Here is a 69,187-nt window from a genome sequence, read left to right as displayed (position 1 = left end):
ACCCGGAAGGGAGCTAGTAGTCAGCAGCCCGTTTCCCAAAGGCCAAACTACCTACAGTACGAGGAGGCTACAGTAAAGGCAGGCACACGGTGCTGGGGAGTGGTGCCCTGCTTCTGTGGTCTTGTGGCTTCGCAGCTGAAAGAGAGAGTCAGTGAGAAAGCTCCCCTTTGGCCCAGAGCTGTGTCTTCAGCCCGTCTCTACCGTGTCCAGCTGAATCCTGGGGGGGGACCGAAGTGACAGAATAGGAATGTATTTATGCTTTTGTGGCTTCCTTCTGACTCTCTCCTTCAGCAGTGTTCAAGAGGCTTCTTTTGGTACAACGTATTTCAGAAAATCCCTGAAAAGAAAATGGTAAGGAAATCCTGGTGCAGGTGACAGCAGAGATGGCAGGATCCTTCTGCATCTGTTAGGAGGACACCGACTGTCTTGCTCACGGCTTTCTATCTGTAGTGTCAATGGCTCCTTGCGTGAAGGGAGGATAACCCCCTCCGGGGAAGTGGTCCCATGCTCACAGGGTTGATGAGGACGACCCAGAACACAGAGCTAAACACACCATCCTTGCTTGCGTGTCTGGAAGGAGAACAATGTCTCCTAGGCTAATGATAACAAATAAATAAATAAATAGGTGATATGATCGATTACTCCCTGAGTGCCCAGTATATTCTGACATTCTTTGCACGGATTCAGTTCTTTCATCCCGAGAGCCAGACACTATTTTTTTGCCCTTTAGAGCAGCGGAGACTGAGCCACAGCGAGCTTATGTCCCATGGCTATCTGTGGCACAGATGGGACTGGCCCTCCTGCAGGCTGACTGCAGCCCCCCGCCCAACCGGACAGCATGTCATGCCATGAAAGGTGAGGACACTGAACACCTGGCCCAGAGGCAGCAGTGGGAAAGCACTGAGCAGCTGGCAGTCAGAACCCTCTGCACAGCTCTGTGACCTCTCTGGGCTTCAGCCTCCCACCTCTGCAGCCAGGAGCACAGCTGGACTGTCTCCGAAGACCCTTGTGGCCCTGAAAAAGGAGAGGCCGGATTCAGCCTCCAGTGATGTCATAACCGGCACCATGTGGCCGGGAGGTGAGACAGCTGTAGTGTAGGTTTGGTCCTTTGAGTCTAGGCTGTGTGCCCTTGGGTAAGTTGCTTAACCTCTCTGGAATTGGCACCGTCGCTCCAGACCATGCAGGTTCACTGAGTGTGTCCAAATGCTGTGGCGGTGACTCGTTCCATGGGGCTTGTTGGAGGAGATCCCCACGCCCTCTGGCACTGGGTAAGCAAGGTTCCTATCCATCTCTGCCCTCACCATGGGCTTGCTTGCAAAGCAGGGCGCCTTTCTCCAGGAGCTTGTTGGGAGCTAAAGGATTCTCCGTGCACAGATGTCAGTGTGGAGATAGCGATCAGAAAGGACACCGTGTGGGAAGCCCGAGCTAGGAACCAGGCCACTGTCTCGCTTATTCCCCCTCTTGGAAATTAATCTTTTCTATAGAAAGGAGGAAATGACATCTCAGAGAGTATCAGTGACTTGCCAGGTCAGGAAGTGGCACGGTGGCTGTGAACCCGGGTGCCTGACACCAGCACCCACGCACGCAGCACGGGCCGGCTCCCGAAATGCCCTCTTCACACAGGGCACCTGTGGCCGATCTTGGTCCTGACTTCTGAGCCTCTTGTCTCCTCTTTCTCTTGGAGTGCCCATGAAATAGGAATTCCCTCCCCAGACCGCCAGGGGGCCCAGCACCTGAACTATATCACCTGTCCCCTCAGCACACACGTCTTGCTAATAAACACCACCAGGCCCTCCGCACTGCAGCACCACCATCACTCTGCAGCGGAACACGTGAAGTCCTCCTTCTGAAACCAAGTCTCCGGGAAACGGCTGGGAAATGCCCACCAGACAAATCCAAGTCACTTTCGGGGTGTCAGGTAGCCACGGGCTGGATTTTGAGGGAAGGGACGATGTCAGGCTGATCTAGGGAGGCACTGGCGAAGATTCAGGGCCAAGCCCCTGCAGGGAGCCGTCAGGGGTGGCGAGTGTCCTGTCCGTAGCCCTGGGCGAGCCAAGACTGATGTTGCGTGTGGGGAGGCAGGGGGCAGAGCTGCTCCAGGCGTGTGTGGTCCACACAGTGGGGCATGTGTGAAGTGTTCCCGGGACTCAAGCACACACTTCAATGTATGTGCAGCCTATGAGAGCCTCTAATTTTCAGAATTGCTCCTCCACGTGTTAAGGTGATTTTACGTGTTGAAGGGAAAAATGGGTTTCCCATATCGTGTCCTTTTACATTTTTTTCTTAGCGATTCTTTTTACTGACCAGGGTGAAAACTGTGGCAGAAAATACAAATAGGTCTTTCCAGGGTGTGTTAGACGCAAGCCCCGTGTAGAAGTCAAACAAGGGGGGTGTGGGATTCCATCCCCTCTGGGTGCTTTTCCAGGCTCTCATCACCGAGGACTGAGTTTGGCAGGGGCCCCCAGAGAAGGAAAATGAGAAACGGACCACTTGCTCTGCAATCCATACTCCTAAGGGGAATAGAGGGAGTGCGTCCTCTGTGTGTCCGATGCCCTGTGTCTTCTGGGCGAGGCTTTCCTTTGGAGCTGAGAAACTGAAGCTCACATTAACCTAAGCGGCTAAGACGCTCCGTGTGTGTGTGTGTGTTTTGGGGGGTGGGGGAGGGTCCTCTTTGGTCCAGAGCCGAGGTCTCTGCACTTCCAGCCCAGTTCCCCACGCCAGCCCTGATGGGCACGGAGTCTCTTTGTCCAAGGCAGACAAAGGAAGACAGAGCCAGAATGAAGTCAACAACTTTTATTACAGCTCACATATTTCATAGAAAAAGGAATGTAGCGTCAGGTCCGGTTGTATGAAAAACGGTAAAATGCAGGTTCGTCCTGGTTGCTCTGTTGACACCCGGGGCAGGCTCTCCGCGACATCAGGCACAGCAGCTGCACTTGTCCGAGGCCCCTTTGCAGACGCAGCCCTGGGCACACTTGGCGCAGCCCACGGGGCAGCAGGAGCAGCAGCCTGGGGAAGCGAGGGCAGCGTGCGGTCGGACCACGCGTTGTCCGGAGCCACCCTTCCCAGCAGCAGGCCTGGCCCCAGCTGCCCTCAGGCCCAGACCCTGAGTTTAGGATGGTGTCCTCTGTCCTGAGATCATTGCTCTCAGACACTAGGTTCAGGTTGCCTGCCCCATCTGTGCCCAGGACAGGGCACAGAGCCTTGGAGAGACAGTGAGCAGGGCCTCTGGGGACGAGAGAAAGCCAGCGCCCAGCACCGTCAGTGATGTGAGCAAAGTCCTCAGGATCAAAGTGGAGGCAAAGCCCTGACAGAGCAGCTCCCGCTCGGGATAGGGAAGCTCTGGGCTGCTTCGACAGGAAGGGGCTGCCCCAGGTCCGAGAAACCACACACGGTCACTAGTTCATGTCCCTAAAGTGCTTCAGTCCCTGAGAGGATTCAGAAGCGTGACTCAGGAGGCAGGAGGACTAGTTCTACTGACAGGTCTGAGGTTGTTTGTTAATGACCCGTCTGGGCCTCAGTCTCCCTGTTCTCTAGTGCGCACTTGGGTCTCGGTCATCTGGAAGGTGATTCCAGCTCTGATTGTGAATCCCTTCCTGGTGGGGGGGGGGGGTGGGGGGGTGGTGGGGGTTACCGGGAAGTTTGGTCACTGTCCTGCTCCTGCCTGCTGAGCTCTGGGCTCCCTGCTCGCACTCAGCCCAGACCCCGCATTCCCAGAGAAGGCCCCGCACACTCACTCTTCTTGCAGGAGGTGCATCTGCAGGCTTTGCAGGTGCAGGAGCCAGCGCAGCTGCAGGAGCCGCCTGCCAGGAAGGGAAAGGCCCGCGGTGAGCAGGGAGAGGGATGCAGGAGCTAGAGCAGACGGTCAGCAATGCCTCCCTGAGCCCTCCTCCTCTGTCAGGACCCAGCCCTGGGAGCTCGTGTCCACTCAGGCGGATAGAGAAGCCCCAGCTCCTCTCTTCTGGTCCAAGGAGAGTAGGTCCCCTCCTGATGGACTCCACAGGGAAGGTCCCAGGCTCCAGACCCAGCCCAGGCTGACTGGGGCTGGGGGCCAGGGCCCATGGCCTGAACCCGAAAGAGGCAATGTCCCCTCCTCCCATCAAGTCCTGGCAGCTCCGAGGCCTCCTCCAAACACTGGGTCCCGGTCTAGCAGTCCCCTGACCAGCTGGGTGACCTCAAGAAGGACAGCCTGGAGCCTCCGTGCCCTCAGTGTTAACGGAGAGGCAAAGGGAGACTGACGTGCTCTCAGGAGCCTGGCAGGCAAGAAAGCCCTGGACCCGTGACAGGAGTCCTCCTGAGCTCCAACTCAAAACCCTCCCTTCTCGTCCTGTGCCTGCGAAGGGGGGCATCCTAAGGCTCAAAGCCAGGGTTCCCTTACCAGTGGGGCAGGAGCACTTGGGGTCCATCTGGAGGAGGAGTGAGGCCCGAGGTCCAAAGCAAGGGGCGAAGCGGCTTCACTGGTCCGGTCGGGGGCGTGTGGGAGCCAGGAGCCCGTGGGCTCAGTTATAGGCCGAGGAGGCGGCCCGGGCGCAGAGGCCCCGCCCCCGCCTTGCACCCGCCCCGCGGATCCGCGCCCGCGCCCGCGCCCGCGCTGCCCGCGGCGCCCTGGGCCGGGCTGTGAGCAACACGCGGGGCCGAGCGCACGATTCCACTTCGGTGCCGGCTGGAGCGGAGGAAGCGGGTGCCGTGCGGTAAGCGGTGTCCCAGCCCCCTGGCCGCCCCTTCGCGATGTGGCCGACGGGAGCAGCCCCCCTGTTGCCGGGTTGTGCAGGAATCCAGCTCCCGCGTCCTCCGGTCTTCCCCGCCCCAGGCCGCGCGCCGCCGACCTCCGGGTCGCCGTTTCCTGCAGCCTGAGAACAGCCCCCGCCTCCCGCTCGTGTCCCTGGCTTGGCCGGAGCCGGGGAGCGGTGTCAGAGACCGCAGGCGCATGTGACCCTCACCGCCGTTTCGCCCACCCCGTGTGTCCCCAGGCGTTGGCAGCCCCGGTCTCCACCACGGTCCTTTGGAAGCACTTTTCCGGTACCGTCTCCTGTAACCGCCCCGCGATGAACATTGCCTTCGGCCGCTAGTCGTCACTTGTGTTTTCCTTTCCTGGAGGGATCATGGCGCATTTCTCCGGGGGCTCCTTTGCCTAAACTTTGCAGGGGCGCTCCTCACCGTGGCCGGTCCACCCCACGCCAGGGTGGAGGTTCCCTGATCATGGGATGCTCCCCAGGGAAGGCATCACTGTAGGCGATAGGCAGACCTGGCATGAAATAACAAAGCGACACAAGTGGAGAGTTCCCTTTGGGTAGTCCTGACGATTACACACCATGGAGTCCATGCCAAGCCTTGTTAATCACTTTTGCTCTTTGAATTGTCACACCAACCCGGAAGGGAGCTAGTAGTCAGCAGCCCGTTTCCCAAAGGCCAAACTACCTACAGTACGAGGAGGCTACAGTAAAGGCAGGCACACAGTGCTGGGGAGTGGTGCCCTGCTTCTGTGGTCTTGTGGCTTCGCAGCTGAAAGAGAGAGTCAGTGAGAAAGCTCCCCTTTGGCCCAGAGCTGTGTCTTCAGCCCGTCTCTACCGTGTCCAGCTGAATCCTGGGGGGGGGACCGAAGTGACAGAATAGGAATGTATTTATGCTTTTGTGGCTTCCTTCTGACTCTCTCCTTCAGCAGTGTTCAAGAGGTTTCTTTTGGTACAACGTATTTCAGAAAACCCCTGAAAAGAAAATGGTAGGGAAATCCTGGTGCAGGTGACAGCAGAGATGGCAGGATCCTTCTGCATCTGTTAGGAGGACACCGACTGTCTTGCTCACGGCTTTCTATCTGTAGTGTCAATGGCTCCTTGCGTGAAGGGAGGATAACCCCCTCCGGGGAAGTGGTCCCATGCTCACAGGGTTGATGAGGACGACCCAGAACACAGAGCTAAACACACCATCCTTGCTTGCGTGTCTGGAAGGAGAACAATGTCTCCTAGGCTAATGATAACAAATAAATAATAGGTGATATGATCGATTACTCCCTGAGTGCCCAGTATATTCTGACATTCTTTGCACGGATTCAGTTCTTTCATCCCGAGAGCCAGACACTATTTTTTTGCCCTTTAGAGCAGCGGAGACTGAGCCACAGCGAGGTTATGTCCCATGGCTATCTGTGGCACAGATGGGACTGGCCCTCCTGCAGGCTGACTGCAGCCCCCCGCCCAACCGGACAGCATGTCATGCCATGAAAGGTGAGGACACTGAACACCTGGCCCAGAGGCAGCAGTGGGAAAGCACTGAGCAGCTGGCAGTCAGAACCCTCTGCACAGCTCTGTGACCTCTCTGGGCTTCAGCCTCCCACCTCTGCAGCCAGGAGCACAGCTGGACTGTCTCCGAAGACCCTTGCGGCCCTGAAAAAGGAGAGGCCGGATTCAGCCTCCAGTGATGTCATAACCGGCACCATGTGGCCGGGAGGTGAGACAGCTGTAGTGTAGGTTTGGTCCTTTGAGTCTAGGCTGTGTGCCCTTGGGTAAGTTGCTCAACCTCTCTGGAATTGGCACCGTCGCTCCAGACCATGCAGGTTCACTGAGTGTGTCCAAATGCTGTGGCGGTGACTCGTTCCATGGGGCTTGTTGGAGGAGATCCCCACGCCCTCTGGCACTGGGTAAGCAAGGTTCCTATCCATCTCTGCCCTCACCATGAGCTTGCTTGCAAAGCAGGGAGCCTTTCTCCAGGAGCTTGTTGGGAGCTAAAGGATTCTCCGTGCACAGATGTCAGTGTGGAGATAGCGATCAGAAAGGACACCGTTCGGGAAGCCCGAGCTAGGAGCCAGGCCACTGTCTCGCTTATTCCCCCTCTTGGAAATTAATCTTTTCTGTAGAAAGGAGGAAATGACATCTCAGAGAGTATCAGTGACTTGCCAGGTCAGGAAGTGGCACGGTGGCTGTGAACCCGGGTGCCTGACACCAGCACCCACGCACGCAGCACGGGCCGGCTCCCGAAATGCCCTCTTCACACAGGGCACCTGTGGCCGATCTTGGTCCTGACTTCTGAGCCTCTTGTCTCCTCTTTCTCTTGGAGTGCCCATGAAATAGGAATTCCCTCCCCAGACCGCCAGGGGGCCCAGCACCTGAACTATATCACCTGTCCCCTCAGCACACACGTCTTGCTAATAAACACCACCAGGCCCTCCGCACTGCAGCACCACCATCACTCTGCAGCGGAACACGTGAAGTCCTCCTTCTGAAACCAAGTCTCCGGGAAACGGCTGGGAAATGCCCACCAGACAAATCCAAGTCACTTTCGGGGTGTCAGGTAGCCACGGGCTGGATTTTGAGGGAAGGGACGATGTCAGGCTGATCTAGGGAGGCACTGGCGAAGATTCAGGGCCAAGCCCCTGCAGGGAGCCGTCAGGGGTGGCGAGTGTCCTGTCCGTAGCCCTGGGCGAGCCAAGACTGATGTTGCGTGTGGGGAGGCAGGGGGCAGAGCTGCTCCAGGCGTGTGTGGTCCACACAGTGGGGCATGTGTGAAGTGTTCCCGGGACTCAGGCACACACTTCAATGTATGTGCAGCCTATGAGAGCCTCTAATTTTCAGAATTGCTCCTCCACGTGTTAAGGTGATTTTACGTGTTGAAGGGAAAAATGGGTTTCCCATATCGTGTCCTTTTACATTTTTTCTTAGCGATTCCTTTTACTGACCAGGGTGAAAACTGTGGCAGAAAATACAAATAGGTCTTTCCAGGGTGTGTTAGACGCAAGCCCCGTGTAGAAGTCAAACAAGAGGGGTGTGTGGGATTCCATCCCCTCTGGGTGCTTTTCCAGGCTCTCATCACCGAGGACTGAGTTTGGCAGGGGCCCCCAGAGAAGGAAAATGAGAAACGGACCACTTGCTCTGCAATCCATACTCCTAAGGGGAATAGAGGGAGTGCGTCCTCTGTGTGTCCGATGCCCTGTGTCTTCTGGGCGAGGCTTTCATTTGGAGCTGAGAAGCTGAAGCTCACATTAACCTAAGCGGCTAAGACGCTCCGTGTGTGTGTGTGTGTGTGTGTGTGTGTGTGTGTGTTTTCGGGGGTGGGGGTGGGGGTGGGGTCCTCTTTGGTCCAGAGCCGAGGTCTCTGCACTTCCAGCCCAGTTCCCCACGCCAGCCCTGATGGGCACGGAGTCTCTTTGTCCAAGACAGACAAAGGAAGACAGAGCCAGAATGAAGTCAACAACTTTTATTACAGCTCACATATTTCATAGAAAAAGGAATGTAGCGTCAGGTCCGGTTGTATGAAAAACGGTAAAATGCAGGTTCGTCCTGGTTGCTCTGTTGACACCCGGGGCAGGCTCTCCGCGACATCAGGCACAGCAGCTGCACTTGTCCGAGGCCCCTTTGCAGACGCAGCCCTGGGCACACTTGGCGCAGCCCACGGGGCAGCAGGAGCAGCAGCCTGGGGAAGCGAGGGCAGCGTGCGGTCGGACCACGCGTTGTCCGGAGCCACCCTTCCCAGCAGCAGGCCTGGCCCCAGCTGCCCTCAGGCCCAGACCCTGAGTTTAGGATGGTGTCCTCTGTCCTGAGATCATTGCTCTCAGACACTAGGTTCAGGTTGCCTGCCCCATCTGTGCCCAGGACAGGGCACAGAGCCTTGGAGAGACAGTGAGCAGGGCCTCTGGGGACGAGAGAAAGCCAGCGCCCAGCACCGTCAGTGATGTGAGCAAAGTCCTCAGGATCAAAGTGGAGGCAAAGCCCTGACAGAGCAGCTCCCGCTCGGGATAGGGAAGCTCTGGGCTGCTTCGACAGGAAGGGGCTGCCCCAGGTCCGAGAAACCACACACGGTCACTAGTTCATGTCCCTAAAGTGCTTCAGTCCCTGAGAGGATTCAGAAGCGTGACTCAAGAGGCAGGAGGACTAGTTCTACTGACAGGTCTGAGGTTGTTTGTCAATGACCCGTCTGGGCCTCAGTCTCCCTGTTCTCTAGTGCGCGCCTGGGTCTCGGTCATCTGGAAGGGGATTCCAGCTCTGATTGTGAATCCCTTCCTGGTGAGGGGGGTGGGTGGGTGGTGGGGGTTACCGGGAAGTTTGGTCACTGTCCTGCTCCTGCCTGCTGAGCTCTGGGCTCCCTGCTCGCACTCAGCCCAGACCCCGCATTCCCAGAGAAGGCCCCGCACACTCACTCTTCTTGCAGGAGGTGCATCTGCAGGCTTTGCAGGTGCAGGAGCCAGCGCAGCTGCAGGAGCCGCCTGCCAGGAAGGGAAAGGCCCGCGGTGAGCAGGGAGAGGGATGCAGGAGCTAGAGCAGACGGTCAGCAATGCCTCCCTGAGCCCTCCTCCTCTGTCAGGACCCAGCCCTGGGAGCTCGTGTCCACTCAGGCGGATAGAGAAGCCCCAGCTCCTCTCTTCTGGTCCAAGGAGAGTAGGTCCCCTCCTGATGGACTCCACAGGGAAGGTCCCAGGCTCCAGACCCAGCCCAGGCTGACTGGGGCTGGGGGCCAGGGCCCATGGCCTGAACCCGAAAGAGGCAATGTCCCCTCCTCCCATCAAGTCCTGGCAGCTCCGAGGCCTCCTCCAAACACTGGGTCCCGGTCTAGCAGTCCCCTGACCAGCTGGGTGACCTCAAGAAGGACAGCCTGGAGCCTCCGTGCCCTCAGTGTTAACGGAGAGGCAAAGGGAGACTGACGTGCTCTCAGGAGCCTGGCAGGCAAGAAAGCCCTGGACCCGTGACAGGAGTCCTCCTGAGCTCCAACTCAAAACCCTCCCTTCTCGTCCTGTGCCTGCGAAGGGGGGCATCCTAAGGCTCAAAGCCAGGATTCCCTTACCAGTGGGGCAGGAGCACTTGGGGTCCATCTGGAGGAGGAGTGAGGCCCGAGGTCCAAAGCAAGGGGCGAAGCAGCTTCACTGGTCCGGTCGGGGGCGTTTGGGAGCCAGGAGCCCGCGGGCTCAGTTATAGGCCGAGGAGGCGGCCCGGGCGCAGAGGCCCCGCCCCCGCCTTGCACCCGCCCCGCGGATCCGCGCCCGCGCCCGCGCCCGCGCTGCCCGCGGCGCCCTGGGCCGGGCTGTGAGCAACACGCGGGGCCGAGCGCGCGATTCCACTTCGGTGCCGGCTGGAGCGGAGGAAGCGGGTGCCGTGCGGTAAGCGGTGTCCCAGCCCCCTGGCCGCCCCTTCGCGATGTGGCCGACGGGAGCAGCCCCCCTGTTGCCGGGTTGTGCAGGAATCCAGCTCCCGCGTCCTCCGGTCTTCCCCGCCCCAGGCCGCGCGCCGCCGGCCTCCGGGTTGCCGTTTCCTGCAGCCTGAGAACAGCCCCCGCCTCCCGCTCGTGTCCCTGGCTTGGCCGGAGCCGGGGAGCGGTGTCAGAGACCGCAGGCGCATGTGACCCTCACCGCCGTTTCGCCCACCCCGTGTGTCCCCAGGCGTTGGCAGCCCCGGTCCCCACCACGGTCCTTTGGAAGCACTTTTCCGGTACCGTCTCCTGTAACCGCCCCGCGATGAACATTGCCTTCGGCCGCTAGTCGTCACTTGTGTTTTCCTTTCCTGGAGGGATCATGGCGCATTTCTCCGGGGGCTCCTTTGCCTAAACTTTGCCGGGGCGCTCCTCACCGTGGCCGGTCCACCCCACGCCAGGGTGGAGGTTCCCTGATCATGGGATGCTCCCCAGGGAAGGCATCACTGTAGGCGATAGGCAGACCTGGCATGAAATAACAAAGCGACACAAGTGGAGAGTTCCCTTTGGGTAGTCCTGACGATTACACACCATGGAGTCCATGCCAAGCCTTGTTAATCACTTTTGCTCTTTGAATTGTCACACCAACCCGGAAGGGAGCTAGTAGTCAGCAGCCCGTTTCCCAAAGGCCAAACTACCTACAGTACGAGGAGGCTACAGTAAAGGCAGGCACACGGTGCTGGGGAGTGGTGCCCTGCTTCTGTGGTCTTGTGGCTTCGCAGCTGAAAGAGAGAGTCAGTGAGAAAGCTCCCCTTTGGCCCAGAGCTGTGTCTTCAGCCCGTCTCTACCGTGTCCAGCTGAATCCTGGGGGGGGACCGAAGTGACAGAATAGGAATGTATTTATGCTTTTGTGGCTTCCTTCTGACTCTCTCCTTCAGCAGTGTTCAAGAGGCTTCTTTTGGTACAACGTATTTCAGAAAATCCCTGAAAAGAAAATGGTAAGGAAATCCTGGTGCAGGTGACAGCAGAGATGGCAGGATCCTTCTGCATCTGTTAGGAGGACACCGACTGTCTTGCTCACGGCTTTCTATCTGTAGTGTCAATGGCTCCTTGCGTGAAGGGAGGATAACCCCCTCCGGGGAAGTGGTCCCATGCTCACAGGGTTGATGAGGACGACCCAGAACACAGAGCTAAACACACCATCCTTGCTTGCGTGTCTGGAAGGAGAACAATGTCTCCTAGGCTAATGATAACAAATAAATAAATAAATAGGTGATATGATCGATTACTCCCTGAGTGCCCAGTATATTCTGACATTCTTTGCACGGATTCAGTTCTTTCATCCCGAGAGCCAGACACTATTTTTTTGCCCTTTAGAGCAGCGGAGACTGAGCCACAGCGAGGTTATGTCCCATGGCTATCTGTGGCACAGATGGGACTGGCCCTCCTGCAGGCTGACTGCAGCCCCCCGCCCAACCGGACAGCATGTCATGCCATGAAAGGTGAGGACACTGAACACCTGGCCCAGAGGCAGCAGTGGGAAAGCACTGAGCAGCTGGCAGTCAGAACCCTCTGCACAGCTCTGTGACCTCTCTGGGCTTCAGCCTCCCACCTCTGCAGCCAGGAGCACAGCTGGACTGTCTCCGAAGACCCTTGTGGCCCTGAAAAAGGAGAGGCCGGATTCAGCCTCCAGTGATGTCATAACCGGCACCATGTGGCCGGGAGGTGAGACAGCTGTAGTGTAGGTTTGGTCCTTTGAGTCTAGGCTGTGTGCCCTTGGGTAAGTTGCTTAACCTCTCTGGAATTGGCACCGTCGCTCCAGACCATGCAGGTTCACTGAGTGTGTCCAAATGCTGTGGCGGTGACTCGTTCCATGGGGCTTGTTGGAGGAGATCCCCACGCCCTCTGGCACTGGATAAGCAAGGTTCCTATCCATCTCTGCCCTCACCATGGGCTTGCTTGCAAAGCAGGGCGCCTTTCTCCAGGAGCTTGTTGGGAGCTAAAGGATTCTCCGTGCACAGATGTCAGTGTGGAGATAGCGATCAGAAAGGACACCGTGTGGGAAGCCCGAGCTAGGAACCAGGCCACTGTCTCGCTTATTCCCCCTCTTGGAAATTAATCTTTTCTATAGAAAGGAGGAAATGACATCTCAGAGAGTATCAGTGACTTGCCAGGTCAGGAAGTGGCACGGTGGCTGTGAACCCGGGTGCCTGACACCAGCACCCACGCACGCAGCACGGGCCGGCTCCCGAAATGCCCTCTTCACACAGGGCACCTGTGGCCGATCTTGGTCCTGACTTCTGAGCCTCTTGTCTCCTCTTTCTCTTGGAGTGCCCATGAAATAGGAATTCCCTCCCCAGACCGCCAGGGGGCCCAGCACCTGAACTATATCACCTGTCCCCTCAGCACACACGTCTTGCTAATAAACACCACCAGGCCCTCCGCACTGCAGCACCACCATCACTCTGCAGCGGAACACGTGAAGTCCTCCTTCTGAAACCAAGTCTCCGGGAAACGGCTGGGAAATGCCCACCAGACAAATCCAAGTCACTTTCGGGGTGTCAGGTAGCCACGGGCTGGATTTTGAGGGAAGGGACGATGTCAGGCTGATCTAGGGAGGCACTGGCGAAGATTCAGGGCCAAGCCCCTGCAGGGAGCCGTCAGGGGTGGCGAGTGTCCTGTCCGTAGCCCTGGGCGAGCCAAGACTGATGTTGCGTGTGGGGAGGCAGGGGGCAGAGCTGCTCCAGGCGTGTGTGGTCCACACAGTGGGGCATGTGTGAAGTGTTCCCGGGACTCAAGCACACACTTCAATGTATGTGCAGCCTATGAGAGCCTCTAATTTTCAGAATTGCTCCTCCACGTGTTAAGGTGATTTTACGTGTTGAAGGGAAAAATGGGTTTCCCATATCGTGTCCTTTTACATTTTTTTCTTAGCGGTTCTTTTTACTGACCAGGGTGAAAACTGTGGCAGAAAATACAAATAGGTCTTTCCAGGGTGTGTTAGACGCAAGCCCCGTGTAGAAGTCAAACAAGGGGGGTGTGGGATTCCATCCCCTCTGGGTGCTTTTCCAGGCTCTCATCACCGAGGACTGAGTTTGGCAGGGGCCCCCAGAGAAGGAAAATGAGAAACGGACCACTTGCTCTGCAATCCATACTCCTAAGGGGAATAGAGGGAGTGCGTCCTCTGTGTGTCCGATGCCCTGTGTCTTCTGGGCGAGGCTTTCCTTTGGAGCTGAGAAACTGAAGCTCACATTAACCTAAGCGGCTAAGACGCTCCGTGTGTGTGTGTGTGTTTTGGGGGGTGGGGGAGGGTCCTCTTTGGTCCAGAGCCGAGGTCTCTGCACTTCCAGCCCAGCTCCCCACGCCAGCCCTGATGGGCACGGAGTCTCTTTGTCCAAGACAGACAAAGGAAGACAGAGCCAGAATGAAGTCAACAACTTTTATTACAGCTCACATATTTCATAGAAAAAGGAATGTAGCGTCAGGTCCGGTTGTATGAAAAACGGTAAAATGCAGGTTCGTCCTGGTTGCTCTGTTGACACCCGGGGCAGGCTCTCCGCGACATCAGGCACAGCAGCTGCACTTGTCCGAGGCCCCTTTGCAGACGCAGCCCTGGGCACACTTGGCGCAGCCCACGGGGCAGCAGGAGCAGCAGCCTGGGGAAGCGAGGGCAGCGTGCGGTCGGACCACGCGTTGTCCGGAGCCACCCTTCCCAGCAGCAGGCCTGGCCCCAGCTGCCCTCAGGCCCAGACCCTGAGTTTAGGATGGTGTCCTCTGTCCTGAGATCATTGCTCTCAGACACTAGGTTCAGGTTGCCTGCCCCATCTGTGCCCAGGACAGGGCACAGAGCCTTGGAGAGACAGTGAGCAGGGCCTCTGGGGACGAGAGAAAGCCAGCGCCCAGCACCGTCAGTGATGTGAGCAAAGTCCTCAGGATCAAAGTGGAGGCAAAGCCCTGACAGAGCAGCTCCCGCTCGGGATAGGGAAGCTCTGGGCTGCTTCGACAGGAAGGGGCTGCCCCAGGTCTGAGAAACCACACACGGTCACTAGTTCATGTCCCTAAAGTGCTTCAGTCCCTGAGAGGATTCAGAAGCGTGACTCAGGAGGCAGGAGGACTAGTTCTACTGACAGGTCTGAGGTTGTTTGTTAATGACCCGTCTGGGCCTCAGTCTCCCTGTTCTCTAGTGCGCACTTGGGTCTCGGTCATCTGGAAGGTGATTCCAGCTCTGATTGTGAATCCCTTCCTGGTGGTGGGGGGGGGGGGGTGGGTGGTGGGGGTTACCGGGAAGTTTGGTCACTGTCCTGCTCCTGCCTGCTGAGCTCTGGGCTCCCTGCTCGCACTCAGCCCAGACCCCGCATTCCCAGAGAAGGCCCCGCACACTCACTCTTCTTGCAGGAGGTGCATCTGCAGGCTTTGCAGGTGCAGGAGCCAGCGCAGCTGCAGGAGCCGCCTGCCAGGAAGGGAAAGGCCCGCGGTGAGCAGGGAGAGGGATGCAGGAGCTAGAGCAGACGGTCAGCAATGCCTCCCTGAGCCCTCCTCCTCTGTCAGGACCCAGCCCTGGGAGCTCGTGTCCACTCAGGCGGATAGAGAAGCCCCAGCTCCTCTCTTCTGGTCCAAGGAGAGTAGGTCCCCTCCTGATGGACTCCACAGGGAAGGTCCCAGGCTCCAGACCCAGCCCAGGCTGACTGGGGCTGGGGGCCAGGGCCCATGGCCTGAACCCGAAAGAGGCAATGTCCCCTCCTCCCATCAAGTCCTGGCAGCTCCGAGGCCTCCTCCAAACACTGGGTCCCGGTCTAGCAGTCCCCTGACCAGCTGGGTGACCTCAAGAAGGACAGCCTGGAGCCTCCGTGCCCTCAGTGTTAACGGAGAGGCAAAGGGAGACTGACGTGCTCTCAGGAGCCTGGCAGGCAAGAAAGCCCTGGACCCGTGACAGGAGTCCTCCTGAGCTCCAACTCAAAACCCTCCCTTCTCGTCCTGTGCCTGCGAAGGGGGGCATCCTAAGGCTCAAAGCCAGGGTTCCCTTACCAGTGGGGCAGGAGCACTTGGGGTCCATCTGGAGGAGGAGTGAGGCCCGAGGTCCAAAGCAAGGGGCGAAGCGGCTTCACTGGTCCGGTCGGGGGCGTGTGGGAGCCAGGAGCCCGTGGGCTCAGTTATAGGCCGAGGAGGCGGCCCGGGCGCAGAGGCCCCGCCCCCGCCTTGCACCCGCCCCGCGGATCCGCGCCCGCGCCCGCGCCCGCGCTGCCCGCGGCGCCCTGGGCCGGGCTGTGAGCAACACGCGGGGCCGAGCGCACGATTCCACTTCGGTGCCGGCTGGAGCGGAGGAAGCGGGTGCCGTGCGGTAAGCGGTGTCCCAGCCCCCTGGCCGCCCCTTTGCGATGTGGCCGACGGGAGCAGCCCCCCTGTTGCCGGGTTGTGCAGGAATCCAGCTCCCGCGTCCTCCGGTCTTCCCCGCCCCAGGCCGCGCGCCGCCGGCCTCCGGGTCGCCGTTTCCTGCAGCCTGAGAACAGCCCCCGCCTCCCGCTCGTGTCCCTGGCTTGGCCGGAGCCGGGGAGCGGTGTCAGAGACCGCAGGCGCATGTGACCCTCACCGCCGTTTCGCCCACCCCGTGTGTCCCCAGGCGTTGGCAGCCCCGGTCCCCACCACGGTCCTTTGGAAGCACTTTTCCGGTACCGTCTCCTGTAACCGCCCCGCGATGAACATTGCCTTCGGCCGCTAGTCGTCACTTGTGTTTTCCTTTCCTGGAGGGATCATGGCGCATTTCTCCGGGGGCTCCTTTGCCTAAACTTTGCCGGGGCGCTCCTCACCGTGGCCGGTCCACCCCACGCCAGGGTGGAGGTTCCCTGATCATGGGATGCTCCCCAGGGAAGGCATCACTGTAGGCGATAGGCAGACCTGGCATGAAATAACAAAGCGACACAAGTGGAGAGTTCCCTTTGGGTAGTCCTGACGATTACACACCATGGAGTCCATGCCAAGCCTTGTTAATCACTTTTGCTCTTTGAATTGTCACACCAACCCGGAAGGGAGCTAGTAGTCAGCAGCCCGTTTCCCAAAGGCCAAACTACCTACAGTACGAGGAGGCTACAGTAAAGGCAGGCACACGGTGCTGGGGAGTGGTGCCCTGCTTCTGTGGTCTTGTGGCTTCGCAGCTGAAAGAGAGAGTCAGTGAGAAAGCTCCCCTTTGGCCCAGAGCTGTGTCTTCAGCCCGTCTCTACCGTGTCCAGCTGAATCCTGGGGGGGGACCGAAGTGACAGAATAGGAATGTATTTATGCTTTTGTGGCTTCCTTCTGACTCTCTCCTTCAGCAGTGTTCAAGAGGCTTCTTTTGGTACAACGTATTTCAGAAAATCCCTGAAAAGAAAATGGTAAGGAAATCCTGGTGCAGGTGACAGCAGAGATGGCAGGATCCTTCTGCATCTGTTAGGAGGACACCGACTGTCTTGCTCACGGCTTTCTATCTGTAGTGTCAATGGCTCCTTGCGTGAAGGGAGGATAACCCCCTCCGGGGAAGTGGTCCCATGCTCACAGGGTTGATGAGGACGACCCAGAACACAGAGCTAAACACACCATCCTTGCTTGCGTGTCTGGAAGGAGAACAATGTCTCCTAGGCTAATGATAACAAATAAATAAATAAATAGGTGATATGATCGATTACTCCCTGAGTGCCCAGTATATTCTGACATTCTTTGCACGGATTCAGTTCTTTCATCCCGAGAGCCAGACACTATTTTTTTGCCCTTTAGAGCAGCGGAGACTGAGCCACAGCGAGGTTATGTCCCATGGCTATCTGTGGCACAGATGGGACTGGCCCTCCTGCAGGCTGACTGCAGCCCCCCGCCCAACCGGACAGCATGTCATGCCATGAAAGGTGAGGACACTGAACACCTGGCCCAGAGGCAGCAGTGGGAAAGCACTGAGCAGCTGGCAGTCAGAACCCTCTGCACAGCTCTGTGACCTCTCTGGGCTTCAGCCTCCCACCTCTGCAGCCAGGAGCACAGCTGGACTGTCTCCGAAGACCCTTGCGGCCCTGAAAAAGGAGAGGCCGGATTCAGCCTCCAGTGATGTCATAACCGGCACCATGTGGCCGGGAGGTGAGACAGCTGTAGTGTAGGTTTGGTCCTTTGAGTCTAGGCTGTGTGCCCTTGGGTAAGTTGCTCAACCTCTCTGGAATTGGCACCGTCGCTCCAGACCATGCAGGTTCACTGAGTGTGTCCAAATGCTGTGGCGGTGACTCGTTCCATGGGGCTTGTTGGAGGAGATCCCCACGCCCTCTGGCACTGGGTAAGCAAGGTTCCTATCCATCTCTGCCCTCACCATGGGCTTGCTTGCAAAGCAGGGCGCCTTTCTCCAGGAGCTTGTTGGGAGCTAAAGGATTCTCCGTGCACAGATGTCAGTGTGGAGATAGCGATCAGAAAGGACACCGTGTGGGAAGCCCGAGCTAGGAACCAGGCCACTGTCTCGCTTATTCCCCCTCTTGGAAATTAATCTTTTCTGTAGAAAGGAGGAAATGACATCTCAGAGAGTATCAGTGACTTGCCAGGTCAGGAAGTGGCACGGTGGCTGTGAACCCGGGTGCCTGACACCAGCACCCACGCACGCAGCACGGGCCGGCTCCCGAAATGCCCTCTTCACACAGGGCACCTGTGGCCGATCTTGGTCCTGACTTCTGAGCCTCTTGTCTCCTCTTTCTCTTGGAGTGCCCATGAAATAGGAATTCCCTCCCCAGACCGCCAGGGGGCCCAGCACCTGAACTATATCACCTGTCCCCTCAGCACACACGTCTTGCTAATAAACACCACCAGGCCCTCCGCACTGCAGCACCACCATCACTCTGCAGCGGAACACGTGAAGTCCTCCTTCTGAAACCAAGTCTCCGGGAAACGGCTGGGAAATGCCCACCAGACAAATCCAAGTCACTTTCGGGGTGTCAGGTAGCCACGGGCTGGATTTTGAGGGAAGGGACGATGTCAGGCTGATCTAGGGAGGCACTGGCGAAGATTCAGGGCCAAGCCCCTGCAGGGAGCCGTCAGGGGTGGCGAGTGTCCTGTCCGTAGCCCTGGGCGAGCCAAGACTGATGTTGCGTGTGGGGAGGCAGGGGGCAGAGCTGCTCCAGGCGTGTGTGGTCCACACAGTGGGGCATGTGTGAAGTGTTCCCGGGACTCAGGCACACACTTCAATGTATGTGCAGCCTATGAGAGCCTCTAATTTTCAGAATTGCTCCTCCACGTGTTAAGGTGATTTTACGTGTTGAAGGGAAAAATGGGTTTCCCATATCGTGTCCTTTTACATTTTTTCTTAGCGATTCCTTTTACTGACCAGGGTGAAAACTGTGGCAGAAAATACAAATAGGTCTTTCCAGGGTGTGTTAGACGCAAGCCCCGTGTAGAAGTCAAACAAGAGGGGTGTGTGGGATTCCATCCCCTCTGGGTGCTTTTCCAGGCTCTCATCACCGAGGACTGAGTTTGGCAGGGGCCCCCAGAGAAGGAAAATGAGAAACGGACCACTTGCTCTGCAATCCATACTCCTAAGGGGAATAGAGGGAGTGCGTCCTCTGTGTGTCCGATGCCCTGTGTCTTCTGGGCGAGGCTTTCATTTGGAGCTGAGAAGCTGAAGCTCACATTAACCTAAGCGGCTAAGACGCTCCGTGTGTGTGTGTGTGTGTGTGTGTGTGTGTGTGTGTTTTCGGGGGTGGGGGTGGGGGTGGGGTCCTCTTTGGTCCAGAGCCGAGGTCTCTGCACTTCCAGCCCAGTTCCCCACGCCAGCCCTGATGGGCACGGAGTCTCTTTGTCCAAGACAGACAAAGGAAGACAGAGCCAGAATGAAGTCAACAACTTTTATTACAGCTCACATATTTCATAGAAAAAGGAATGTAGCGTCAGGTCCGGTTGTATGAAAAACGGTAAAATGCAGGTTCGTCCTGGTTGCTCTGTTGACACCCGGGGCAGGCTCTCCGCGACATCAGGCACAGCAGCTGCACTTGTCCGAGGCCCCTTTGCAGACGCAGCCCTGGGCACACTTGGCGCAGCCCACGGGGCAGCAGGAGCAGCAGCCTGGGGAAGCGAGGGCAGCGTGCGGTCGGACCACGCGTTGTCCGGAGCCACCCTTCCCAGCAGCAGGCCTGGCCCCAGCTGCCCTCAGGCCCAGACCCTGAGTTTAGGATGGTGTCCTCTGCCCTGAGATCATTGCTCTCAGACACTAGGTTCAGGTTGCCTGCCCCATCTGTGCCCAGGACAGGGCACAGAGCCTTGGAGAGACAGTGAGCAGGGCCTCTGGGGACGAGAGAAAGCCAGCGCCCAGCACCGTCAGTGATGTGAGCAAAGTCCTCAGGATCAAAGTGGAGGCAAAGCCCTGACAGAGCAGCTCCCGCTCGGGATAGGGAAGCTCTGGGCTGCTTCGACAGGAAGGGGCTGCCCCAGGTCCGAGAAACCACACACGGTCACTAGTTCATGTCCCTAAAGTGCTTCAGTCCCTGAGAGGATTCAGAAGCGTGACTCAAGAGGCAGGAGGACTAGTTCTACTGACAGGTCTGAGGTTGTTTGTCAATGACCCGTCTGGGCCTCAGTCTCCCTGTTCTCTAGTGCGCGCCTGGGTCTCGGTCATCTGGAAGGTGATTCCAGCTCTGATTGTGAATCCCTTCCTGGTGAGGGGGGTGGGTGGGTGGTGGGGGTTACCGGGAAGTTTGGTCACTGTCCTGCTCCTGCCTGCTGAGCTCTGGGCTCCCTGCTCGCACTCAGCCCAGACCCCGCATTCCCAGAGAAGGCCCCGCACACTCACTCTTCTTGCAGGAGGTGCATCTGCAGGCTTTGCAGGTGCAGGAGCCAGCGCAGCTGCAGGAGCCGCCTGCCAGGAAGGGAAAGGCCCGCGGTGAGCAGGGAGAGGGATGCAGGAGCTAGAGCAGACGGTCAGCAATGCCTCCCTGAGCCCTCCTCCTCTGTCAGGACCCAGCCCTGGGAGCTCGTGTCCACTCAGGCGGATAGAGAAGCCCCAGCTCCTCTCTTCTGGTCCAAGGAGAGTAGGTCCCCTCCTGATGGACTCCACAGGGAAGGTCCCAGGCTCCAGACCCAGCCCAGGCTGACTGGGGCTGGGGGCCAGGGCCCATGGCCTGAACCCGAAAGAGGCAATGTCCCCTCCTCCCATCAAGTCCTGGCAGCTCCGAGGCCTCCTCCAAACACTGGGTCCCGGTCTAGCAGTCCCCTGACCAGCTGGGTGACCTCAAGAAGGACAGCCTGGAGCCTCCGTGCCCTCAGTGTTAACGGAGAGGCAAAGGGAGACTGACGTGCTCTCAGGAGCCTGGCAGGCAAGAAAGCCCTGGACCCGTGACAGGAGTCCTCCTGAGCTCCAACTCAAAACCCTCCCTTCTCGTCCTGTGCCTGCGAAGGGGGGCATCCTAAGGCTCAAAGCCAGGATTCCCTTACCAGTGGGGCAGGAGCACTTGGGGTCCATCTGGAGGAGGAGTGAGGCCCGAGGTCCAAAGCAAGGGGCGAAGCGGCTTCACTGGTCCGGTCGGGGGCGTGTGGGAGCCAGGAGCCCGCGGGCTCAGTTATAGGCCGAGGAGGCGGCCCGGGCGCAGAGGCCCCGCCCCCGCCTTGCACCCGCCCCGCGGATCCGCGCCCGCGCCCGCGCTGCCCGCGGCGCCCTGGGCCGGGCTGTGAGCAACACGCGGGGCCGAGCGCACGATTCCACTTCGGTGCCGGCTGGAGCGGAGGAAGCGGGTGCCGTGCGGTAAGCGGTGTCCCAGCCCCCTGGCCGCCCCTTCGCGATGTGGCCGACGGGAGCAGCCCCCCTGTTGCCGGGTTGTGCAGGAATCCAGCTCCCGCGTCCTCCGGTCTTCCCCGCCCCAGGCCGCGCGCCGCCGGCCTCCGGGTTGCCGTTTCCTGCAGCCTGAGAACAGCCCCCGCCTCCCGCTCGTGTCCCTGGCTTGGCCGGAGCCGGGGAGCGGTGTCAGAGACCGCAGGCGCATGTGACCCTCACCGCCGTTTCGCCCACCCCGTGTGTCCCCAGGCGTTGGCAGCCCCGGTCCCCACCACGGTCCTTTGGAAGCACTTTTCCGGTACCGTCTCCTGTAACCGCCCCGCGATGAACATTGCCTTCGGCCGCTAGTCGTCACTTGTGTTTTCCTTTCCTGGAGGGATCATGGCGCATTTCTCCGGGGGCTCCTTTGCCTAAACTTTGCCGGGGCGCTCCTCACCGTGGCCGGTCCACCCCACGCCAGGGTGGAGGTTCCCTGATCATGGGATGCTCCCCAGGGAAGGCATCACTGTAGGCGATAGGCAGACCTGGCATGAAATAACAAAGCGACACAAGTGGAGAGTTCCCTTTGGGTAGTCCTGACGATTACACACCATGGAGTCCATGCCAAGCCTTGTTAATCACTTTTGCTCTTTGAATTGTCACACCAACCCGGAAGGGAGCTAGTAGTCAGCAGCCCGTTTCCCAAAGGCCAAACTACCTACAGTACGAGGAGGCTACAGTAAAGGCAGGCACACGGTGCTGGGGAGTGGTGCCCTGCTTCTGTGGTCTTGTGGCTTCGCAGCTGAAAGAGAGAGTCAGTGAGAAAGCTCCCCTTTGGCCCAGAGCTGTGTCTTCAGCCCGTCTCTACCGTGTCCAGCTGAATCCTGGGGGGAGACCGAAGTGACAGAATAGGAATGTATTTATGCTTTTGTGGCTTCCTTCTGACTCTCTCCTTCAGCAGTGTTCAAGAGGCTTCTTTTGGTACAACGTATTTCAGAAAATCCCTGAAAAGAAAATGGTAAGGAAATCCTGGTGCAGGTGACAGCAGAGATGGCAGGATCCTTCTGCATCTGTTAGGAGGACACCGACTGTCTTGCTCACGGCTTTCTATCTGTAGTGTCAATGGCTCCTTGCGTGAAGGGAGGATAACCCCCTCCGGGGAAGTGGTCCCATGCTCACAGGGTTGATGAGGACGACCCAGAACACAGAGCTAAACACACCATCCTTGCTTGCGTGTCTGGAAGGAGAACAATGTCTCCTAGGCTAATGATAACAAATAAATAAATAAATAGGTGATATGATCGATTACTCCCTGAGTGCCCAGTATATTCTGACATTCTTTGCACGGATTCAGTTCTTTCATCCCGAGAGCCAGACACTATTTTTTTGCCCTTTAGAGCAGCGGAGACTGAGCCACAGCGAGGTTATGTCCCATGGCTATCTGTGGCACAGATGGGACTGGCCCTCCTGCAGGCTGACTGCAGCCCCCCGCCCAACCGGACAGCATGTCATGCCATGAAAGGTGAGGACACTGAACACCTGGCCCAGAGGCAGCAGTGGGAAAGCACTGAGCAGCTGGCAGTCAGAACCCTCTGCACAGCTCTGTGACCTCTCTGGGCTTCAGCCTCCCACCTCTGCAGCCAGGAGCACAGCTGGACTGTCTCCGAAGACCCTTGTGGCCCTGAAAAAGGAGAGGCCGGATTCAGCCTCCAGTGATGTCATAACCGGCACCATGTGGCCGGGAGGTGAGACAGCTGTAGTGTAGGTTTGGTCCTTTGAGTCTAGGCTGTGTGCCCTTGGGTAAGTTGCTTAACCTCTCTGGAATTGGCACCGTCGCTCCAGACCATGCAGGTTCACTGAGTGTGTCCAAATGCTGTGGCGGTGACTCGTTCCATGGGGCTTGTTGGAGGAGATCCCCACGCCCTCTGGCACTGGGTAAGCAAGGTTCCTATCCATCTCTGCCCTCACCATGGGCTTGCTTGCAAAGCAGGGCGCCTTTCTCCAGGAGCTTGTTGGGAGCTAAAGGATTCTCCGTGCACAGATGTCAGTGTGGAGATAGCGATCAGAAAGGACACCGTGTGGGAAGCCCGAGCTAGGAACCAGGCCACTGTCTCGCTTATTCCCCCTCTTGGAAATTAATCTTTTCTGTAGAAAGGAGGAAATGACATCTCAGAGAGTATCAGTGACTTGCCAGGTCAGGAAGTGGCACGGTGGCTGTGAACCCGGGTGCCTGACACCAGCACCCACGCACGCAGCACGGGCCGGCTCCCGAAATGCCCTCTTCACACAGGGCACCTGTGGCCGATCTTGGTCCTGACTTCTGAGCCTCTTGTCTCCTCTTTCTCTTGGAGTGCCCATGAAATAGGAATTCCCTCCCCAGACCGCCAGGGGGCCCAGCACCTGAACTATATCACCTGTCCCCTCAGCACACACGTCTTGCTAATAAACACCACCAGGCCCTCCGCACTGCAGCACCACCATCACTCTGCAGCGGAACACGTGAAGTCCTCCTTCTGAAACCAAGTCTCCGGGAAACGGCTGGGAAATGCCCACCAGACAAATCCAAGTCACTTTCGGGGTGTCAGGTAGCCACGGGCTGGATTTTGAGGGAAGGGACGATGTCAGGCTGATCTAGGGAGGCACTGGCGAAGATTCAGGGCCAAGCCCCTGCAGGGAGCCGTCAGGGGTGGCGAGTGTCCTGTCCGTAGCCCTGGGCGAGCCAAGACTGATGTTGCGTGTGGGGAGGCAGGGGGCAGAGCTGCTCCAGGCGTGTGTGGTCCACACAGTGGGGCATGTGTGAAGTGTTCCCGGGACTCAGGCACACACTTCAATGTATGTGCAGCCTATGAGAGCCTCTAATTTTCAGAATTGCTCCTCCACGTGTTAAGGTGATTTTACGTGTTGAAGGGAAAAATGGGTTTCCCATATCGTGTCCTTTTACATTTTTTCTTAGCGATTCCTTTTACTGACCAGGGTGAAAACTGTGGCAGAAAATACAAATAGGTCTTTCCAGGGTGTGTTAGACGCAAGCCCCGTGTAGAAGTCAAACAAGAGGGGTGTGTGGGATTCCATCCCCTCTGGGTGCTTTTCCAGGCTCTCATCACCGAGGACTGAGTTTGGCAGGGGCCCCCAGAGAAGGAAAATGAGAAACGGACCACTTGCTCTGCAATCCATACTCCTAAGGGGAATAGAGGGAGTGCGTCCTCTGTGTGTCCGATGCCCTGTGTCTTCTGGGCGAGGCTTTCATTTGGAGCTGAGAAGCTGAAGCTCACATTAACCTAAGCGGCTAAGACGCTCCGTGTGTGTGTGTGTGTGTGTGTGTGTGTGTGTGTGTTTTCGGGGGTGGGGGTGGGGGTGGGGTCCTCTTTGGTCCAGAGCCGAGGTCTCTGCACTTCCAGCCCAGTTCCCCACGCCAGCCCTGATGGGCACGGAGTCTCTTTGTCCAAGACAGACAAAGGAAGACAGAGCCAGAATGAAGTCAACAACTTTTATTACAGCTCACATATTTCATAGAAAAAGGAATGTAGCGTCAGGTCCGGTTGTATGAAAAACGGTAAAATGCAGGTTCGTCCTGGTTGCTCTGTTGACACCCGGGGCAGGCTCTCCGCGACATCAGGCACAGCAGCTGCACTTGTCCGAGGCCCCTTTGCAGACGCAGCCCTGGGCACACTTGGCGCAGCCCACGGGGCAGCAGGAGCAGCAGCCTGGGGAAGCGAGGGCAGCGTGCGGTCGGACCACGCGTTGTCCGGAGCCACCCTTCCCAGCAGCAGGCCTGGCCCCAGCTGCCCTCAGGCCCAGACCCTGAGTTTAGGATGGTGTCCTCTGCCCTGAGATCATTGCTCTCAGACACTAGGTTCAGGTTGCCTGCCCCATCTGTGCCCAGGACAGGGCACAGAGCCTTGGAGAGACAGTGAGCAGGGCCTCTGGGGACGAGAGAAAGCCAGCGCCCAGCACCGTCAGTGATGTGAGCAAAGTCCTCAGGATCAAAGTGGAGGCAAAGCCCTGACAGAGCAGCTCCCGCTCGGGATAGGGAAGCTCTGGGCTGCTTCGACAGGAAGGGGCTGCCCCAGGTCCGAGAAACCACACACGGTCACTAGTTCATGTCCCTAAAGTGCTTCAGTCCCTGAGAGGATTCAGAAGCGTGACTCAAGAGGCAGGAGGACTAGTTCTACTGACAGGTCTGAGGTTGTTTGTCAATGACCCGTCTGGGCCTCAGTCTCCCTGTTCTCTAGTGCGCGCCTGGGTCTCGGTCATCTGGAAGGTGATTCCAGCTCTGATTGTGAATCCCTTCCTGGTGAGGGGGGTGGGTGGGTGGTGGGGGTTACCGGGAAGTTTGGTCACTGTCCTGCTCCTGCCTGCTGAGCTCTGGGCTCCCTGCTCGCACTCAGCCCAGACCCCGCATTCCCAGAGAAGGCCCCGCACACTCACTCTTCTTGCAGGAGGTGCATCTGCAGGCTTTGCAGGTGCAGGAGCCAGCGCAGCTGCAGGAGCCGCCTGCCAGGAAGGGAAAGGCCCGCGGTGAGCAGGGAGAGGGATGCAGGAGCTAGAGCAGACGGTCAGCAATGCCTCCCTGAGCCCTCCTCCTCTGTCAGGACCCAGCCCTGGGAGCTCGTGTCCACTCAGGCGGATAGAGAAGCCCCAGCTCCTCTCTTCTGGTCCAAGGAGAGTAGGTCCCCTCCTGATGGACTCCACAGGGAAGGTCCCAGGCTCCAGACCCAGCCCAGGCTGACTGGGGCTGGGGGCCAGGGCCCATGGCCTGAACCCGAAAGAGGCAATGTCCCCTCCTCCCATCAAGTCCTGGCAGCTCCGAGGCCTCCTCCAAACACTGGGTCCCGGTCTAGCAGTCCCCTGACCAGCTGGGTGACCTCAAGAAGGACAGCCTGGAGCCTCCGTGCCCTCAGTGTTAACGGAGAGGCAAAGGGAGACTGACGTGCTCTCAGGAGCCTGGCAGGCAAGAAAGCCCTGGACCCGTGACAGGAGTCCTCCTGAGCTCCAACTCAAAACCCTCCCTTCTCGTCCTGTGCCTGCGAAGGGGGGCATCCTAAGGCTCAAAGCCAGGATTCCCTTACCAGTGGGGCAGGAGCACTTGGGGTCCATCTGGAGGAGGAGTGAGGCCCGAGGTCCAAAGCAAGGGGCGAAGCGGCTTCACTGGTCCGGTCGGGGGCGTGTGGGAGCCAGGAGCCCGTGGGCTCAGTTATAGGCCGAGGAGGCGGCCCGGGCGCAGAGGCCCCGCCCCCGCCTTGCACCCGCCCCGCGGATCCGCGCCCGCGCCCGCGCTGCCCGCGGCGCCCTGGGCCGGGCTGTGAGCAACACGCGGGGCCGAGCGCACGATTCCACTTCGGTGCCGGCTGGAGCGGAGGAAGCGGGTGCCGTGCGGTAAGCGGTGTCCCAGCCCCCTGGCCGCCCCTTCGCGATGTGGCCGACGGGAGCAGCCCCCCTGTTGCCGGGTTGTGCAGGAATCCAGCTCCCGCGTCCTCCGGTCTTCCCCGCCCCAGGCCGCGCGCCGCCGGCCTCCGGGTCGCCGTTTCCTGCAGCCTGAGAACAGCCCCCGCCTCCCGCTCGTGTCCCTGGCTTGGCCGGAGCCGGGGAGCGGTGTCAGAGACCGCAGGCGCATGTGACCCTCACCGCCGTTTCGCCCACCCCGTGTGTCCCCAGGCGTTGGCAGCCCCGGTCCCCACCACGGTCCTTTGGAAGCACTTTTCCGGTACCGTCTCCTGTAACCGCCCCGCGATGAACATTGCCTTCGGCCGCTAGTCGTCACTTGTGTTTTCCTTTCCTGGAGGGATCATGGCGCATTTCTCCGGGGGCTCCTTTGCCTAAACTTTGCCGGGGCGCTCCTCACCGTGGCCGGTCCACCCCACGCCAGGGTGGAGGTTCCCTGATCATGGGATGCTCCCCAGGGAAGGCATCACTGTAGGCGATAGGCAGACCTGGCATGAAATAACAAAGCGACACAAGTGGAGAGTTCCCTTTGGGTAGTCCTGACGATTACACACCATGGAGTCCATGCCAAGCCTTGTTAATCACTTTTGCTCTTTGAATTGTCACACCAACCCGGAAGGGAGCTAGTAGTCAGCAGCCCGTTTCCCAAAGGCCAAACTACCTACAGTACGAGGAGGCTACAGTAAAGGCAGGCACACGGTGCTGGGGAGTGGTGCCCTGCTTCTGTGGTCTTGTGGCTTCGCAGCTGAAAGAGAGAGTCAGTGAGAAAGCTCCCCTTTGGCCCAGAGCTGTGTCTTCAGCCCGTCTCTACCGTGTCCAGCTGAATCCTGGGGGGGGACCGAAGTGACAGAATAGGAATGTATTTATGCTTTTGTGGCTTCCTTCTGACTCTCTCCTTCAGCAGTGTTCAAGAGGCTTCTTTTGGTACAACGTATTTCAGAAAATCCCTGAAAAGAAAATGGTAAGGAAATCCTGGTGCAGGTGACAGCAGAGATGGCAGGATCCTTCTGCATCTGTTAGGAGGACACCGACTGTCTTGCTCACGGCTTTCTATCTGTAGTGTCAATGGCTCCTTGCGTGAAGGGAGGATAACCCCCTCCGGGGAAGTGGTCCCATGCTCACAGGGTTGATGAGGACGACCCAGAACACAGAGCTAAACACACCATCCTTGCTTGCGTGTCTGGAAGGAGAACAATGTCTCCTAGGCTAATGATAACAAATAAATAAATAAATAGGTGATATGATCGATTACTCCCTGAGTGCCCAGTATATTCTGACATTCTTTGCACGGATTCAGTTCTTTCATCCCGAGAGCCAGACACTATTTTTTTGCCCTTTAGAGCAGCGGAGACTGAGCCACAGCGAGCTTATGTCCCATGGCTATCTGTGGCACAGATGGGACTGGCCCTCCTGCAGGCTGACTGCAGCCCCCCGCCCAACCGGACAGCATGTCATGCCATGAAAGGTGAGGACACTGAACACCTGGCCCAGAGGCAGCAGTGGGAAAGCACTGAGCAGCTGGCAGTCAGAACCCTCTGCACAGCTCTGTGACCTCTCTGGGCTTCAGCCTCCCACCTCTGCAGCCAGGAGCACAGCTGGACTGTCTCCGAAGACCCTTGTGGCCCTGAAAAAGGAGAGGCCGGATTCAGCCTCCAGTGATGTCATAACCGGCACCATGTGGCCGGGAGGTGAGACAGCTGTAGTGTAGGTTTGGTCCTTTGAGTCTAGGCTGTGTGCCCTTGGGTAAGTTGCTTAACCTCTCTGGAATTGGCACCGTCGCTCCAGACCATGCAGGTTCACTGAGTGTGTCCAAATGCTGTGGCGGTGACTCGTTCCATGGGGCTTGTTGGAGGAGATCCCCACGCCCTCTGGCACTGGGTAAGCAAGGTTCCTATCCATCTCTGCCCTCACCATGGGCTTGCTTGCAAAGCAGGGCGCCTTTCTCCAGGAGCTTGTTGGGAGCTAAAGGATTCTCCGTGCACAGATGTCAGTGTGGAGATAGCGATCAGAAAGGACACCGTGTGGGAAGCCCGAGCTAGGAACCAGGCCACTGTCTCGCTTATTCCCCCTCTTGGAAATTAATCTTTTCTATAGAAAGGAGGAAATGACATCTCAGAGAGTATCAGTGACTTGCCAGGTCAGGAAGTGGCACGGTGGCTGTGAACCCGGGTGCCTGACACCAGCACCCACGCACGCAGCACGGGCCGGCTCCCGAAATGCCCTCTTCACACAGGGCACCTGTGGCCGATCTTGGTCCTGACTTCTGAGCCTCTTGTCTCCTCTTTCTCTTGGAGTGCCCATGAAATAGGAATTCCCTCCCCAGACCGCCAGGGGGCCCAGCACCTGAACTATATCACCTGTCCCCTCAGCACACACGTCTTGCTAATAAACACCACCAGGCCCTCCGCACTGCAGCACCACCATCACTCTGCAGCGGAACACGTGAAGTCCTCCTTCTGAAACCAAGTCTCCGGGAAACGGCTGGGAAATGCCCACCAGACAAATCCAAGTCACTTTCGGGGTGTCAGGTAGCCACGGGCTGGATTTTGAGGGAAGGGACGATGTCAGGCTGATCTAGGGAGGCACTGGCGAAGATTCAGGGCCAAGCCCCTGCAGGGAGCCGTCAGGGGTGGCGAGTGTCCTGTCCGTAGCCCTGGGCGAGCCAAGACTGATGTTGCGTGTGGGGAGGCAGGGGGCAGAGCTGCTCCAGGCGTGTGTGGTCCACACAGTGGGGCATGTGTGAAGTGTTCCCGGGACTCAAGCACACACTTCAATGTATGTGCAGCCTATGAGAGCCTCTAATTTTCAGAATTGCTCCTCCACGTGTTAAGGTGATTTTACGTGTTGAAGGGAAAAATGGGTTTCCCATATCGTGTCCTTTTACATTTTTTTCTTAGCGATTCTTTTTACTGACCAGGGTGAAAACTGTGGCAGAAAATACAAATAGGTCTTTCCAGGGTGTGTTAGACGCAAGCCCCGTGTAGAAGTCAAACAAGGGGGGTGTGGGATTCCATCCCCTCTGGGTGCTTTTCCAGGCTCTCATCACCGAGGACTGAGTTTGGCAGGGGCCCCCAGAGAAGGAAAATGAGAAACGGACCACTTGCTCTGCAATCCATACTCCTAAGGGGAATAGAGGGAGTGCGTCCTCTGTGTGTCCGATGCCCTGTGTCTTCTGGGCGAGGCTTTCCTTTGGAGCTGAGAAACTGAAGCTCACATTAACCTAAGCGGCTAAGACGCTCCGTGTGTGTGTGTGTGTTTTGGGGGGTGGGGGAGGGTCCTCTTTGGTCCAGAGCCGAGGTCTCTGCACTTCCAGCCCAGTTCCCCACGCCAGCCCTGATGGGCACGGAGTCTCTTTGTCCAAGGCAGACAAAGGAAGACAGAGCCAGAATGAAGTCAACAACTTTTATTACAGCTCACATATTTCATAGAAAAAGGAATGTAGCGTCAGGTCCGGTTGTATGAAAAACGGTAAAATGCAGGTTCGTCCTGGTTGCTCTGTTGACACCCGGGGCAGGCTCTCCGCGACATCAGGCACAGCAGCTGCACTTGTCCGAGGCCCCTTTGCAGACGCAGCCCTGGGCACACTTGGCGCAGCCCACGGGGCAGCAGGAGCAGCAGCCTGGGGAAGCGAGGGCAGCGTGCGGTCGGACCACGCGTTGTCCGGAGCCACCCTTCCCAGCAGCAGGCCTGGCCCCAGCTGCCCTCAGGCCCAGACCCTGAGTTTAGGATGGTGTCCTCTGTCCTGAGATCATTGCTCTCAGACACTAGGTTCAGGTTGCCTGCCCCATCTGTGCCCAGGACAGGGCACAGAGCCTTGGAGAGACAGTGAGCAGGGCCTCTGGGGACGAGAGAAAGCCAGCGCCCAGCACCGTCAGTGATGTGAGCAAAGTCCTCAGGATCAAAGTGGAGGCAAAGCCCTGACAGAGCAGCTCCCGCTCGGGATAGGGAAGCTCTGGGCTGCTTCGACAGGAAGGGGCTGCCCCAGGTCCGAGAAACCACACACGGTCACTAGTTCATGTCCCTAAAGTGCTTCAGTCCCTGAGAGGATTCAGAAGCGTGACTCAGGAGGCAGGAGGACTAGTTCTACTGACAGGTCTGAGGTTGTTTGTTAATGACCCGTCTGGGCCTCAGTCTCCCTGTTCTCTAGTGCGCACTTGGGTCTCGGTCATCTGGAAGGTGATTCCAGCTCTGATTGTGAATCCCTTCCTGGTGGGGGGGGGGGGTGGGGGGGTGGTGGGGGTTACCGGGAAGTTTGGTCACTGTCCTGCTCCTGCCTGCTGAGCTCTGGGCTCCCTGCTCGCACTCAGCCCAGACCCCGCATTCCCAGAGAAGGCCCCGCACACTCACTCTTCTTGCAGGAGGTGCATCTGCAGGCTTTGCAGGTGCAGGAGCCAGCGCAGCTGCAGGAGCCGCCTGCCAGGAAGGGAAAGGCCCGCGGTGAGCAGGGAGAGGGATGCAGGAGCTAGAGCAGACGGTCAGCAATGCCTCCCTGAGCCCTCCTCCTCTGTCAGGACCCAGCCCTGGGAGCTCGTGTCCACTCAGGCGGATAGAGAAGCCCCAGCTCCTCTCTTCTGGTCCAAGGAGAGTAGGTCCCCTCCTGATGGACTCCACAGGGAAGGTCCCAGGCTCCAGACCCAGCCCAGGCTGACTGGGGCTGGGGGCCAGGGCCCATGGCCTGAACCCGAAAGAGGCAATGTCCCCTCCTCCCATCAAGTCCTGGCAGCTCCGAGGCCTCCTCCAAACACTGGGTCCCGGTCTAGCAGTCCCCTGACCAGCTGGGTGACCTCAAGAAGGACAGCCTGGAGCCTCCGTGCCCTCAGTGTTAACGGAGAGGCAAAGGGAGACTGACGTGCTCTCAGGAGCCTGGCAGGCAAGAAAGCCCTGGACCCGTGACAGGAGTCCTCCTGAGCTCCAACTCAAAACCCTCCCTTCTCGTCCTGTGCCTGCGAAGGGGGGCATCCTAAGGCTCAAAGCCAGGGTTCCCTTACCAGTGGGGCAGGAGCACTTGGGGTCCATCTGGAGGAGGAGTGAGGCCCGAGGTCCAAAGCAAGGGGCGAAGCGGCTTCACTGGTCCGGTCGGGGGCGTGTGGGAGCCAGGAGCCCGTGGGCTCAGTTATAGGCCGAGGAGGCGGCCCGGGCGCAGAGGCCCCGCCCCCGCCTTGCACCCGCCCCGCGGATCCGCGCCCGCGCCCGCGCCCGCGCTGCCCGCGGCGCCCTGGGCCGGGCTGTGAGCAACACGCGGGGCCGAGCGCACGATTCCACTTCGGTGCCGGCTGGAGCGGAGGAAGCGGGTGCCGTGCGGTAAGCGGTGTCCCAGCCCCCTGGCCGCCCCTTCGCGATGTGGCCGACGGGAGCAGCCCCCCTGTTGCCGGGTTGTGCAGGAATCCAGCTCCCGCGTCCTCCGGTCTTCCCCGCCCCAGGCCGCGCGCCGCCGACCTCCGGGTCGCCGTTTCCTGCAGCCTGAGAACAGCCCCCGCCTCCCGCTCGTGTCCCTGGCTTGGCCGGAGCCGGGGAGCAGTGTCAGAGACCGCAGGCGCATGTGACCCTCACCGCCGTTTCGCCCACCCCGTGTGTCCCCAGGCGTTGGCAGCCCCGGTCTCCACCACGGTCCTTTGGAAGCACTTTTCCGGTACCGTCTCCTGTAACCGCCCCGCGATGAACATTGCCTTCGGCCGCTAGTCGTCACTTGTGTTTTCCTTTCCTGGAGGGATCATGGCGCATTTCTCCGGGGGCTCCTTTGCCTAAACTTTGCAGGGGCGCTCCTCACCGTGGCCGGTCCACCCCACGCCAGGGTGGAGGTTCCCTGATCATGGGATGCTCCCCAGGGAAGGCATCACTGTAGGCGATAGGCAGACCTGGCATGAAATAACAAAGCGACACAAGTGGAGAGTTCCCTTTGGGTAGTCCTGACGATTACACACCATGGAGTCCATGCCAAGCCTTGTTAATCACTTTTGCTCTTTGAATTGTCACACCAACCCGGAAGGGAGCTAGTAGTCAGCAGCCCGTTTCCCAAAGGCCAAACTACCTACAGTACGAGGAGGCTACAGTAAAGGCAGGCACACAGTGCTGGGGAGTGGTGCCCTGCTTCTGTGGTCTTGTGGCTTCGCAGCTGAAAGAGAGAGTCAGTGAGAAAGCTCCCCTTTGGCCCAGAGCTGTGTCTTCAGCCCGTCTCTACCGTGTCCAGCTGAATCCTGGGGGGGGGACCGAAGTGACAGAATAGGAATGTATTTATGCTTTTGTGGCTTCCTTCTGACTCTCTCCTTCAGCAGTGTTCAAGAGGTTTCTTTTGGTACAACGTATTTCAGAAAACCCCTGAAAAGAAAATGGTAGGGAAATCCTGGTGCAGGTGACAGCAGAGATGGCAGGATCCTTCTGCATCTGTTAGGAGGACACCGACTGTCTTGCTCACGGCTTTCTATCTGTAGTGTCAATGGCTCCTTGCGTGAAGGGAGGATAACCCCCTCCGGGGAAGTGGTCCCATGCTCACAGGGTTGATGAGGACGACCCAGAACACAGAGCTAAACACACCATCCTTGCTTGCGTGTCTGGAAGGAGAACAATGTCTCCTAGGCTAATGATAACAAATAAATAATAGGTGATATGATCGATTACTCCCTGAGTGCCCAGTATATTCTGACATTCTTTGCACGGATTCAGTTCTTTCATCCCGAGAGCCAGACACTATTTTTTTGCCCTTTAGAGCAGCGGAGACTGAGCCACAGCGAGGTTATGTCCCATGGCTATCTGTGGCACAGATGGGACTGGCCCTCCTGCAGGCTGACTGCAGCCCCCCGCCCAACCGGACAGCATGTCATGCCATGAAAGGTGAGGACACTGAACACCTGGCCCAGAGGCAGCAGTGGGAAAGCACTGAGCAGCTGGCAGTCAGAACCCTCTGCACAGCTCTGTGACCTCTCTGGGCTTCAGCCTCCCACCTCTGCAGCCAGGAGCACAGCTGGACTGTCTCCGAAGACCCTTGCGGCCCTGAAAAAGGAGAGGCCGGATTCAGCCTCCAGTGATGTCATAACCGGCACCATGTGGCCGGGAGGTGAGACAGCTGTAGTGTAGGTTTGGTCCTTTGAGTCTAGGCTGTGTGCCCTTGGGTAAGTTGCTCAACCTCTCTGGAATTGGCACCGTCGCTCCAGACCATGCAGGTTCACTGAGTGTGTCCAAATGCTGTGGCGGTGACTCGTTCCATGGGGCTTGTTGGAGGAGATCCCCACGCCCTCTGGCACTGGGTAAGCAAGGTTCCTATCCATCTCTGCCCTCACCATGAGCTTGCTTGCAAAGCAGGGAGCCTTTCTCCAGGAGCTTGTTGGGAGCTAAAGGATTCTCCGTGCACAGATGTCAGTGTGGAGATAGCGATCAGAAAGGACACCGTTCGGGAAGCCCGAGCTAGGAGCCAGGCCACTGTCTCGCTTATTCCCCCTCTTGGAAATTAATCTTTTCTGTAGAAAGGAGGAAATGACATCTCAGAGAGTATCAGTGACTTGCCAGGTCAGGAAGTGGCACGGTGGCTGTGAACCCGGGTGCCTGACACCAGCACCCACGCACGCAGCACGGGCCGGCTCCCGAAATGCCCTCTTCACACAGGGCACCTGTGGCCGATCTTGGTCCTGACTTCTGAGCCTCTTGTCTCCTCTTTCTCTTGGAGTGCCCATGAAATAGGAATTCCCTCCCCAGACCGCCAGGGGGCCCAGCACCTGAACTATATCACCTGTCCCCTCAGCACACACGTCTTGCTAATAAACACCACCAGGCCCTCCGCACTGCAGCACCACCATCACTCTGCAGCGGAACACGTGAAGTCCTCCTTCTGAAACCAAGTCTCCGGGAAACGGCTGGGAAATGCCCACCAGACAAATCCAAGTCACTTTCGGGGTGTCAGGTAGCCACGGGCTGGATTTTGAGGGAAGGGACGATGTCAGGCTGATCTAGGGAGGCACTGGCGAAGATTCAGGGCCAAGCCCCTGCAGGGAGCCGTCAGGGGTGGCGAGTGTCCTGTCCGTAGCCCTGGGCGAGCCAAGACTGATGTTGCGTGTGGGGAGGCAGGGGGCAGAGCTGCTCCAGGCGTGTGTGGTCCACACAGTGGGGCATGTGTGAAGTGTTCCCGGGACTCAGGCACACACTTCAATGTATGTGCAGCCTATGAGAGCCTCTAATTTTCAGAATTGCTCCTCCACGTGTTAAGGTGATTTTACGTGTTGAAGGGAAAAATGGGTTTCCCATATCGTGTCCTTTTACATTTTTTCTTAGCGATTCCTTTTACTGACCAGGGTGAAAACTGTGGCAGAAAATACAAATAGGTCTTTCCAGGGTGTGTTAGACGCAAGCCCCGTGTAGAAGTCAAACAAGAGGGGTGTGTGGGATTCCATCCCCTCTGGGTGCTTTTCCAGGCTCTCATCACCGAGGACTGAGTTTGGCAGGGGCCCCCAGAGAAGGAAAATGAGAAACGGACCACTTGCTCTGCAATCCATACTCCTAAGGGGAATAGAGGGAGTGCGTCCTCTGTGTGTCCGATGCCCTGTGTCTTCTGGGCGAGGCTTTCATTTGGAGCTGAGAAGCTGAAGCTCACATTAACCTAAGCGGCTAAGACGCTCCGTGTGTGTGTGTGTGTGTGTGTGTGTGTGTGTGTGTTTTCGGGGGTGGGGGTGGGGGTGGGGTCCTCTTTGGTCCAGAGCCGAGGTCTCTGCACTTCCAGCCCAGTTCCCCACGCCAGCCCTGATGGGCACGGAGTCTCTTTGTCCAAGACAGACAAAGGAAGACAGAGCCAGAATGAAGTCAACAACTTTTATTACAGCTCACATATTTCATAGAAAAAGGAATGTAGCGTCAGGTCCGGTTGTATGAAAAACGGTAAAATGCAGGTTCGTCCTGGTTGCTCTGTTGACACCCGGGGCAGGCTCTCCGCGACATCAGGCACAGCAGCTGCACTTGTCCGAGGCCCCTTTGCAGACGCAGCCCTGGGCACACTTGGCGCAGCCCACGGGGCAGCAGGAGCAGCAGCCTGGGGAAGCGAGGGCAGCGTGCGGTCGGACCACGCGTTGTCCGGAGCCACCCTTCCCAGCAGCAGGCCTGGCCCCAGCTGCCCTCAGGCCCAGACCCTGAGTTTAGGATGGTGTCCTCTGTCCTGAGATCATTGCTCTCAGACACTAGGTTCAGGTTGCCTGCCCCATCTGTGCCCAGGACAGGGCACAGAGCCTTGGAGAGACAGTGAGCAGGGCCTCTGGGGACGAGAGAAAGCCAGCGCCCAGCACCGTCAGTGATGTGAGCAAAGTCCTCAGGATCAAAGTGGAGGCAAAGCCCTGACAGAGCAGCTCCCGCTCGGGATAGGGAAGCTCTGGGCTGCTTCGACAGGAAGGGGCTGCCCCAGGTCCGAGAAACCACACACGGTCACTAGTTCATGTCCCTAAAGTGCTTCAGTCCCTGAGAGGATTCAGAAGCGTGACTCAAGAGGCAGGAGGACTAGTTCTACTGACAGGTCTGAGGTTGTTTGTCAATGACCCGTCTGGGCCTCAGTCTCCCTGTTCTCTAGTGCGCGCCTGGGTCTCGGTCATCTGGAAGGGGATTCCAGCTCTGATTGTGAATCCCTTCCTGGTGAGGGGGGTGGGTGGGTGGTGGGGGTTACCGGGAAGTTTGGTCACTGTCCTGCTCCTGCCTGCTGAGCTCTGGGCTCCCTGCTCGCACTCAGCCCAGACCCCGCATTCCCAGAGAAGGCCCCGCACACTCACTCTTCTTGCAGGAGGTGCATCTGCAGGCTTTGCAGGTGCAGGAGCCAGCGCAGCTGCAGGAGCCGCCTGCCAGGAAGGGAAAGGCCCGCGGTGAGCAGGGAGAGGGATGCAGGAGCTAGAGCAGACGGTCAGCAATGCCTCCCTGAGCCCTCCTCCTCTGTCAGGACCCAGCCCTGGGAGCTCGTGTCCACTCAGGCGGATAGAGAAGCCCCAGCTCCTCTCTTCTGGTCCAAGGAGAGTAGGTCCCCTCCTGATGGACTCCACAGGGAAGGTCCCAGGCTCCAGACCCAGCCCAGGCTGACTGGGGCTGGGGGCCAGGGCCCATGGCCTGAACCCGAAAGAGGCAATGTCCCCTCCTCCCATCAAGTCCTGGCAGCTCCGAGGCCTCCTCCAAACACTGGGTCCCGGTCTAGCAGTCCCCTGACCAGCTGGGTGACCTCAAGAAGGACAGCCTGGAGCCTCCGTGCCCTCAGTGTTAACGGAGAGGCAAAGGGAGACTGACGTGCTCTCAGGAGCCTGGCAGGCAAGAAAGCCCTGGACCCGTGACAGGAGTCCTCCTGAGCTCCAACTCAAAACCCTCCCTTCTCGTCCTGTGCCTGCGAAGGGGGGCATCCTAAGGCTCAAAGCCAGGATTCCCTTACCAGTGGGGCAGGAGCACTTGGGGTCCATCTGGAGGAGGAGTGAGGCCCGAGGTCCAAAGCAAGGGGCGAAGCAGCTTCACTGGTCCGGTCGGGGGCGTTTGGGAGCCAGGAGCCCGCGGGCTCAGTTATAGGCCGAGGAGGCGGCCCGGGCGCAGAGGCCCCGCCCCCGCCTTGCACCCGCCCCGCGGATCCGCGCCCGCGCCCGCGCCCGCGCTGCCCGCGGCGCCCTGGGCCGGGCTGTGAGCAACACGCGGGGCCGAGCGCGCGATTCCACTTCGGTGCCGGCTGGAGCGGAGGAAGCGGGTGCCGTGCGGTAAGCGGTGTCCCAGCCCCCTGGCCGCCCCTTCGCGATGTGGCCGACGGGAGCAGCCCCCCTGTTGCCGGGTTGTGCAGGAATCCAGCTCCCGCGTCCTCCGGTCTTCCCCGCCCCAGGCCGCGCGCCGCCGGCCTCCGGGTTGCCGTTTCCTGCAGCCTGAGAACAGCCCCCGCCTCCCGCTCGTGTCCCTGGCTTGGCCGGAGCCGGGGAGCGGTGTCAGAGACCGCAGGCGCATGTGACCCTCACCGCCGTTTCGCCCACCCCGTGTGTCCCCAGGCGTTGGCAGCCCCGGTCCCCACCACGGTCCTTTGGAAGCACTTTTCCGGTACCGTCTCCTGTAACCGCCCCGCGATGAACATTGCCTTCGGCCGCTAGTCGTCACTTGTGTTTTCCTTTCCTGGAGGGATCATGGCGCATTTCTCCGGGGGCTCCTTTGCCTAAACTTTGCCGGGGCGCTCCTCACCGTGGCCGGTCCACCCCACGCCAGGGTGGAGGTTCCCTGATCATGGGATGCTCCCCAGGGAAGGCATCACTGTAGGCGATAGGCAGACCTGGCATGAAATAACAAAGCGACACAAGTGGAGAGTTCCCTTTGGGTAGTCCTGACGATTACACACCATGGAGTCCATGCCAAGCCTTGTTAATCACTTTTGCTCTTTGAATTGTCACACCAACCCGGAAGGGAGCTAGTAGTCAGCAGCCCGTTTCCCAAAGGCCAAACTACCTACAGTACGAGGAGGCTACAGTAAAGGCAGGCACACGGTGCTGGGGAGTGGTGCCCTGCTTCTGTGGTCTTGTGGCTTCGCAGCTGAAAGAGAGAGTCAGTGAGAAAGCTCCCCTTTGGCCCAGAGCTGTGTCTTCAGCCCGTCTCTACCGTGTCCAGCTGAATCCTGGGGGGGGACCGAAGTGACAGAATAGGAATGTATTTATGCTTTTGTGGCTTCCTTCTGACTCTCTCCTTCAGCAGTGTTCAAGAGGCTTCTTTTGGTACAACGTATTTCAGAAAATCCCTGAAAAGAAAATGGTAAGGAAATCCTGGTGCAGGTGACAGCAGAGATGGCAGGATCCTTCTGCATCTGTTAGGAGGACACCGACTGTCTTGCTCACGGCTTTCTATCTGTAGTGTCAATGGCTCCTTGCGTGAAGGGAGGATAACCCCCTCCGGGGAAGTGGTCCCATGCTCACAGGGTTGATGAGGACGACCCAGAACACAGAGCTAAACACACCATCCTTGCTTGCGTGTCTGGAAGGAGAACAATGTCTCCTAGGCTAATGATAACAAATAAATAAATAAATAGGTGATATGATCGATTACTCCCTGAGTGCCCAGTATATTCTGACATTCTTTGCACGGATTCAGTTCTTTCATCCCGAGAGCCAGACACTATTTTTTTGCCCTTTAGAGCAGCGGAGACTGAGCCACAGCGAGGTTATGTCCCATGGCTATCTGTGGCACAGATGGGACTGGCCCTCCTGCAGGCTGACTGCAGCCCCCCGCCCAACCGGACAGCATGTCATGCCATGAAAGGTGAGGACACTGAACACCTGGCCCAGAGGCAGCAGTGGGAAAGCACTGAGCAGCTGGCAGTCAGAACCCTCTGCACAGCTCTGTGACCTCTCTGGGCTTCAGCCTCCCACCTCTGCAGCCAGGAGCACAGCTGGACTGTCTCCGAAGACCCTTGTGGCCCTGAAAAAGGAGAGGCCGGATTCAGCCTCCAGTGATGTCATAACCGGCACCATGTGGCCGGGAGGTGAGACAGCTGTAGTGTAGGTTTGGTCCTTTGAGTCTAGGCTGTGTGCCCTTGGGTAAGTTGCTTAACCTCTCTGGAATTGGCACCGTCGCTCCAGACCATGCAGGTTCACTGAGTGTGTCCAAATGCTGTGGCGGTGACTCGTTCCATGGGGCTTGTTGGAGGAGATCCCCACGCCCTCTGGCACTGGATAAGCAAGGTTCCTATCCATCTCTGCCCTCACCATGGGCTTGCTTGCAAAGCAGGGCGCCTTTCTCCAGGAGCTTGTTGGGAGCTAAAGGATTCTCCGTGCACAGATGTCAGTGTGGAGATAGCGATCAGAAAGGACACCGTGTGGGAAGCCCGAGCTAGGAACCAGGCCACTGTCTCGCTTATTCCCCCTCTTGGAAATTAATCTTTTCTATAGAAAGGAGGAAATGACATCTCAGAGAGTATCAGTGACTTGCCAGGTCAGGAAGTGGCACGGTGGCTGTGAACCCGGGTGCCTGACACCAGCACCCACGCACGCAGCACGGGCCGGCTCCCGAAATGCCCTCTTCACACAGGGCACCTGTGGCCGATCTTGGTCCTGACTTCTGAGCCTCTTGTCTCCTCTTTCTCTTGGAGTGCCCATGAAATAGGAATTCCCTCCCCAGACCGCCAGGGGGCCCAGCACCTGAACTATATCACCTGTCCCCTCAGCACACACGTCTTGCTAATAAACACCACCAGGCCCTCCGCACTGCAGCACCACCATCACTCTGCAGCGGAACACGTGAAGTCCTCCTTCTGAAACCAAGTCTCCGGGAAACGGCTGGGAAATGCCCACCAGACAAATCCAAGTCACTTTCGGGGTGTCAGGTAGCCACGGGCTGGATTTTGAGGGAAGGGACGATGTCAGGCTGATCTAGGGAGGCACTGGCGAAGATTCAGGGCCAAGCCCCTGCAGGGAGCCGTCAGGGGTGGCGAGTGTCCTGTCCGTAGCCCTGGGCGAGCCAAGACTGATGTTGCGTGTGGGGAGGCAGGGGGCAGAGCTGCTCCAGGCGTGTGTGGTCCACACAGTGGGGCATGTGTGAAGTGTTCCCGGGACTCAAGCACACACTTCAATGTATGTGCAGCCTATGAGAGCCTCTAATTTTCAGAATTGCTCCTCCACGTGTTAAGGTGATTTTACGTGTTGAAGGGAAAAATGGGTTTCCCATATCGTGTCCTTTTACATTTTTTTCTTAGCGGTTCTTTTTACTGACCAGGGTGAAAACTGTGGCAGAAAATACAAATAGGTCTTTCCAGGGTGTGTTAGACGCAAGCCCCGTGTAGAAGTCAAACAAGGGGGGTGTGGGATTCCATCCCCTCTGGGTGCTTTTCCAGGCTCTCATCACCGAGGACTGAGTTTGGCAGGGGCCCCCAGAGAAGGAAAATGAGAAACGGACCACTTGCTCTGCAATCCATACTCCTAAGGGGAATAGAGGGAGTGCGTCCTCTGTGTGTCCGATGCCCTGTGTCTTCTGGGCGAGGCTTTCCTTTGGAGCTGAGAAACTGAAGCTCACATTAACCTAAGCGGCTAAGACGCTCCGTGTGTGTGTGTGTGTTTTGGGGGGTGGGGGAGGGTCCTCTTTGGTCCAGAGCCGAGGTCTCTGCACTTCCAGCCCAGCTCCCCACGCCAGCCCTGATGGGCACGGAGTCTCTTTGTCCAAGACAGACAAAGGAAGACAGAGCCAGAATGAAGTCAACAACTTTTATTACAGCTCACATATTTCATAGAAAAAGGAATGTAGCGTCAGGTCCGGTTGTATGAAAAACGGTAAAATGCAGGTTCGTCCTGGTTGCTCTGTTGACACCCGGGGCAGGCTCTCCGCGACATCAGGCACAGCAGCTGCACTTGTCCGAGGCCCCTTTGCAGACGCAGCCCTGGGCACACTTGGCGCAGCCCACGGGGCAGCAGGAGCAGCAGCCTGGGGAAGCGAGGGCAGCGTGCGGTCGGACCACGCGTTGTCCGGAGCCACCCTTCCCAGCAGCAGGCCTGGCCCCAGCTGCCCTCAGGCCCAGACCCTGAGTTTAGGATGGTGTCCTCTGCCCTGAGATCATTGCTCTCAGACACTAGGTTCAGGTTGCCTGCCCCATCTGTGCCCAGGACAGGGCACAGAGCCTTGGAGAGACAGTGAGCAGGGCCTCTGGGGACGAGAGAAAGCCAGCGCCCAGCACCGTCAGTGATGTGAGCAAAGTCCTCAGGATCAAAGTGGAGGCAAAGCCCTGACAGAGCAGCTCCCGCTCGGGATAGGGAAGCTCTGGGCTGCTTCGACAGGAAGGGGCTGCCCCAGGTCTGAGAAACCACACACGGTCACTAGTTCATGTCCCTAAAGTGCTTCAGTCCCTGAGAGGATTCAGAAGCGTGACTCAGGAGGCAGGAGGACTAGTTCTACTGACAGGTCTGAGGTTGTTTGTTAATGACCCGTCTGGGCCTCAGTCTCCCTGTTCTCTAGTGCGCACTTGGGTCTCGGTCATCTGGAAGGTGATTCCAGCTCTGATTGTGAATCCCTTCCTGGTGGTGGGGGGGGGGGGGGTGGGTGGTGGGGGTTACCGGGAAGTTTGGTCACTGTCCTGCTCCTGCCTGCTGAGCTCTGGGCTCCCTGCTCGCACTCAGCCCAGACCCCGCATTCCCAGAGAAGGCCCCGCACACTCACTCTTCTTGCAGGAGGTGCATCTGCAGGCTTTGCAGGTGCAGGAGCCAGCGCAGCTGCAGGAGCCGCCTGCCAGGAAGGGAAAGGCCCGCGGTGAGCAGGGAGAGGGATGCAGGAGCTAGAGCAGACGGTCAGCAATGCCTCCCTGAGCCCTCCTCCTCTGTCAGGACCCAGCCCTGGGAGCTCGTGTCCACTCAGGCGGATAGAGAAGCCCCAGCTCCTCTCTTCTGGTCCAAGGAGAGTAGGTCCCCTCCTGATGGACTCCACAGGGAAGGTCCCAGGCTCCAGACCCAGCCCAGGCTGACTGGGGCTGGGGGCCAGGGCCCATGGCCTGAACCCGAAAGAGGCAATGTCCCCTCCTCCCATCAAGTCCTGGCAGCTCCGAGGCCTCCTCCAAACACTGGGTCCCGGTCTAGCAGTCCCCTGACCAGCTGGGTGACCTCAAGAAGGACAGCCTGGAGCCTCCGTGCCCTCAGTGTTAACGGAGAGGCAAAGGGAGACTGACGTGCTCTCAGGAGCCTGGCAGGCAAGAAAGCCCTGGACCCGTGACAGGAGTCCTCCTGAGCTCCAACTCAAAACCCTCCCTTCTCGTCCTGTGCCTGCGAAGGGGGGCATCCTAAGGCTCAAAGCCAGGGTTCCCTTACCAGTGGGGCAGGAGCACTTGGGGTCCATCTGGAGGAGGAGTGAGGCCCGAGGTCCAAAGCAAGGGGCGAAGCGGCTTCACTGGTCCGGTCGGGGGCGTGTGGGAGCCAGGAGCCCGTGGGCTCAGTTATAGGCCGAGGAGGCGGCCCGGGCGCAGAGGCCCCGCCCCCGCCTTGCACCCGCCCCGCGGATCCGCGCCCGCGCCCGCGCCCGCGCTGCCCGCGGCGCCCTGGGCCGGGCTGTGAGCAACACGCGGGGCCGAGCGCACGATTCCACTTCGGTGCCGGCTGGAGCGGAGGAAGCGGGTGCCGTGCGGTAAGCGGTGTCCCAGCCCCCTGGCCGCCCCTTTGCGATGTGGCCGACGGGAGCAGCCCCCCTGTTGCCGGGTTGTGCAGGAATCCAGCTCCCGCGTCCTCCGGTCTTCCCCGCCCCAGGCCGCGCGCCGCCGGCCTCCGGGTCGCCGTTTCCTGCAGCCTGAGAACAGCCCCCGCCTCCCGCTCGTGTCCCTGGCTTGGCCGGAGCCGGGGAGCGGTGTCAGAGACCGCAGGCGCATGTGACCCTCACCGCCGTTTCGCCCACCCCGTGTGTCCCCAGGCGTTGGCAGCCCCGGTCCCCACCACGGTCCTTTGGAAGCACTTTTCCGGTACCGTCTCCTGTAACCGCCCCGCGATGAACATTGCCTTCGGCCGCTAGTCGTCACTTGTGTTTTCCTTTCCTGGAGGGATCATGGCGCATTTCTCCGGGGGCTCCTTTGCCTAAACTTTGCCGGGGCGCTCCTCACCGTGGCCGGTCCACCCCACGCCAGGGTGGAGGTTCCCTGATCATGGGATGCTCCCCAGGGAAGGCATCACTGTAGGCGATAGGCAGACCTGGCATGAAATAACAAAGCGACACAAGTGGAGAGTTCCCTTTGGGTAGTCCTGACGATTACACACCATGGAGTCCATGCCAAGCCTTGTTAATCACTTTTGCTCTTTGAATTGTCACACCAACCCGGAAGGGAGCTAGTAGTCAGCAGCCCGTTTCCCAAAGGCCAAACTACCTACAGTACGAGGAGGCTACAGTAAAGGCAGGCACACGGTGCTGGGGAGTGGTGCCCTGCTTCTGTGGTCTTGTGGCTTCGCAGCTGAAAGAGAGAGTCAGTGAGAAAGCTCCCCTTTGGCCCAGAGCTGTGTCTTCAGCCCGTCTCTACCGTGTCCAGCTGAATCCTGGGGGGGGACCGAAGTGACAGAATAGGAATGTATTTATGCTTTTGTGGCTTCCTTCTGACTCTCTCCTTCAGCAGTGTTCAAGAGGCTTCTTTTGGTACAACGTATTTCAGAAAATCCCTGAAAAGAAAATGGTAAGGAAATCCTGGTGCAGGTGACAGCAGAGATGGCAGGATCCTTCTGCATCTGTTAGGAGGACACCGACTGTCTTGCTCACGGCTTTCTATCTGTAGTGTCAATGGCTCCTTGCGTGAAGGGAGGATAACCCCCTCCGGGGAAGTGGTCCCATGCTCACAGGGTTGATGAGGACGACCCAGAACACAGAGCTAAACACACCATCCTTGCTTGCGTGTCTGGAAGGAGAACAATGTCTCCTAGGCTAATGATAACAAATAAATAAATAAATAGGTGATATGATCGATTACTCCCTGAGTGCCCAGTATATTCTGACATTCTTTGCACGGATTCAGTTCTTTCATCCCGAGAGCCAGACACTATTTTTTTGCCCTTTAGAGCAGCGGAGACTGAGCCACAGCGAGGTTATGTCCCATGGCTATCTGTGGCACAGATGGGACTGGCCCTCCTGCAGGCTGACTGCAGCCCCCCGCCCAACCGGACAGCATGTCATGCCATGAAAGGTGAGGACACTGAACACCTGGCCCAGAGGCAGCAGTGGGAAAGCACTGAGCAGCTGGCAGTCAGAACCCTCTGCACAGCTCTGTGACCTCTCTGGGCTTCAGCCTCCCACCTCTGCAGCCAGGAGCACAGCTGGACTGTCTCCGAAGACCCTTGTGGCCCTGAAAAAGGAGAGGCCGGATTCAGCCTCCAGTGATGTCATAACCGGCACCATGTGGCCGGGAGGTGAGACAGCTGTAGTGTAGGTTTGGTCCTTTGAGTCTAGGCTGTGTGCCCTTGGGTAAGTTGCTTAACCTCTCTGGAATTGGCACCGTCGCTCCAGACCATGCAGGTTCACTGAGTGTGTCCAAATGCTGTGGCGGTGACTCGTTCCATGGGGCTTGTTGGAGGAGATCCCCACGCCCTCTGGCACTGGGTAAGCAAGGTTCCTATCCATCTCTGCCCTCACCATGGGCTTGCTTGCAAAGCAGGGCGCCTTTCTCCAGGAGCTTGTTGGGAGCTAAAGGATTCTCCGTGCACAGATGTCAGTGTGGAGATAGCGATCAGAAAGGACACCGTGTGGGAAGCCCGAGCTAGGAACCAGGCCACTGTCTCGCTTATTCCCCCTCTTGGAAATTAATCTTTTCTGTAGAAAGGAGGAAATGACATCTCAGAGAGTATCAGTGACTTGCCAGGTCAGGAAGTGGCACGGTGGCTGTGAACCCGGGTGCCTGACACCAGCACCCACGCACGCAGCACGGGCCGGCTCCCGAAATGCCCTCTTCACACAGGGCACCTGTGGCCGATCTTGGTCCTGACTTCTGAGCCTCTTGTCTCCTCTTTCTCTTGGAGTGCCCATGAAATAGGAATTCCCTCCCCAGACCGCCAGGGGGCCCAGCACCTGAACTATATCACCTGTCCCCTCAGCACACACGTCTTGCTAATAAACACCACCAGGCCCTCCGCACTGCAGCACCACCATCACTCTGCAGCGGAACACGTGAAGTCCTCCTTCTGAAACCAAGTCTCCGGGAAACGGCTGGGAAATGCCCACCAGACAAATCCAAGTCACTTTCGGGGTGTCAGGTAGCCACGGGCTGGATTTTGAGGGAAGGGACGATGTCAGGCTGATCTAGGGAGGCACTGGCGAAGATTCAGGGCCAAGCCCCTGCAGGGAGCCGTCAGGGGTGGCGAGTGTCCTGTCCGTAGCCCTGGGCGAGCCAAGACTGATGTTGCGTGTGGGGAGGCAGGGGGCAGAGCTGCTCCAGGCGTGTGTGGTCCACACAGTGGGGCATGTGTGAAGTGTTCCCGGGACTCAGGCACACACTTCAATGTATGTGCAGCCTATGAGAGCCTCTAATTTTCAGAATTGCTCCTCCACGTGTTAAGGTGATTTTACGTGTTGAAGGGAAAAATGGGTTTCCCATATCGTGTCCTTTTACATTTTTTCTTAGCGATTCCTTTTACTGACCAGGGTGAAAACTGTGGCAGAAAATACAAATAGGTCTTTCCAGGGTGTGTTAGACGCAAGCCCCGTGTAGAAGTCAAACAAGAGGGGTGTGTGGGATTCCATCCCCTCTGGGTGCTTTTCCAGGCTCTCATCACCGAGGACTGAGTTTGGCAGGGGCCCCCAGAGAAGGAAAATGAGAAACGGACCACTTGCTCTGCAATCCATACTCCTAAGGGGAATAGAGGGAGTGCGTCCTCTGTGTGTCCGATGCCCTGTGTCTTCTGGGCGAGGCTTTCATTTGGAGCTGAGAAGCTGAAGCTCACATTAACCTAAGCGGCTAAGACGCTCCGTGTGTGTGTGTGTGTGTGTGTGTGTGTGTGTGTGTTTTCGGGGGTGGGGGTGGGGGTGGGGTCCTCTTTGGTCCAGAGCCGAGGTCTCTGCACTTCCAGCCCAGTTCCCCACGCCAGCCCTGATGGGCACGGAGTCTCTTTGTCCAAGACAGACAAAGGAAGACAGAGCCAGAATGAAGTCAACAACTTTTATTACAGCTCACATATTTCATAGAAAAAGGAATGTAGCGTCAGGTCCGGTTGTATGAAAAACGGTAAAATGCAGGTTCGTCCTGGTTGCTCTGTTGACACCCGGGGCAGGCTCTCCGCGACATCAGGCACAGCAGCTGCACTTGTCCGAGGCCCCTTTGCAGACGCAGCCCTGGGCACACTTGGCGCAGCCCACGGGGCAGCAGGAGCAGCAGCCTGGGGAAGCGAGGGCAGCGTGCGGTCGGACCACGCGTTGTCCGGAGCCACCCTTCCCAGCAGCAGGCCTGGCCCCAGCTGCCCTCAGGCCCAGACCCTGAGTTTAGGATGGTGTCCTCTGCCCTGAGATCATTGCTCTCAGACACTAGGTTCAGGTTGCCTGCCCCATCTGTGCCCAGGACAGGGCACAGAGCCTTGGAGAGACAGTGAGCAGGGCCTCTGGGGACGAGAGAAAGCCAGCGCCCAGCACCGTCAGTGATGTGAGCAAAGTCCTCAGGATCAAAGTGGAGGCAAAGCCCTGACAGAGCAGCTCCCGCTCGGGATAGGGAAGCTCTGGGCTGCTTCGACAGGAAGGGGCTGCCCCAGGTCCGAGAAACCACACACGGTCACTAGTTCATGTCCCTAAAGTGCTTCAGTCCCTGAGAGGATTCAGAAGCGTGACTCAAGAGGCAGGAGGACTAGTTCTACTGACAGGTCTGAGGTTGTTTGTCAATGACCCGTCTGGGCCTCAGTCTCCCTGTTCTCTAGTGCGCGCCTGGGTCTCGGTCATCTGGAAGGTGATTCCAGCTCTGATTGTGAATCCCTTCCTGGTGAGGGGGGTGGGTGGGTGGTGGGGGTTACCGGGAAGTTTGGTCACTGTCCTGCTCCTGCCTGCTGAGCTCTGGGCTCCCTGCTCGCACTCAGCCCAGACCCCGCATTCCCAGAGAAGGCCCCGCACACTCACTCTTCTTGCAGGAGGTGCATCTGCAGGCTTTGCAGGTGCAGGAGCCAGCGCAGCTGCAGGAGCCGCCTGCCAGGAAGGGAAAGGCCCGCGGTGAGCAGGGAGAGGGATGCAGGAGCTAGAGCAGACGGTCAGCAATGCCTCCCTGAGCCCTCCTCCTCTGTCAGGACCCAGCCCTGGGAGCTCGTGTCCACTCAGGCGGATAGAGAAGCCCCAGCTCCTCTCTTCTGGTCCAAGGAGAGTAGGTCCCCTCCTGATGGACTCCACAGGGAAGGTCCCAGGCTCCAGACCCAGCCCAGGCTGACTGGGGCTGGGGGCCAGGGCCCATGGCCTGAACCCGAAAGAGGCAATGTCCCCTCCTCCCATCAAGTCCTGGCAGCTCCGAGGCCTCCTCCAAACACTGGGTCCCGGTCTAGCAGTCCCCTGACCAGCTGGGTGACCTCAAGAAGGACAGCCTGGAGCCTCCGTGCCCTCAGTGTTAACGGAGAGGCAAAGGGAGACTGACGTGCTCTCAGGAGCCTGGCAGGCAAGAAAGCCCTGGACCCGTGACAGGAGTCCTCCTGAGCTCCAACTCAAAACCCTCCCTTCTCGTCCTGTGCCTGCGAAGGGGGGCATCCTAAGGCTCAAAGCCAGGGTTCCCTTACCAGTGGGGCAGGAGCACTTGGGGTCCATCTGGAGGAGGAGTGAGGCCCGAGGTCCAAAGCAAGGGGCGAAGCGGCTTCACTGGTCCGGTCGGGGGCGTGTGGGAGCCAGGAGCCCGTGGGCTCAGTTATAGGCCGAGGAGGCGGCCCGGGCGCAGAGGCCCCGCCCCCGCCTTGCACCCGCCCCGCGGATCCGCGCCCGCGCCCGCGCTGCCCGCGGCGCCCTGGGCCGGGCTGTGAGCAACACGCGGGGCCGAGCGCACGATTCCACTTCGGTGCCGGCTGGAGCGGAGGAAGCGGGTGCCGTGCGGTAAGCGGTGTCCCAGCCCCCTGGCCGCCCCTTCGCGATGTGGCCGACGGGAGCAGCCCCCCTGTTGCCGGGTTGTGCAGGAATCCAGCTCCCGCGTCCTCCGGTCTTCCCCGCCCCAGGCCGCGCGCCGCCGGCCTCCGGGTCGCCGTTTCCTGCAGCCTGAGAACAGCCCCCGCCTCCCGCTCGTGTCCCTGGCTTGGCCGGAGCCGGGGAGCGGTGTCAGAGACCGCAGGCGCATGTGACCCTCACCGCCGTTTCGCCCACCCCGTGTGTCCCCAGGCGTTGGCAGCCCCGGTCCCCACCACGGTCCTTTGGAAGCACTTTTCCGGTACCGTCTCCTGTAACCGCCCCGCGATGAACATTGCCTTCGGCCGCTAGTCGTCACTTGTGTTTTCCTTTCCTGGAGGGATCATGGCGCATTTCTCCGGGGGCTCCTTTGCCTAAACTTTGCCGGGGCGCTCCTCACCGTGGCCGGTCCACCCCACGCCAGGGTGGAGGTTCCCTGATCATGGGATGCTCCCCAGGGAAGGCATCACTGTAGGCGATAGGCAGACCTGGCATGAAATAACAAAGCGACACAAGTGGAGAGTTCCCTTTGGGTAGTCCTGACGATTACACACCATGGAGTCCATGCCAAGCCTTGTTAATCACTTTTGCTCTTTGAATTGTCACACCAACCCGGAAGGGAGCTAGTAGTCAGCAGCCCGTTTCCCAAAGGCCAAACTACCTACAGTACGAGGAGGCTACAGTAAAGGCAGGCACACGGTGCTGGGGAGTGGTGCCCTGCTTCTGTGGTCTTGTGGCTTCGCAGCTGAAAGAGAGAGTCAGTGAGAAAGCTCCCCTTTGGCCCAGAGCTGTGTCTTCAGCCCGTCTCTACCGTGTCCAGCTGAATCCTGGGGGGGGACCGAAGTGACAGAATAGGAATGTATTTATGCTTTTGTGGCTTCCTTCTGACTCTCTCCTTCAGCAGTGTTCAAGAGGCTTCTTTTGGTACAACGTATTTCAGAAAATCCCTGAAAAGAAAATGGTAAGGAAATCCTGGTGCAGGTGACAGCAGAGATGGCAGGATCCTTCTGCATCTGTTAGGAGGACACCGACTGTCTTGCTCACGGCTTTCTATCTGTAGTGTCAATGGCTCCTTGCGTGAAGGGAGGATAACCCCCTCCGGGGAAGTGGTCCCATGCTCACAGGGTTGATGAGGACGACCCAGAACACAGAGCTAAACACACCATCCTTGCTTGCGTGTCTGGAAGGAGAACAATGTCTCCTAGGCTAATGATAACAAATAAATAAATAAATAGGTGATATGATCGATTACTCCCTGAGTGCCCAGTATATTCTGACATTCTTTGCACGGATTCAGTTCTTTCATCCCGAGAGCCAGACACTATTTTTTTGCCCTTTAGAGCAGCGGAGACTGAGCCACAGCGAGCTTATGTCCCATGGCTATCTGTGGCACAGATGGGACTGGCCCTCCTGCAGGCTGACTGCAGCCCCCCGCCCAACCGGACAGCATGTCATGCCATGAAAGGTGAGGACACTGAACACCTGGCCCAGAGGCAGCAGTGGGAAAGCACTGAGCAGCTGGCAGTCAGAACCCTCTGCACAGCTCTGTGACCTCTCTGGGCTTCAGCCTCCCACCTCTGCAGCCAGGAGCACAGCTGGACTGTCTCCGAAGACCCTTGTGGCCCTGAAAAAGGAGAGGCCGGATTCAGCCTCCAGTGATGTCATAACCGGCACCATGTGGCCGGGAGGTGAGACAGCTGTAGTGTAGGTTTGGTCCTTTGAGTCTAGGCTGTGTGCCCTTGGGTAAGTTGCTTAACCTCTCTGGAATTGGCACCGTCGCTCCAGACCATGCAGGTTCACTGAGTGTGTCCAAATGCTGTGGCGGTGACTCGTTCCATGGGGCTTGTTGGAGGAGATCCCCACGCCCTCTGGCACTGGGTAAGCAAGGTTCCTATCCATCTCTGCCCTCACCATGGGCTTGCTTGCAAAGCAGGGCGCCTTTCTCCAGGAGCTTGTTGGGAGCTAAAGGATTCTCCGTGCACAGATGTCAGTGTGGAGATAGCGATCAGAAAGGACACCGTGTGGGAAGCCCGAGCTAGGAACCAGGCCACTGTCTCGCTTATTCCCCCTCTTGGAAATTAATCTTTTCTATAGAAAGGAGGAAATGACATCTCAGAGAGTATCAGTGACTTGCCAGGTCAGGAAGTGGCACGGTGGCTGTGAACCCGGGTGCCTGACACCAGCACCCACGCACGCAGCACGGGCCGGCTCCCGAAATGCCCTCTTCACACAGGGCACCTGTGGCCGATCTTGGTCCTGACTTCTGAGCCTCTTGTCTCCTCTTTCTCTTGGAGTGCCCATGAAATAGGAATTCCCTCCCCAGACCGCCAGGGGGCCCAGCACCTGAACTATATCACCTGTCCCCTCAGCACACACGTCTTGCTAATAAACACCACCAGGCCCTCCGCACTGCAGCACCACCATCACTCTGCAGCGGAACACGTGAAGTCCTCCTTCTGAAACCAAGTCTCCGGGAAACGGCTGGGAAATGCCCACCAGACAAATCCAAGTCACTTTCGGGGTGTCAGGTAGCCACGGGCTGGATTTTGAGGGAAGGGACGATGTCAGGCTGATCTAGGGAGGCACTGGCGAAGATTCAGGGCCAAGCCCCTGCAGGGAGCCGTCAGGGGTGGCGAGTGTCCTGTCCGTAGCCCTGGGCGAGCCAAGACTGATGTTGCGTGTGGGGAGGCAGGGGGCAGAGCTGCTCCAGGCGTGTGTGGTCCACACAGTGGGGCATGTGTGAAGTGTTCCCGGGACTCAAGCACACACTTCAATGTATGTGCAGCCTATGAGAGCCTCTAATTTTCAGAATTGCTCCTCCACGTGTTAAGGTGATTTTACGTGTTGAAGGGAAAAATGGGTTTCCCATATCGTGTCCTTTTACATTTTTTTCTTAGCGATTCTTTTTACTGACCAGGGTGAAAACTGTGGCAGAAAATACAAATAGGTCTTTCCAGGGTGTGTTAGACGCAAGCCCCGTGTAGAAGTCAAACAAGGGGGGTGTGGGATTCCATCCCCTCTGGGTGCTTTTCCAGGCTCTCATCACCGAGGACTGAGTTTGGCAGGGGCCCCCAGAGAAGGAAAATGAGAAACGGACCACTTGCTCTGCAATCCATACTCCTAAGGGGAATAGAGGGAGTGCGTCCTCTGTGTGTCCGATGCCCTGTGTCTTCTGGGCGAGGCTTTCCTTTGGAGCTGAGAAACTGAAGCTCACATTAACCTAAGCGGCTAAGACGCTCCGTGTGTGTGTGTGTGTTTTGGGGGGTGGGGGAGGGTCCTCTTTGGTCCAGAGCCGAGGTCTCTGCACTTCCAGCCCAGTTCCCCACGCCAGCCCTGATGGGCACGGAGTCTCTTTGTCCAAGGCAGACAAAGGAAGACAGAGCCAGAATGAAGTCAACAACTTTTATTACAGCTCACATATTTCATAGAAAAAGGAATGTAGCGTCAGGTCCGGTTGTATGAAAAACGGTAAAATGCAGGTTCGTCCTGGTTGCTCTGTTGACACCCGGGGCAGGCTCTCCGCGACATCAGGCACAGCAGCTGCACTTGTCCGAGGCCCCTTTGCAGACGCAGCCCTGGGCACACTTGGCGCAGCCCACGGGGCAGCAGGAGCAGCAGCCTGGGGAAGCGAGGGCAGCGTGCGGTCGGACCACGCGTTGTCCGGAGCCACCCTTCCCAGCAGCAGGCCTGGCCCCAGCTGCCCTCAGGCCCAGACCCTGAGTTTAGGATGGTGTCCTCTGTCCTGAGATCATTGCTCTCAGACACTAGGTTCAGGTTGCCTGCCCCATCTGTGCCCAGGACAGGGCACAGAGCCTTGGAGAGACAGTGAGCAGGGCCTCTGGGGACGAGAGAAAGCCAGCGCCCAGCACCGTCAGTGATGTGAGCAAAGTCCTCAGGATCAAAGTGGAGGCAAAGCCCTGACAGAGCAGCTCCCGCTCGGGATAGGGAAGCTCTGGGCTGCTTCGACAGGAAGGGGCTGCCCCAGGTCCGAGAAACCACACACGGTCACTAGTTCATGTCCCTAAAGTGCTTCAGTCCCTGAGAGGATTCAGAAGCGTGACTCAGGAGGCAGGAGGACTAGTTCTACTGACAGGTCTGAGGTTGTTTGTTAATGACCCGTCTGGGCCTCAGTCTCCCTGTTCTCTAGTGCGCACTTGGGTCTCGGTCATCTGGAAGGTGATTCCAGCTCTGATTGTGAATCCCTTCCTGGTGGGGGGGGGGGGTGGGGGGGTGGTGGGGGTTACCGGGAAGTTTGGTCACTGTCCTGCTCCTGCCTGCTGAGCTCTGGGCTCCCTGCTCGCACTCAGCCCAGACCCCGCATTCCCAGAGAAGGCCCCGCACACTCACTCTTCTTGCAGGAGGTGCATCTGCAGGCTTTGCAGGTGCAGGAGCCAGCGCAGCTGCAGGAGCCGCCTGCCAGGAAGGGAAAGGCCCGCGGTGAGCAGGGAGAGGGATGCAGGAGCTAGAGCAGACGGTCAGCAATGCCTCCCTGAGCCCTCCTCCTCTGTCAGGACCCAGCCCTGGGAGCTCGTGTCCACTCAGGCGGATAGAGAAGCCCCAGCTCCTCTCTTCTGGTCCAAGGAGAGTAGGTCCCCTCCTGATGGACTCCACAGGGAAGGTCCCAGGCTCCAGACCCAGCCCAGGCTGACTGGGGCTGGGGGCCAGGGCCCATGGCCTGAACCCGAAAGAGGCAATGTCCCCTCCTCCCATCAAGTCCTGGCAGCTCCGAGGCCTCCTCCAAACACTGGGTCCCGGTCTAGCAGTCCCCTGACCAGCTGGGTGACCTCAAGAAGGACAGCCTGGAGCCTCCGTGCCCTCAGTGTTAACGGAGAGGCAAAGGGAGACTGACGTGCTCTCAGGAGCCTGGCAGGCAAGAAAGCCCTGGACCCGTGACAGGAGTCCTCCTGAGCTCCAACTCAAAACCCTCCCTTCTCGTCCTGTGCCTGCGAAGGGGGGCATCCTAAGGCTCAAAGCCAGGGTTCCCTTACCAGTGGGGCAGGAGCACTTGGGGTCCATCTGGAGGAGGAGTGAGGCCCGAGGTCCAAAGCAAGGGGCGAAGCGGCTTCACTGGTCCGGTCGGGGGCGTGTGGGAGCCAGGAGCCCGTGGGCTCAGTTATAGGCCGAGGAGGCGGCCCGGGCGCAGAGGCCCCGCCCCCGCCTTGCACCCGCCCCGCGGATCCGCGCCCGCGCCCGCGCCCGCGCTGCCCGCGGCGCCCTGGGCCGGGCTGTGAGCAACACGCGGGGCCGAGCGCACGATTCCACTTCGGTGCCGGCTGGAGCGGAGGAAGCGGGTGCCGTGCGGTAAGCGGTGTCCCAGCCCCCTGGCCGCCCCTTCGCGATGTGGCCGACGGGAGCAGCCCCCCTGTTGCCGGGTTGTGCAGGAATCCAGCTCCCGCGTCCTCCGGTCTTCCCCGCCCCAGGCCGCGCGCCGCCGGCCTCCGGGTCGCCGTTTCCTGCAGCCTGAGAACAGCCCCCGCCTCCCGCTCGTGTCCCTGGCTTGGCCGGAGCCGGGGAGCGGTGTCAGAGACCGCAGGCGCATGTGACCCTCACCGCCGTTTCGCCCACCCCGTGTGTCCCCAGGCGTTGGCAGCCCCGGTCCCCACCACGGTCCTTTGGAAGCACTTTTCCGGTACCGTCTCCTGTAACCGCCCCGCGATGAACATTGCCTTCGGCCGCTAGTCGTCACTTGTGTTTTCCTTTCCTGGAGGGATCATGGCGCATTTCTCCGGGGGCTCCTTTGCCTAAACTTTGCCGGGGCGCTCCTCACCGTGGCCGGTCCACCCCACGCCAGGGTGGAGGTTCCCTGATCATGGGATGCTCCCCAGGGAAGGCATCACTGTAGGCGATAGGCAGACCTGGCATGAAATAACAAAGCGACACAAGTGGAGAGTTCCCTTTGGGTAGTCCTGACGATTACACACCATGGAGTCCATGCCAAGCCTTGTTAATCACTTTTGCTCTTTGAATTGTCACACCAACCCGGAAGGGAGCTAGTAGTCAGCAGCCCGTTTCCCAAAGGCCAAACTACCTACAGTACGAGGAGGCTACAGTAAAGGCAGGCACACGGTGCTGGGGAGTGGTGCCCTGCTTCTGTGGTCTTGTGGCTTCGCAGCTGAAAGAGAGAGTCAGTGAGAAAGCTCCCCTTTGGCCCAGAGCTGTGTCTTCAGCCCGTCTCTACCGTGTCCAGCTGAATCCTGGGGGGGGACCGAAGTGACAGAATAGGAATGTATTTATGCTTTTGTGGCTTCCTTCTGACTCTCTCCTTCAGCAGTGTTCAAGAGGCTTCTTTTGGTACAACGTATTTCAGAAAATCCCTGAAAAGAAAATGGTAAGGAAATCCTGGTGCAGGTGACAGCAGAGATGGCAGGATCCTTCTGCATCTGTTAGGAGGACACCGACTGTCTTGCTCACGGCTTTCTATCTGTAGTGTCAATGGCTCCTTGCGTGAAGGGAGGATAACCCCCTCCGGGGAAGTGGTCCCATGCTCACAGGGTTGATGAGGACGACCCAGAACACAGAGCTAAACACACCATCCTTGCTTGCGTGTCTGGAAGGAGAACAATGTCTCCTAGGCTAATGATAACAAATAAATAAATAAATAGGTGATATGATCGATTACTCCCTGAGTGCCCAGTATATTCTGACATTCTTTGCACGGATTCAGTTCTTTCATCCCGAGAGCCAGACACTATTTTTTTGCCCTTTAGAGCAGCGGAGACTGAGCCACAGCGAGCTTATGTCCCATGGCTATCTGTGGCACAGATGGGACTGGCCCTCCTGCAGGCTGACTGCAGCCCCCCGCCCAACCGGACAGCATGTCATGCCATGAAAGGTGAGGACACTGAACACCTGGCCCAGAGGCAGCAGTGGGAAAGCACTGAGCAGCTGGCAGTCAGAACCCTCTGCACAGCTCTGTGACCTCTCTGGGCTTCAGCCTCCCACCTCTGCAGCCAGGAGCACAGCTGGACTGTCTCCGAAGACCCTTGTGGCCCTGAAAAAGGAGAGGCCGGATTCAGCCTCCAGTGATGTCATAACCGGCACCATGTGGCCGGGAGGTGAGACAGCTGTAGTGTAGGTTTGGTCCTTTGAGTCTAGGCTGTGTGCCCTTGGGTAAGTTGCTTAACCTCTCTGGAATTGGCACCGTCGCTCCAGACCATGCAGGTTCACTGAGTGTGTCCAAATGCTGTGGCGGTGACTCGTTCCATGGGGCTTGTTGGAGGAGATCCCCACGCCCTCTGGCACTGGGTAAGCAAGGTTCCTATCCATCTCTGCCCTCACCATGGGCTTGCTTGCAAAGCAGGGCGCCTTTCTCCAGGAGCTTGTTGGGAGCTAAAGGATTCTCCGTGCACAGATGTCAGTGTGGAGATAGCGATCAGAAAGGACACCGTGTGGGAAGCCCGAGCTAGGAACCAGGCCACTGTCTCGCTTATTCCCCCTCTTGGAAATTAATCTTTTCTATAGAAAGGAGGAAATGACATCTCAGAGAGTATCAGTGACTTGCCAGGTCAGGAAGTGGCACGGTGGCTGTGAACCCGGGTGCCTGACACCAGCACCCACGCACGCAGCACGGGCCGGCTCCCGAAATGCCCTCTTCACACAGGGCACCTGTGGCCGATCTTGGTCCTGACTTCTGAGCCTCTTGTCTCCTCTTTCTCTTGGAGTGCCCATGAAATAGGAATTCCCTCCCCAGACCGCCAGGGGGCCCAGCACCTGAACTATATCACCTGTCCCCTCAGCACACACGTCTTGCTAATAAACACCACCAGGCCCTCCGCACTGCAGCACCACCATCACTCTGCAGCGGAACACGTGAAGTCCTCCTTCTGAAACCAAGTCTCCGGGAAACGGCTGGGAAATGCCCACCAGACAAATCCAAGTCACTTTCGGGGTGTCAGGTAGCCACGGGCTGGATTTTGAGGGAAGGGACGATGTCAGGCTGATCTAGGGAGGCACTGGCGAAGATTCAGGGCCAAGCCCCTGCAGGGAGCCGTCAGGGGTGGCGAGTGTCCTGTCCGTAGCCCTGGGCGAGCCAAGACTGATGTTGCGTGTGGGGAGGCAGGGGGCAGAGCTGCTCCAGGCGTGTGTGGTCCACACAGTGGGGCATGTGTGAAGTGTTCCCGGGACTCAAGCACACACTTCAATGTATGTGCAGCCTATGAGAGCCTCTAATTTTCAGAATTGCTCCTCCACGTGTTAAGGTGATTTTACGTGTTGAAGGGAAAAATGGGTTTCCCATATCGTGTCCTTTTACATTTTTTTCTTAGCGATTCTTTTTACTGACCAGGGTGAAAACTGTGGCAGAAAATACAAATAGGTCTTTCCAGGGTGTGTTAGACGCAAGCCCCGTGTAGAAGTCAAACAAGGGGGGTGTGGGATTCCATCCCCTCTGGGTGCTTTTCCAGGCTCTCATCACCGAGGACTGAGTTTGGCAGGGGCCCCCAGAGAAGGAAAATGAGAAACGGACCACTTGCTCTGCAATCCATACTCCTAAGGGGAATAGAGGGAGTGCGTCCTCTGTGTGTCCGATGCCCTGTGTCTTCTGGGCGAGGCTTTCCTTTGGAGCTGAGAAACTGAAGCTCACATTAACCTAAGCGGCTAAGACGCTCCGTGTGTGTGTGTGTGTTTTGGGGGGTGGGGGAGGGTCCTCTTTGGTCCAGAGCCGAGGTCTCTGCACTTCCAGCCCAGTTCCCCACGCCAGCCCTGATGGGCACGGAGTCTCTTTGTCCAAGGCAGACAAAGGAAGACAGAGCCAGAATGAAGTCAACAACTTTTATTACAGCTCACATATTTCATAGAAAAAGGAATGTAGCGTCAGGTCCGGTTGTATGAAAAACGGTAAAATGCAGGTTCGTCCTGGTTGCTCTGTTGACACCCGGGGCAGGCTCTCCGCGACATCAGGCACAGCAGCTGCACTTGTCCGAGGCCCCTTTGCAGACGCAGCCCTGGGCACACTTGGCGCAGCCCACGGGGCAGCAGGAGCAGCAGCCTGGGGAAGCGAGGGCAGCGTGCGGTCGGACCACGCGTTGTCCGGAGCCACCCTTCCCAGCAGCAGGCCTGGCCCCAGCTGCCCTCAGGCCCAGACCCTGAGTTTAGGATGGTGTCCTCTGTCCTGAGATCATTGCTCTCAGACACTAGGTTCAGGTTGCCTGCCCCATCTGTGCCCAGGACAGGGCACAGAGCCTTGGAGAGACAGTGAGCAGGGCCTCTGGGGACGAGAGAAAGCCAGCGCCCAGCACCGTCAGTGATGTGAGCAAAGTCCTCAGGATCAAAGTGGAGGCAAAGCCCTGACAGAGCAGCTCCCGCTCGGGATAGGGAAGCTCTGGGCTGCTTCGACAGGAAGGGGCTGCCCCAGGTCCGAGAAACCACACACGGTCACTAGTTCATGTCCCTAAAGTGCTTCAGTCCCTGAGAGGATTCAGAAGCGTGACTCAGGAGGCAGGAGGACTAGTTCTACTGACAGGTCTGAGGTTGTTTGTTAATGACCCGTCTGGGCCTCAGTCTCCCTGTTCTCTAGTGCGCACTTGGGTCTCGGTCATCTGGAAGGTGATTCCAGCTCTGATTGTGAATCCCTTCCTGGTGGGGGGGGGGGGTGGGGGGGTGGTGGGGGTTACCGGGAAGTTTGGTCACTGTCCTGCTCCTGCCTGCTGAGCTCTGGGCTCCCTGCTCGCACTCAGCCCAGACCCCGCATTCCCAGAGAAGGCCCCGCACACTCACTCTTCTTGCAGGAGGTGCATCTGCAGGCTTTGCAGGTGCAGGAGCCAGCGCAGCTGCAGGAGCCGCCTGCCAGGAAGGGAAAGGCCCGCGGTGAGCAGGGAGAGGGATGCAGGAGCTAGAGCAGACGGTCAGCAATGCCTCCCTGAGCCCTCCTCCTCTGTCAGGACCCAGCCCTGGGAGCTCGTGTCCACTCAGGCGGATAGAGAAGCCCCAGCTCCTCTCTTCTGGTCCAAGGAGAGTAGGTCCCCTCCTGATGGACTCCACAGGGAAGGTCCCAGGCTCCAGACCCAGCCCAGGCTGACTGGGGCTGGGGGCCAGGGCCCATGGCCTGAACCCGAAAGAGGCAATGTCCCCTCCTCCCATCAAGTCCTGGCAGCTCCGAGGCCTCCTCCAAACACTGGGTCCCGGTCTAGCAGTCCCCTGACCAGCTGGGTGACCTCAAGAAGGACAGCCTGGAGCCTCCGTGCCCTCAGTGTTAACGGAGAGGCAAAGGGAGACTGACGTGCTCTCAGGAGCCTGGCAGGCAAGAAAGCCCTGGACCCGTGACAGGAGTCCTCCTGAGCTCCAACTCAAAACCCTCCCTTCTCGTCCTGTGCCTGCGAAGGGGGGCATCCTAAGGCTCAAAGCCAGGGTTCCCTTACCAGTGGGGCAGGAGCACTTGGGGTCCATCTGGAGGAGGAGTGAGGCCCGAGGTCCAAAGCAAGGGGCGAAGCGGCTTCACTGGTCCGGTCGGGGGCGTGTGGGAGCCAGGAGCCCGTGGGCTCAGTTATAGGCCGAGGAGGCGGCCCGGGCGCAGAGGCCCCGCCCCCGCCTTGCACCCGCCCCGCGGATCCGCGCCCGCGCCCGCGCCCGCGCTGCCCGCGGCGCCCTGGGCCGGGCTGTGAGCAACACGCGGGGCCGAGCGCACGATTCCACTTCGGTGCCGGCTGGAGCGGAGGAAGCGGGTGCCGTGCGGTAAGCGGTGTCCCAGCCCCCTGGCCGCCCCTTCGCGATGTGGCCGACGGGAGCAGCCCCCCTGTTGCCGGGTTGTGCAGGAATCCAGCTCCCGCGTCCTCCGGTCTTCCCCGCCCCAGGCCGCGCGCCGCCGACCTCCGGGTCGCCGTTTCCTGCAGCCTGAGAACAGCCCCCGCCTCCCGCTCGTGTCCCTGGCTTGGCCGGAGCCGGGGAGCAGTGTCAGAGACCGCAGGCGCATGTGACCCTCACCGCCGTTTCGCCCACCCCGTGTGTCCCCAGGCGTTGGCAGCCCCGGTCTCCACCACGGTCCTTTGGAAGCACTTTTCCGGTACCGTCTCCTGTAACCGCCCCGCGATGAACATTGCCTTCGGCCGCTAGTCGTCACTTGTGTTTTCCTTTCCTGGAGGGATCATGGCGCATTTCTCCGGGGGCTCCTTTGCCTAAACTTTGCAGGGGCGCTCCTCACCGTGGCCGGTCCACCCCACGCCAGGGTGGAGGTTCCCTGATCATGGGATGCTCCCCAGGGAAGGCATCACTGTAGGCGATAGGCAGACCTGGCATGAAATAACAAAGCGACACAAGTGGAGAGTTCCCTTTGGGTAGTCCTGACGATTACACACCATGGAGTCCATGCCAAGCCTTGTTAATCACTTTTGCTCTTTGAATTGTCACACCAACCCGGAAGGGAGCTAGTAGTCAGCAGCCCGTTTCCCAAAGGCCAAACTACCTACAGTACGAGGAGGCTACAGTAAAGGCAGGCACACAGTGCTGGGGAGTGGTGCCCTGCTTCTGTGGTCTTGTGGCTTCGCAGCTGAAAGAGAGAGTCAGTGAGAAAGCTCCCCTTTGGCCCAGAGCTGTGTCTTCAGCCCGTCTCTACCGTGTCCAGCTGAATCCTGGGGGGGGGACCGAAGTGACAGAATAGGAATGTATTTATGCTTTTGTGGCTTCCTTCTGACTCTCTCCTTCAGCAGTGTTCAAGAGGTTTCTTTTGGTACAACGTATTTCAGAAAACCCCTGAAAAGAAAATGGTAGGGAAATCCTGGTGCAGGTGACAGCAGAGATGGCAGGATCCTTCTGCATCTGTTAGGAGGACACCGACTGTCTTGCTCACGGCTTTCTATCTGTAGTGTCAATGGCTCCTTGCGTGAAGGGAGGATAACCCCCTCCGGGGAAGTGGTCCCATGCTCACAGGGTTGATGAGGACGACCCAGAACACAGAGCTAAACACACCATCCTTGCTTGCGTGTCTGGAAGGAGAACAATGTCTCCTAGGCTAATGATAACAAATAAATAATAGGTGATATGATCGATTACTCCCTGAGTGCCCAGTATATTCTGACATTCTTTGCACGGATTCAGTTCTTTCATCCCGAGAGCCAGACACTATTTTTTTGCCCTTTAGAGCAGCGGAGACTGAGCCACAGCGAGGTTATGTCCCATGGCTATCTGTGGCACAGATGGGACTGGCCCTCCTGCAGGCTGACTGCAGCCCCCCGCCCAACCGGACAGCATGTCATGCCATGAAAGGTGAGGACACTGAACACCTGGCCCAGAGGCAGCAGTGGGAAAGCACTGAGCAGCTGGCAGTCAGAACCCTCTGCACAGCTCTGTGACCTCTCTGGGCTTCAGCCTCCCACCTCTGCAGCCAGGAGCACAGCTGGACTGTCTCCGAAGACCCTTGCGGCCCTGAAAAAGGAGAGGCCGGATTCAGCCTCCAGTGATGTCATAACCGGCACCATGTGGCCGGGAGGTGAGACAGCTGTAGTGTAGGTTTGGTCCTTTGAGTCTAGGCTGTGTGCCCTTGGGTAAGTTGCTCAACCTCTCTGGAATTGGCACCGTCGCTCCAGACCATGCAGGTTCACTGAGTGTGTCCAAATGCTGTGGCGGTGACTCGTTCCATGGGGCTTGTTGGAGGAGATCCCCACGCCCTCTGGCACTGGGTAAGCAAGGTTCCTATCCATCTCTGCCCTCACCATGAGCTTGCTTGCAAAGCAGGGAGCCTTTCTCCAGGAGCTTGTTGGGAGCTAAAGGATTCTCCGTGCACAGATGTCAGTGTGGAGATAGCGATCAGAAAGGACACCGTTCGGGAAGCCCGAGCTAGGAGCCAGGCCACTGTCTCGCTTATTCCCCCTCTTGGAAATTAATCTTTTCTGTAGAAAGGAGGAAATGACATCTCAGAGAGTATCAGTGACTTGCCAGGTCAGGAAGTGGCACGGTGGCTGTGAACCCGGGTGCCTGACACCAGCACCCACGCACGCAGCACGGGCCGGCTCCCGAAATGCCCTCTTCACACAGGGCACCTGTGGCCGATCTTGGTCCTGACTTCTGAGCCTCTTGTCTCCTCTTTCTCTTGGAGTGCCCATGAAATAGGAATTCCCTCCCCAGACCGCCAGGGGGCCCAGCACCTGAACTATATCACCTGTCCCCTCAGCACACACGTCTTGCTAATAAACACCACCAGGCCCTCCGCACTGCAGCACCACCATCACTCTGCAGCGGAACACGTGAAGTCCTCCTTCTGAAACCAAGTCTCCGGGAAACGGCTGGGAAATGCCCACCAGACAAATCCAAGTCACTTTCGGGGTGTCAGGTAGCCACGGGCTGGATTTTGAGGGAAGGGACGATGTCAGGCTGATCTAGGGAGGCACTGGCGAAGATTCAGGGCCAAGCCCCTGCAGGGAGCCGTCAGGGGTGGCGAGTGTCCTGTCCGTAGCCCTGGGCGAGCCAAGACTGATGTTGCGTGTGGGGAGGCAGGGGGCAGAGCTGCTCCAGGCGTGTGTGGTCCACACAGTGGGGCATGTGTGAAGTGTTCCCGGGACTCAGGCACACACTTCAATGTATGTGCAGCCTATGAGAGCCTCTAATTTTCAGAATTGCTCCTCCACGTGTTAAGGTGATTTTACGTGTTGAAGGGAAAAATGGGTTTCCCATATCGTGTCCTTTTACATTTTTTCTTAGCGATTCCTTTTACTGACCAGGGTGAAAACTGTGGCAGAAAATACAAATAGGTCTTTCCAGGGTGTGTTAGACGCAAGCCCCGTGTAGAAGTCAAACAAGAGGGGTGTGTGGGATTCCATCCCCTCTGGGTGCTTTTCCAGGCTCTCATCACCGAGGACTGAGTTTGGCAGGGGCCCCCAGAGAAGGAAAATGAGAAACGGACCACTTGCTCTGCAATCCATACTCCTAAGGGGAATAGAGGGAGTGCGTCCTCTGTGTGTCCGATGCCCTGTGTCTTCTGGGCGAGGCTTTCATTTGGAGCTGAGAAGCTGAAGCTCACATTAACCTAAGCGGCTAAGACGCTCCGTGTGTGTGTGTGTGTGTGTGTGTGTGTGTGTGTGTTTTCGGGGGTGGGGGTGGGGGTGGGGTCCTCTTTGGTCCAGAGCCGAGGTCTCTGCACTTCCAGCCCAGTTCCCCACGCCAGCCCTGATGGGCACGGAGTCTCTTTGTCCAAGACAGACAAAGGAAGACAGAGCCAGAATGAAGTCAACAACTTTTATTACAGCTCACATATTTCATAGAAAAAGGAATGTAGCGTCAGGTCCGGTTGTATGAAAAACGGTAAAATGCAGGTTCGTCCTGGTTGCTCTGTTGACACCCGGGGCAGGCTCTCCGCGACATCAGGCACAGCAGCTGCACTTGTCCGAGGCCCCTTTGCAGACGCAGCCCTGGGCACACTTGGCGCAGCCCACGGGGCAGCAGGAGCAGCAGCCTGGGGAAGCGAGGGCAGCGTGCGGTCGGACCACGCGTTGTCCGGAGCCACCCTTCCCAGCAGCAGGCCTGGCCCCAGCTGCCCTCAGGCCCAGACCCTGAGTTTAGGATGGTGTCCTCTGTCCTGAGATCATTGCTCTCAGACACTAGGTTCAGGTTGCCTGCCCCATCTGTGCCCAGGACAGGGCACAGAGCCTTGGAGAGACAGTGAGCAGGGCCTCTGGGGACGAGAGAAAGCCAGCGCCCAGCACCGTCAGTGATGTGAGCAAAGTCCTCAGGATCAAAGTGGAGGCAAAGCCCTGACAGAGCAGCTCCCGCTCGGGATAGGGAAGCTCTGGGCTGCTTCGACAGGAAGGGGCTGCCCCAGGTCCGAGAAACCACACACGGTCACTAGTTCATGTCCCTAAAGTGCTTCAGTCCCTGAGAGGATTCAGAAGCGTGACTCAAGAGGCAGGAGGACTAGTTCTACTGACAGGTCTGAGGTTGTTTGTCAATGACCCGTCTGGGCCTCAGTCTCCCTGTTCTCTAGTGCGCGCCTGGGTCTCGGTCATCTGGAAGGGGATTCCAGCTCTGATTGTGAATCCCTTCCTGGTGAGGGGGGTGGGTGGGTGGTGGGGGTTACCGGGAAGTTTGGTCACTGTCCTGCTCCTGCCTGCTGAGCTCTGGGCTCCCTGCTCGCACTCAGCCCAGACCCCGCATTCCCAGAGAAGGCCCCGCACACTCACTCTTCTTGCAGGAGGTGCATCTGCAGGCTTTGCAGGTGCAGGAGCCAGCGCAGCTGCAGGAGCCGCCTGCCAGGAAGGGAAAGGCCCGCGGTGAGCAGGGAGAGGGATGCAGGAGCTAGAGCAGACGGTCAGCAATGCCTCCCTGAGCCCTCCTCCTCTGTCAGGACCCAGCCCTGGGAGCTCGTGTCCACTCAGGCGGATAGAGAAGCCCCAGCTCCTCTCTTCTGGTCCAAGGAGAGTAGGTCCCCTCCTGATGGACTCCACAGGGAAGGTCCCAGGCTCCAGACCCAGCCCAGGCTGACTGGGGCTGGGGGCCAGGGCCCATGGCCTGAACCCGAAAGAGGCAATGTCCCCTCCTCCCATCAAGTCCTGGCAGCTCCGAGGCCTCCTCCAAACACTGGGTCCCGGTCTAGCAGTCCCCTGACCAGCTGGGTGACCTCAAGAAGGACAGCCTGGAGCCTCCGTGCCCTCAGTGTTAACGGAGAGGCAAAGGGAGACTGACGTGCTCTCAGGAGCCTGGCAGGCAAGAAAGCCCTGGACCCGTGACAGGAGTCCTCCTGAGCTCCAACTCAAAACCCTCCCTTCTCGTCCTGTGCCTGCGAAGGGGGGCATCCTAAGGCTCAAAGCCAGGATTCCCTTACCAGTGGGGCAGGAGCACTTGGGGTCCATCTGGAGGAGGAGTGAGGCCCGAGGTCCAAAGCAAGGGGCGAAGCAGCTTCACTGGTCCGGTCGGGGGCGTTTGGGAGCCAGGAGCCCGCGGGCTCAGTTATAGGCCGAGGAGGCGGCCCGGGCGCAGAGGCCCCGCCCCCGCCTTGCACCCGCCCCGCGGATCCGCGCCCGCGCCCGCGCCCGCGCTGCCCGCGGCGCCCTGGGCCGGGCTGTGAGCAACACGCGGGGCCGAGCGCGCGATTCCACTTCGGTGCCGGCTGGAGCGGAGGAAGCGGGTGCCGTGCGGTAAGCGGTGTCCCAGCCCCCTGGCCGCCCCTTCGCGATGTGGCCGACGGGAGCAGCCCCCCTGTTGCCGGGTTGTGCAGGAATCCAGCTCCCGCGTCCTCCGGTCTTCCCCGCCCCAGGCCGCGCGCCGCCGGCCTCCGGGTTGCCGTTTCCTGCAGCCTGAGAACAGCCCCCGCCTCCCGCTCGTGTCCCTGGCTTGGCCGGAGCCGGGGAGCGGTGTCAGAGACCGCAGGCGCATGTGACCCTCACCGCCGTTTCGCCCACCCCGTGTGTCCCCAGGCGTTGGCAGCCCCGGTCCCCACCACGGTCCTTTGGAAGCACTTTTCCGGTACCGTCTCCTGTAACCGCCCCGCGATGAACATTGCCTTCGGCCGCTAGTCGTCACTTGTGTTTTCCTTTCCTGGAGGGATCATGGCGCATTTCTCCGGGGGCTCCTTTGCCTAAACTTTGCCGGGGCGCTCCTCACCGTGGCCGGTCCACCCCACGCCAGGGTGGAGGTTCCCTGATCATGGGATGCTCCCCAGGGAAGGCATCACTGTAGGCGATAGGCAGACCTGGCATGAAATAACAAAGCGACACAAGTGGAGAGTTCCCTTTGGGTAGTCCTGACGATTACACACCATGGAGTCCATGCCAAGCCTTGTTAATCACTTTTGCTCTTTGAATTGTCACACCAACCCGGAAGGGAGCTAGTAGTCAGCAGCCCGTTTCCCAAAGGCCAAACTACCTACAGTACGAGGAGGCTACAGTAAAGGCAGGCACACGGTGCTGGGGAGTGGTGCCCTGCTTCTGTGGTCTTGTGGCTTCGCAGCTGAAAGAGAGAGTCAGTGAGAAAGCTCCCCTTTGGCCCAGAGCTGTGTCTTCAGCCCGTCTCTACCGTGTCCAGCTGAATCCTGGGGGGGGACCGAAGTGACAGAATAGGAATGTATTTATGCTTTTGTGGCTTCCTTCTGACTCTCTCCTTCAGCAGTGTTCAAGAGGCTTCTTTTGGTACAACGTATTTCAGAAAATCCCTGAAAAGAAAATGGTAAGGAAATCCTGGTGCAGGTGACAGCAGAGATGGCAGGATCCTTCTGCATCTGTTAGGAGGACACCGACTGTCTTGCTCACGGCTTTCTATCTGTAGTGTCAATGGCTCCTTGCGTGAAGGGAGGATAACCCCCTCCGGGGAAGTGGTCCCATGCTCACAGGGTTGATGAGGACGACCCAGAACACAGAGCTAAACACACCATCCTTGCTTGCGTGTCTGGAAGGAGAACAATGTCTCCTAGGCTAATGATAACAAATAAATAAATAAATAGGTGATATGATCGATTACTCCCTGAGTGCCCAGTATATTCTGACATTCTTTGCACGGATTCAGTTCTTTCATCCCGAGAGCCAGACACTATTTTTTTGCCCTTTAGAGCAGCGGAGACTGAGCCACAGCGAGGTTATGTCCCATGGCTATCTGTGGCACAGATGGGACTGGCCCTCCTGCAGGCTGACTGCAGCCCCCCGCCCAACCGGACAGCATGTCATGCCATGAAAGGTGAGGACACTGAACACCTGGCCCAGAGGCAGCAGTGGGAAAGCACTGAGCAGCTGGCAGTCAGAACCCTCTGCACAGCTCTGTGACCTCTCTGGGCTTCAGCCTCCCACCTCTGCAGCCAGGAGCACAGCTGGACTGTCTCCGAAGACCCTTGTGGCCCTGAAAAAGGAGAGGCCGGATTCAGCCTCCAGTGATGTCATAACCGGCACCATGTGGCCGGGAGGTGAGACAGCTGTAGTGTAGGTTTGGTCCTTTGAGTCTAGGCTGTGTGCCCTTGGGTAAGTTGCTTAACCTCTCTGGAATTGGCACCGTCGCTCCAGACCATGCAGGTTCACTGAGTGTGTCCAAATGCTGTGGCGGTGACTCGTTCCATGGGGCTTGTTGGAGGAGATCCCCACGCCCTCTGGCACTGGATAAGCAAGGTTCCTATCCATCTCTGCCCTCACCATGGGCTTGCTTGCAAAGCAGGGCGCCTTTCTCCAGGAGCTTGTTGGGAGCTAAAGGATTCTCCGTGCACAGATGTCAGTGTGGAGATAGCGATCAGAAAGGACACCGTGTGGGAAGCCCGAGCTAGGAACCAGGCCACTGTCTCGCTTATTCCCCCTCTTGGAAATTAATCTTTTCTATAGAAAGGAGGAAATGACATCTCAGAGAGTATCAGTGACTTGCCAGGTCAGGAAGTGGCACGGTGGCTGTGAACCCGGGTGCCTGACACCAGCACCCACGCACGCAGCACGGGCCGGCTCCCGAAATGCCCTCTTCACACAGGGCACCTGTGGCCGATCTTGGTCCTGACTTCTGAGCCTCTTGTCTCCTCTTTCTCTTGGAGTGCCCATGAAATAGGAATTCCCTCCCCAGACCGCCAGGGGGCCCAGCACCTGAACTATATCACCTGTCCCCTCAGCACACACGTCTTGCTAATAAACACCACCAGGCCCTCCGCACTGCAGCACCACCATCACTCTGCAGCGGAACACGTGAAGTCCTCCTTCTGAAACCAAGTCTCCGGGAAACGGCTGGGAAATGCCCACCAGACAAATCCAAGTCACTTTCGGGGTGTCAGGTAGCCACGGGCTGGATTTTGAGGGAAGGGACGATGTCAGGCTGATCTAGGGAGGCACTGGCGAAGATTCAGGGCCAAGCCCCTGCAGGGAGCCGTCAGGGGTGGCGAGTGTCCTGTCCGTAGCCCTGGGCGAGCCAAGACTGATGTTGCGTGTGGGGAGGCAGGGGGCAGAGCTGCTCCAGGCGTGTGTGGTCCACACAGTGGGGCATGTGTGAAGTGTTCCCGGGACTCAAGCACACACTTCAATGTATGTGCAGCCTATGAGAGCCTCTAATTTTCAGAATTGCTCCTCCACGTGTTAAGGTGATTTTACGTGTTGAAGGGAAAAATGGGTTTCCCATATCGTGTCCTTTTACATTTTTTTCTTAGCGGTTCTTTTTACTGACCAGGGTGAAAACTGTGGCAGAAAATACAAATAGGTCTTTCCAGGGTGTGTTAGACGCAAGCCCCGTGTAGAAGTCAAACAAGGGGGGTGTGGGATTCCATCCCCTCTGGGTGCTTTTCCAGGCTCTCATCACCGAGGACTGAGTTTGGCAGGGGCCCCCAGAGAAGGAAAATGAGAAACGGACCACTTGCTCTGCAATCCATACTCCTAAGGGGAATAGAGGGAGTGCGTCCTCTGTGTGTCCGATGCCCTGTGTCTTCTGGGCGAGGCTTTCCTTTGGAGCTGAGAAACTGAAGCTCACATTAACCTAAGCGGCTAAGACGCTCCGTGTGTGTGTGTGTGTTTTGGGGGGTGGGGGAGGGTCCTCTTTGGTCCAGAGCCGAGGTCTCTGCACTTCCAGCCCAGCTCCCCACGCCAGCCCTGATGGGCACGGAGTCTCTTTGTCCAAGACAGACAAAGGAAGACAGAGCCAGAATGAAGTCAACAACTTTTATTACAGCTCACATATTTCATAGAAAAAGGAATGTAGCGTCAGGTCCGGTTGTATGAAAAACGGTAAAATGCAGGTTCGTCCTGGTTGCTCTGTTGACACCCGGGGCAGGCTCTCCGCGACATCAGGCACAGCAGCTGCACTTGTCCGAGGCCCCTTTGCAGACGCAGCCCTGGGCACACTTGGCGCAGCCCACGGGGCAGCAGGAGCAGCAGCCTGGGGAAGCGAGGGCAGCGTGCGGTCGGACCACGCGTTGTCCGGAGCCACCCTTCCCAGCAGCAGGCCTGGCCCCAGCTGCCCTCAGGCCCAGACCCTGAGTTTAGGATGGTGTCCTCTGCCCTGAGATCATTGCTCTCAGACACTAGGTTCAGGTTGCCTGCCCCATCTGTGCCCAGGACAGGGCACAGAGCCTTGGAGAGACAGTGAGCAGGGCCTCTGGGGACGAGAGAAAGCCAGCGCCCAGCACCGTCAGTGATGTGAGCAAAGTCCTCAGGATCAAAGTGGAGGCAAAGCCCTGACAGAGCAGCTCCCGCTCGGGATAGGGAAGCTCTGGGCTGCTTCGACAGGAAGGGGCTGCCCCAGGTCTGAGAAACCACACACGGTCACTAGTTCATGTCCCTAAAGTGCTTCAGTCCCTGAGAGGATTCAGAAGCGTGACTCAGGAGGCAGGAGGACTAGTTCTACTGACAGGTCTGAGGTTGTTTGTTAATGACCCGTCTGGGCCTCAGTCTCCCTGTTCTCTAGTGCGCACTTGGGTCTCGGTCATCTGGAAGGTGATTCCAGCTCTGATTGTGAATCCCTTCCTGGTGGTGGGGGGGGGGGGGGTGGGTGGTGGGGGTTACCGGGAAGTTTGGTCACTGTCCTGCTCCTGCCTGCTGAGCTCTGGGCTCCCTGCTCGCACTCAGCCCAGACCCCGCATTCCCAGAGAAGGCCCCGCACACTCACTCTTCTTGCAGGAGGTGCATCTGCAGGCTTTGCAGGTGCAGGAGCCAGCGCAGCTGCAGGAGCCGCCTGCCAGGAAGGGAAAGGCCCGCGGTGAGCAGGGAGAGGGATGCAGGAGCTAGAGCAGACGGTCAGCAATGCCTCCCTGAGCCCTCCTCCTCTGTCAGGACCCAGCCCTGGGAGCTCGTGTCCACTCAGGCGGATAGAGAAGCCCCAGCTCCTCTCTTCTGGTCCAAGGAGAGTAGGTCCCCTCCTGATGGACTCCACAGGGAAGGTCCCAGGCTCCAGACCCAGCCCAGGCTGACTGGGGCTGGGGGCCAGGGCCCATGGCCTGAACCCGAAAGAGGCAATGTCCCCTCCTCCCATCAAGTCCTGGCAGCTCCGAGGCCTCCTCCAAACACTGGGTCCCGGTCTAGCAGTCCCCTGACCAGCTGGGTGACCTCAAGAAGGACAGCCTGGAGCCTCCGTGCCCTCAGTGTTAACGGAGAGGCAAAGGGAGACTGACGTGCTCTCAGGAGCCTGGCAGGCAAGAAAGCCCTGGACCCGTGACAGGAGTCCTCCTGAGCTCCAACTCAAAACCCTCCCTTCTCGTCCTGTGCCTGCGAAGGGGGGCATCCTAAGGCTCAAAGCCAGGGTTCCCTTACCAGTGGGGCAGGAGCACTTGGGGTCCATCTGGAGGAGGAGTGAGGCCCGAGGTCCAAAGCAAGGGGCGAAGCGGCTTCACTGGTCCGGTCGGGGGCGTGTGGGAGCCAGGAGCCCGTGGGCTCAGTTATAGGCCGAGGAGGCGGCCCGGGCGCAGAGGCCCCGCCCCCGCCTTGCACCCGCCCCGCGGATCCGCGCCCGCGCCCGCGCCCGCGCTGCCCGCGGCGCCCTGGGCCGGGCTGTGAGCAACACGCGGGGCCGAGCGCACGATTCCACTTCGGTGCCGGCTGG

The 69,187-nt window shown here is 58.6% G+C and overlaps 1 protein-coding gene across 1 annotated transcript; it reads right to left on the bottom strand.

Annotated features, from left to right (window-relative positions):
* Positions 1 to 51,315: 51,315 nt before the first annotated feature.
* Positions 51,316 to 53,132, bottom strand: LOC309622230 (metallothionein-1E; the record flags this gene model as incomplete). The annotated part of the gene is made up of 3 exons (XM_082409362.1): positions 52,777 to 53,132; positions 52,136 to 52,201; positions 51,316 to 51,407 (listed from the first exon to the last, which is right to left on the bottom strand). The coding sequence occupies exons 1-3, from the start codon at positions 52,802 to 52,804 to the stop codon at positions 51,316 to 51,318; spliced, it is 186 nt and encodes a 61-aa protein (XP_082265488.1). The 5' UTR covers positions 52,805 to 53,132.
* Between the last annotated feature and the right edge of the window lie 16,055 nt (positions 53,133 to 69,187).

This window comes from Balaenoptera borealis (genome assembly GCF_965194805.1).
Source record: "Balaenoptera borealis genome assembly, contig: HAP1_SCAFFOLD_1862, whole genome shotgun sequence".
Lineage (NCBI taxonomy): Eukaryota > Metazoa > Chordata > Mammalia > Artiodactyla > Balaenopteridae > Balaenoptera > Balaenoptera borealis.
This window is presented reverse-complemented; position numbering and strand designations above follow the sequence as displayed.